The sequence below is a fragment of the Chelon labrosus genome, assembly GCF_963514085.1.
Source record: "Chelon labrosus genome assembly, chromosome: 3".
Classification (NCBI taxonomy): Eukaryota; Metazoa; Chordata; class Actinopteri; order Mugiliformes; family Mugilidae; genus Chelon; species Chelon labrosus.
Genome location: NC_140339.1, coordinates 9,118,031 through 9,173,857, shown reverse-complemented (window position 1 = coordinate 9,173,857; position 55,827 = coordinate 9,118,031). Strand labels below are relative to the sequence as shown.

The following is a 55,827-nucleotide window of genomic DNA, read 5'->3' as shown; positions in this document are numbered from 1 at the left end:
TTGAATTTGCATTTCATGACCCATAGATATATAAAAGATATATAAAACTAAATCCCTAGGAGAAACAACTCATTCTGACAGTGTTGTCTGTTTGTAATTGATTTGGACACATCCTATACTTGCTGTAACTGGTTCGGGTTGAGCCCGGTGTAGCACCCACCCACCCCCCACCCCCAGTCGAGTCATTTGTTATCACCTCATGGCTACACTGTGCAATTGGCCGAGCTCCTCCAGGGTGAAGGGTCAGGCCTTTAAAAGGGAATTACTTCATTGACACAATAAGAGATGACATTTTATTTGACATCTTACCACCACTTCACTCCCCTCCTACATCCAGGCCTGCCCTGCATCCTAACTGCTCCCCAGGGAGCTCTGGATCTGTGTGTGTGTGTGTGTGTGTGTGTGTGTGTGAAGGTTTGTGGGTGCATCCTCGTCCTTTCCTGCGTGTGCACGCGCTTTAAACCATTGTAGGCTTTTTTTCAGAGGAGAATCTATGTCTGAAGTAACAGTGACTAGATTGTAATTATATAAAATTAAATACTAAAATGAAATACACATGTATCCGTGTATCTTCTGTTGAAGTATCTGTTTGTACTTGGGTATCTAGTGCTCACAATGTATTCTGTTGTGTGCACTTGTGTGTATTTATTACTGCATCCCTGTCAGGTGCATTTAGAAAGAATAGACTGCAGATGTTACTTAGGATTCAGGCACAGTCCTTAGGCCTCGGTTTGTGTGTGTGTGTGTGTGTCATTTTCAGTGTTTGTGGGAAAGAGAGACACAGAAGAGTGAGCGAGTGAATGATTGACACCAGACACGTGTGTCACACCCAGGGGGATTGGTAGAGGCCTTGCAGCCAGTCTGGCAGGTCATTATCAGTGTGTCACGCAGCAGCATGACGGCTACTTCCTCTGAGACAAAATACACAACACACACCAACTCCTTCCCCGAGTCATTGAGGAATGCCTATCCAAGCCAATCAATTGAGCGATCAATTGGGGACCAACTGGCAATCCCCTGCAATCAATACGCCCCTTGTTGCATGGCTCTAGAAATGCCACAATGGCTGTGGCACTTAATTAAGTTGTTAATTGCTGTGTTAAGCTTTCTCAGGTACCCTCCCTAGACGGTAATTGAGAGTGGCTGGACAATTCGGCTATCGGCAGCACTTTGCTAAATTTAATCACAAATCCAAGTAATGGCAAAGGCTGTAACACAAGCAGCCCAACAACAGAGATAGTGTCAGTTTACCTGGAGGACAGACCGTGTGGCCTGTTGCAGTCTGACTTCTGGATAGTAGTTAAAATGCAGCACACTGTTTCTATTTAGCATGCTGTTTTATGCAACACGTAGACACCTACATGAGTGATATCATGTAGGTGTGACAACGTGCAGTGCGCGCTGTTCAGCATTTTCAGGGGTGATGAGGTTTTTTTATGCACACAAAACTTTTTTTAATCTAAAAATTCCCCCTCCTAAGTTACTTCTGATATTGTGAAACTCAACTATAAGCTTTATTAATCTTCAAAATAGTAGCAGTGAGCTGTGAAGACTGCATTTAGTACTAGACTGTATGCACTGTACTGTTGTGGTGACAAAACACTGAACTGTGTTTCCAACCCACAGCTAAATCTAACCATCTTTTAACAAATGGCAGTCAGCTGACAGTTACTACTACACACTTTGCATGTTGTGGTCGGCTATGGCCTACTTAGAGGAGTGGGCTTGGGACCGTGGGGTCACTGGTTTTAATAACTGACATGACACGAAGAAACCGTGTGCGGGTGGAGTGGATAAGCAGAACTTTCCCCACAACATACACGGCTGAAGTGCCCTTGAGCAGGTGCCGACCCCCCCACACTGCTTCCTGGGAGCTGAACATATGGCTGTCAGGATGACTGTCTATTAGAGCGGATAGTTTACAATGAAGAGAACAAATTTTACCACTATGGGATCAACAAAGAATAATTCTGTTTCAGTATTAATAGTTAAAGTATACGGACAAACCTATATCAAAGAACTACTGGCAACGAAAACAGGCTGCAACGTCACTTCACAGTGCCGGTGTCTGGGTCCAAAAGTTGCACTTGAACACACCGCAAAGGCTACAGCCAACAGACAGTGGGTACATATAGTGTATAAGATAATAAATCAGTGGGGACATTAGTAAGCTACAAGAGCTATAACCCACAGTTTATTTATTCTGGATGATCATGTTGTTGTGAAAATATTTCTGTACATGTATGTTCAGATTTGTGTAAAAGGAGAAAAGCCTTCTGTGTGCAACTGGAACTTCAGCATTTTGTGTTTTTCTGTTTTCCGTCTAGTGCACTGGTTCTCTAAGCTGATCAGCCAATCAGAGCGATTCCTCCCAACACCAATTCAAGATGCTGGTCACAAGGATCCGACAAGTGGTGACGTTGCAGGACACACAAGATGCTCACCGATTGCCCAGCACCTGGAAACAACTGACCGTCGTCACGATGTGTCATGGTCCTTAGACCAATGATTTCATTTCCTCCCTCTCAAAATTACTGAGCGACACATCTTCAGTTCATAGCTCAACACGCTCCACTTCCCCTTACTGCAGTGAGTAACGTAACACATTTCAGTAAATCCAGCAAAGAGGAGCAGCCTTGACATATGAACAGCTTGGAAGTTCTACATTTTTATATAAAACTGGAAAAGGAGTTGATGTTTAAAGACTTAAAAATCCAGTAGATGTCACACAATAAATTCTCTGATCAGTATGTTTTTTCTGGATTCAGGTGTTATGTAACAATACCGTATGTTCAAGCATGGAGTTGGCCACAATCACAATCAAATGGATTTGTCCTTTACAGTCTATATGCACTTTCAGATACAAGACATACAACACAATCCTCCACAGTTTGAAATTAAAGCAGACATTTAAGTGTTCTGTGTATTCTTTAAAACATCATGTGTTATTTAATAAAATATTGACGCTCTATGATAAAATCAAACACTCAGCCTCCCACATAGACGTGGCCTTTTTATCCTTGACTCCCCAACACTGTGCTTAGTCTGAGGGGGGTGATTACCAGAACTGCCTCCAACCACGGTGGGGTTACAAGGGAGTTAGACCACTGCTGAGTGGCACTTTTATGGTGCTTTTATCCCACTGTCTCGCCGCCTTTTGTAAGCCTAATCCCATTACTTTCAACACTCAAATGGAATAGAGGATGGAATAGTGTCCTCCATTTTAAGAAACGACTCCAAACACAGCAGGCGTCTACATTCTTATCCTGCTTCGCTGGGAAATTAGAACGGCGCAGGCAGGAGCCGAGAGCGTATCAAATCATCATTATCAAATCGGAGCTTTCACCTCACGCGCAAACGTTTTCACTGTAGCACATCCACTCCACAGGCTTCCTGAGAGACCTGGAAGTGCTGCACAGCTCTTCGGAGATTTGTCAAGAAGTGCTGGGGTGCAGGGGAGCAGGAAAAAGTGGAAGTGTGGGTGAGACAATGAGAAACAACCACTGCTGCTCTAGGCTCTGTGAACAGGCTTGCCATTGATTAAAACAGCAAGGTGTGCAATAAAGCGCGAGGCAAAGTGTTGCCTTCCATATGGACCCTCGGACCCTTAGGCTCTGGCCACCAATTGGGCCTTTCTGTCTGCTGCTGTTCCCCTTTTCTCCTTTCTGCTTCCCCTTGTAGCTCCCTCGGTCCCCAGATGGTAAAAACAATTTTCCAGCCCTCTGTCTCTCTCCTTTGCTGCCCGCCACTCTGCAACCACAAAGGGCCCTGGCCGTGATTCAACCGTTTACTCCAGTAATTAACAGCACCCATACCACAACAATTACAGTCACTAGGCTACTACACACACACACACACGCACACACACAGACACACACACAGTGTTAACAGTGTCACAGTGTGAATTAGAAGGAAAGGTAATAGCCAGAAGCTGTAAAAATAAAATTAAAATAGTATTAACAAAAAGGTGAAAACAACATGCCGGCTCTACAGCAATGATTACCTCATAATTAGACGAGACAAAGCGCTCTCCCTATCTAGTGGCAAAACACTGTAATTACTGCCGTGACAGAAAATCAAAGGCTACTTTGTAAGCAGCAGGAAAAATTAACATTTCAGGCCCTGAAGCTGTATGTCCTGATTAGAAACGTATTAAATCAATGCATTGCTAACTGCTGGACATAAACACATCCCCTCCTGAAGGGGCCTATAATTGCGAAAGCAAAAAAAGTGGGTTTCAATTTCACAGGGACGTGGCATTAATTGTAATGGCAGTATTATGTACACTCCTTTTGTTGTAAGATGACGCACTTAAAGCAGCGGTTTTCTCAAACATGTTTTCGGAGTGAAGATCAAAGCGCGTTTTACATAAATTGTTGGAGGCTCCTGATCTAATGCACCTCTCAGAATGTGGCAATGCACAAAGCGACAGCATTTTTTTTGTCATGTTATTCAATATTTCTTGCTATGGGCTGTTGGAAAATAAACTGCATTGATTTTTATAAAATTTAAGCAAAAGGTCATATTTTTCTGTGTTTATCATCTGTTCCTCCATGTTGCTCTTTCCTTTCTGTCACTTCCTATATGATTATATGATGAAATGCTAAAAAAAAAACCATCAGCTATTACATCGGTTGAATTAAGGCTGAACAAAAGAGAAAATATTTATGTGCAAGCTGACACCTACAAAAACTAAATTAATAATGAAAGTCGTCCCGGTCATGGCTGCAAACAATATAAAGCCAGTTGTAGCATTCAGATAGTAGTACATGAACTTTAGTGACACTTTGCTGAAGTGTCCTTGAGCAAGACACTGAACCCCGAGTTGTGTGAATGCGCGTGCCCTTGCCGGTAGACGTGTCACTGTGACTGTAAAGCACTTTCAGTACCAATAAGGAGAAAAGCGCTACTTGAATACAATACCATTTATCATTTAATTTCACAAATTAGTAGGCAAAGAGGCTTGTTTGTCGTTAATCACAATATCAGCTCGTACTTAACTTTATTTTAAACAACTGCACACATTTCACCCCGTCTAATATCTAGGGCTGCGTGTTGGTCATGTGACTCATCAAAAGCCACCTGGGTTGTGACCCAACTAGTTTGTGGTCCTGTTTAAATTGATAAAAGCTGCCAGCTGATCCCTTGCATCTTTAACATGCCCACAATAGGTATTTTGGGAATACGACTAATTACTTCACATCTGTATTTATTTGATCCAAGTGGAATTCTCCCTTCTGCCACCAGTGCCAAGCTATGCCAGCTTGGACTAACAGTGATTTATCTAAGTGACACTTCTGGCGCGCATTCACATCCAAGCAGCGCCAAAATCAATAGGGGAAACATGGGGAGGAGGAACTTTTCCTCAGCAAAACTGTCATGCATAAAATTCAGCAGCATAAATAAAGTCTGTGCTTGCAGGTTTGCTGAATCAGATTTGGGGGGGGGGATAAGATCCAAGCTGTTTGTTAATGGTAGCTTAAAGAAAGGATTTCACAACTGCAGCATATTTTGGTAACTTTAATTCACAGCTCTCAGTGTAACACGCAGCAGCTCAGATGAAGAGGATGGCGCCAACTTCATGCAAGAGCAGCTTCTGGTGACCTCTGTTGTACATCGAGTGAACTGCAAGCATCCTGTTCTGGACTGATGGGTCCTGAAGTGAAGCCGTGTGTACACTTACTATGCCAAAACATTAGGTACACAAGTGAAAACAAGTGTAATGTAATGCACTAAATCTTAGCTTCATACAGGTTATGGTATTCAGCATTTAAATAACTGAGAGAGCTGCTGATGCAAATGTGTTTTCATTTTGGAGGCTGTGGTTTGTACTACCATTGAATTGTATTGTGTTGTACCAACAGTTGTTTCTATTAGTTTCAGAACCGTATTTTAGTCAGTAGGCTAGGCTAAATAACAAAAAGACTTTAGTATTTAATTCACTACAGTTGAGCAGCACCACAAACTACATCTTCCAAAATAATAATACAGTTGAAACACTACCATTCTGTCGTCCTTTCAGCATAAACTGAACATTAACAGCCGTGAAGGGGGATTTAGTGCTGGACCGTTATATTAGAGTACATTCATTTTCACCAGTGCACCTAATCAACTGCCGAGTGAGTGTATTTCAGTGTTTAGAAGATATGCAAGGCACCAAATAATTCCAAGAAACCACATTCAATAAAAGCTTCAAATCACAAATTCATACGTACTGGACATGAACATTAGAGTTAAAATGGGTCCGTTTTAAACTAATCGAAATAGCTTGAATGTTGTTTTTATTATCAGGTTGAATACTAAAACCTTAACTTGTTGGACATGACTGAAAACATACTAATTAATAATTTACTGTTCAACCCTTGGAGCTAGGAGAGAGCGCCAAAAGCAGGAAATGTGATTTCATAAATGTGTCCAGCTTGTTGTAAAGCAGTATCAGTAGTATCATATTAAGGTGCACATACCAAGAGCAATGCCACACTAAAACAGAAAGTACTGTCCGACTCGCTTGATGAGGTACTTTCTCCCCAATGAGCCCTCGGGTATCGTGAAACATCCCAGCGTGAGGCTCCGCAGCCTTTGTACGCTGCTTCCCTCCAGAAAACAAACAAACTGAAGCCTCACTAAATAAATAAATAACCTCTATCTTCACAACCTCAGGGCTTAAAGGTGACGGCCGCTCCTTGCAAAGCATTCATATAGCTATATAGTTAATTTAAAACAAATGCACATCATAGCGTTGATTATTTAAACACAACTTGGAAAAAAACAGGACTTTAACTTCTTAATTATTCTTGTTCACACTGCATTTCCCATGCACACTGTTGCCTTAAGTGCAAATAAAGCCTCCCATCTGTTAGTAATTACAACTACATAATTTCAGTCATTGTGGCTAATCATTTTGACTGCACATTCGATTAAAACTAGTGCAGCAATGGTGCAAGTTTCAGTTTCTGTGTTAAACCTTCCCGACACTAGAAAAAAATGTAGCAGATCTAGATGCATTAGAAAGACTGGATAAATGTAGAAATGCTATTGTAGGCCAACTGGCTCAATATCAATTCCATTATAGCCCATATTGTATAAAATTGTACCCCGTTCCTATTAGCTAGCGTGGTGCTTTTTATTTGCCAAAAATCCAAATTAAATGATGTTTGACGCTAGAAATTTTAAACCTCATGCCATCAAGCCTCTGCTCTCATCATGTCTTATATCCCCGTGGTGTCCATTGAATAGGACAAACAGGCGGCATAGCAGGCTACTCCAATAAAAGAAGTTGAGAAACGTCATGTAACACCACTTTACTGGATCTCTATGTAAGCTAACGACATTATGAACCCCGGGGCAATGGTGAAAGCTAATGATGGGAGGATGATGGCAACGCAGTGTTGCCATAGAAGCCAATTTCCAGTGGCTTACCAGATGTTAAACATCTAAATGTGCATTGATCAGTGACAGGATGGCCCAGAGAGATTTCTTCACTTGCCCAAAAGAAAACAAGGTTTGACTACTACCAGTTTAACGGCAACTGAGCGAAGCATAAATGATTTCAATTAATTACATATGTAAAAACATCTAGCCTCAATTAATTCAGTTAGCCTGGAACATGATTCCACTGGCAAGGGGTAGATTAGAGGGTGTAATTAAGAGGGAATTCATCTCAACACACAAACACAGTCGTGTTTGTATCACTTCAGAGTGCATTACACTGACTTGCATTCATTTTGTGTTGACTTGACCTAAACTTTACACAACTACACAATGAAAATCTGACATCATCCTGCCCTCAAACCAGTTTTTCAAAGTTGACGCACAAATACTGTGTATTCAGATGTGATTAACATTATTATTTAACCTATTATAATTATTATACATCCTTATATTAATATATGCAAGGTTTACTGGAATAGCTACTACAATGGTTGACTGATGAACTTAGTGGTTCAGCTACTAATAAAATAAAATGAATAAATGATCATTACAAAAAAGCCTTCATATGTAATGTAATTTGAATATATTTGAGCTCTGCACACTGTGTTTTACCACTAATTTTTAGACTAGCAAATCAACAACAAACGGCATGCAGCATAACTAAGCTAGCTAGTAAGGCTAGCTAATTACGTAGCTAGACAATTAACCAAATAATGACAAAATTCATGCAATATTATAAGAGGTGTCCTGCCACAGGAAAAAATAACACATTTTCAGCCACTTACCACAAGCGAAAGAAGAACCTGTGTGGTCAGCTGAACTCACGACGGTCAATTTCAACTCCGTAAGTTAGCTTCATTTAGCTAAACTTCAAATCAGCAAGGCGTAGCAACCAACTGTTGCTATGGACACCCGCCGCTGATGCCGCGTTCAGGTCATGTTGTTTGATTGGGAACTACGAGGTGCGAAAAGGTACAAACATGTTAACGAAGCGTTAAGAATGCACCAAATCGCAATAAAATGGACTAAATAAATAATTAGCAATCCAGAGAAAAAAGTAAATGTATTGTTTTAAATGTATTTTCTTGTGTCTGTGTCAATACAGGAACGATAATACAAAATAAATGACTCATAAATGTAGAAATAGATAAACTAAAGTTCAATAAATGCACCACTGCATCTGAAGAGAAATATATATATAATACATATGTCCATGCATCTTACAAACAGATTAATAGATGTTTATCCTTGAAAAGTGATCAAAATTAAGTGTACCTTTGTCTGTACTGAATTTGGGTTTTGTCCCATAATGTAGCTCCTAAAACTAATACCCATCTTACAAGTAAAATAATTACTGACTTCATTTTGATTAACTTCTGATGGAGTATATACATATATGTGGCATATCAAGTGTTTTGAGATCTATTTTCCAGTGCAGGTAGCTGGACTACATACGGCTGTGTGCCACAATGCTATGGAGCGGAGTGAAACCAACACCTGCTGTGGTCTGTCTAAGTGTGGCTCCAATTCAGCAGCACTGATTTATAACAACATTTGCGGTGCAGAAGAAAGATTGCTGAATCTTCCAACTCTGTGAGGTGGGCTGGTTCAGCAGCTTGTGATCAGTGCTGAGTCACACACAAAAGCCCATCACCGAGCCTCTTGTATTAATTTCATTTGGTGGAAGCTAACCTGAGCTGACTGATCACGATGGTGCATTTCTATCTCTTCCTTCATCAACACTCAGGGTTATTCACACTGGCAGCTACCCTGATCTTTGAAAATTAATCAATAACGTCATGTTTATCTACTCCCAAATGACTCCGCAGCAGCGAGACTGATAACAGCAGCTCTAGTTACTGTCAAACTGACTTTCTCAGCTACACAAAAAGATGACAACCAAGTGACAGGGGCTCGCCCAATAAACACGAAACAAGCAATTAACCCAGCTATCACCCTATAATCATGAATCGACTGTGGAGTTAGCTGTTTCCCCGCTTTGCTTGCGATTGTCCCAATCTTGGCAGCAGAGCCTTTTGGAGGGAAAACATGGAACATCTGGTGGAAGCAGACAGGGGCTGGCGCTACACGATGGGAGAACAAGTGCCTGAAAGCTTCATTATGTCCCAGCTGTTGGGCTTGCTGTTGCCCTCAGCAAAAACAACCCACGACAGGATGATGTTCCTGGCAAGTATGCTGCAGATTATCTGAAGCAAGACCCTTTTATTGTTGTGCTTTGTAGGGAAATGTGATGATTTTTTTTTTCTTTTTTGTCAGCTGACCATTGTGCATGAAAGGCTGATGTACATGGATACTCCAGTAGGCTCGAGCTAGATTAGGGGCTGATGCCGGCGTCCTGTAACACCTACTGTAGCATTGTTGGCCTCTACAGTACCTCACACTATCATTAATTCTTATCCTAATTGTTATTTAATGTCTTAAAATGAAATACAGTTTTGTGAATTTAGTTTGCTTTTTCCAAAATAATGACCTCCACATGTATATCAGAGGGGGAGGGGGACTTTAAAATGAATGATAATCCAAATATCCTTGCTTGCACTTGGTGTTTTTTAACACTAGCATGCTAAAATGCTAAACTAAGGCAGTGGCAATAGATCTACTAAAGATATACGTAAATGTCAGGATTATTATTTAGGGGATTTACACGTTCTGGTTTCAGTTATGAAAGGTTTTATTTACTAAACTTCTTGACCTGTAGGAACCTGCTTTTGAACAATTATATGTAAGTGCCTATTAAAAATTCCACCAGGGGCCACACCCAGAAACCTTTTTTTCCATGTCCCCACCGGCCTCACTGTGATACCATCCCTGCCAAAGACAGAACCAAATGATTGACTCAAAAGAATCTGGAACTTGACTAACTATTGCATGAGTATTAGAACAAAGTGACACGGTGTGGAGTCAGGCCAGGTGTTGTAAGTTCACAGGTTGCGATGTGAACCTACATACCTACCTCGTTTTCCATTTCTAACTTTTCCTCTTTCCCCTTCTTTCCAGCCCGGTGCGGTGTGGCAGCTGCGGAAACTCACTCTCTCAGGTTGGACAGCTTGTTCAAGTCGAATGCTATTAGTTCTGGGTCAGTGCCTGGGCTTTCTCTACACCCCAACAACACCTTTTCACCAGGCAGGGAATCCAGCCACCATTAATCAGAGTGGTGACAGCCCATGGATGTCAGTAAATATGTTTCCCTCACTGCCTCTTTTTCCCACCACTTTTCTTTCCTTTTCTCTGCTGCTCCTATTATTGTTCTTTTTGGTGTTCCGGGGGGTTTATTGTTCACCTGTTCTCAAATTAATATCAAACTTCAACAATGGAAGGAAGATAAGTAGGGAAACAGGTATCGATATTTTTAGGCATTCGGTTTGAGTGAGACAAACTGAGAATCTATTGACAGAAAAGTAAACTGCACCAAGGAGCAAAAAAATTGCTTCCAGGTGCAAAATTAAACTCCTGTACTTGTTCCCTGCTACACCAAACATTCCCTCACAACCAGCTTGCATATGAACATTTTATATGCATGTTTTTGCAGCGAACATAAGTGTTGGCCAGGTGCGTATGAATGTTGACGTCTTCTCAGCTGAGAGAGTGTGACAGTTTCCTCTCCTGCACGGGTGGTACAGCTGACGGGGTGGATGAGTGTTGGCTTGCATTGCGGCTGCTGTTTGTGTGTGTGTGTGTGTGAGAGAGAGAGGGTGACATGCAGGCAGAGGGCCAACGGGCAGCCAGTTGGAGAAGTGGGTGCCCATCTCGGCTGGCATGCAGGGCTGGAGACCTGCTGCTGTCCAGAGACAGCTGTAATCTAGCCACCCATGGCCGTGCAATCAGGTTGGTGGTCGCTGAATGCTGATAATGCTGCAGTCTGCAGCTTTTCTCTGCTTGGCAGGCGGAGCTGCAGCCACTGACATGAGGCATTTCTCATGAAAATAAGTCAGGCTGGAGCCAAAGAAGTAAACAGAGAGTAGAAAGGAGCACCAAGAGAGTGGAGACATGACAGAGAGAGAGAGAGAGAGAGGGAGAGAGAGATGAAAGACACAGAGGGACAGAGAATGCCACGGAACAAATGGTGACCTTTTGCAAAGATGGATTTGTTTACCAACAAATGTTCTCGCTGTCAACACCTGCTCCAGGGTGACCTTCACACAGAGACAGAGTTGACGGCTCTCATCTGTTCATCTTTGCACTCAGTCATCAACATTAACTCCTATCAATTCGACTAGACAACGCGAGGCATGTCTCTGCTGGAGCCCTTTCATTCCACCGCATACAGTCACGGTCACTTGAACACTACCGTAGCTGTAAGCATGTGGGTCCGAACACGTCCAGACTCCCTCCAGTAATTTATGGATTGGAGAGGTAAGTGCAGGAGACGCCGTTGATCTTCTGTTTAATAGCATCTGCACCCAACCTAAAATCGGTTCAATATTAGTCATTGAGTTTACAGCCCAGTGTTATTATTCATGTTACACCATAGAGTGGTGTGTGTTCACTCTTGGCAGCGTCTTCATTTTTCCCTGATATAAAGCATTTGTCATCAGCCTTCGGAAGGTGCATTTCAAGTGTCTTTCCTCGGAAGCCAGCTGGAGATTAAATAGATTTTAATTGAAAATAATTCAAAACTTGCAGGAACACCTGCTCTGTCTAAATTGCGTCTGGTTTCTTTTTGCATCTCAGTCTGGACGTTTGTTAAATATCTTCAGCAGAATGTGTTGATGAAGAACCGCGGCCCTGTTAAAGCGGTGGTGACCATATAGTCCCACTGACCTTTGTTAAGAGTCTTAAGAGACTTTTGTCGCATGTTGCACCTCTTCCTCACTTCCTGTCATAGTTCAATTAAAAAACAAAACCACGCAATGAAATACTTTATCGCGAAGCCAGTTGCCTCTACTCCCAAACTGTCCATGCTGAGAGCAAAAAAGGTTTTGTGAATTTTCTGCTGCGATGTTCTGAAGGGAGGGATGTTTGTTTGTTTGAAAACTGAGCCCCATTCAGATCCAGGGGTGCAGTGGTTGAGGTCACCTGATTGGCTCCAGAAAACAGGTGAAAGGGTATAAAAGGTACCGAAAGACGGTTTAGTCTATTATTCAATCTCCAGCAAAATAGAGGAGCGGGGAGTCAGTGCTGTAGCTCACTCTGATCACTTGCAGACGACTCTAAAAGAAACCACGTGGTGTATTTTCCTAATTTTTGTGACAAGTCTGGATAAAATAGCGATTTTTCTGAAAGTTTATGTTTGCATGCTGGTCCAGCCTTTCTTCCACAAGACCTACCGTCATTTAGTGTGGCATACTTCTAAATGAATAAAGCCATTACAGCAGACAGGCCTTATTTCTTCGCTTGCCATTAGCCCCTGCTACCAACAGATGGCAGCGTTGAGCTAGTAGTGTTCACCGTTGACTTCTACTGTAAAAACAATGACAACACTCCATAAACTAACAATGGAGAAGATATCTTCAATAAAACCTATTTCATTTCGACCAAGATTAAGTTAAATGAACCATGGTGGGAAGATTTATGTTTTAAAACAGAGAGAGAATTCATGTGTGGGCCTTATGTGATTAAAACTAATGTTCTCATGTCAATGCCACAAGTACGGTTAAATAAAGGATAATGTCAGACCTTATGCAACAGTCAAAATATGCAACACAAACATACCTCCTTCACCTCAATCCTTTAATTAATGGTTTTTGTTTGGATGGATCTTAACTCAAAAAATGGCCACAAATTATGACTTAGGTGATTTATTTATTTTTCATTTAGTTTGATGCACTGGCCTGAAGCTATTTTACATGAACTATCTTCAGATATGCTTCAGATGAACGTGATTACACCAGGACATGTGGGTTTCAGATGGGCACCAGCAGCAGATGTTCCTGTTCAAACCCCAGACTCCCCGCCAGTCTCGTGCAACTGAAGAAGCAACTTGTATGGTGGTGAAAAGTCTGCAAGAAACCGCTAAAGTCCTTAGACATTAAAATAATCTTATTTGCCTCATGACGGTGTTTCCATTCAGCACAACTCATAAGCTGCCTTATATAGAAAAGCATTCCTATATATTTTTAAGCAGTTAATAAGACAAACTGCTTAAAATCAATGCAAATAAACGTTGTATACTATAAATAATAATAAGTACTGGCCTGGTGCTTTTAGGAAAAAAGCTATCTATTTTTATTCTATTTTTTATTATAAGCAATCAATGATTCATATTTGACCTGTGTTTGACTTTCCCGGAGTCCAGAATTAATTATTAAATGCTCCTCTGCAAAGACACTCGGGCAGAACTCGTCAAGGATACTGTGGCGTCGTCACACAATGGAGACACTTAAGTCTCTCTCAAACAAGTACAAGTGTCCTAATTCCAGAGGTGATATCCTGCCACCCTCACGCTTGAACGATTGATCCTGTCGGCGGAGTAAAGTGCTTTCTGCAGCGTCTAGCGGCTTCTTCCGCCTTCTTCACCTTCAGGCCATCACAACAAAGGCCTTCCTTCATATTCAAAACCATGCCGTGCCGCCTCTGTGACAGCAGATATGCTTATGGTTTGAATTACCTTGTAACGTAAAGAAAGAAGAGAGTGTCTGCTGTAGGCCTGTAATTACCGTTTCTGTCTGCGTCGAATTATCCGCCACAGACTAGGAAATCCCCAAACTAAAGAAGGAAACAGACAAACTCTATAACCTGAAACATTTCCAGAGATATTGGTTAATCACTGCCTATAAGTTCAAGCAAGAAAAAAGTCTTTTAGTGATAAAATAAAGTTTTTAACCTTGATATCTGATCAGTGATGCAGACAGAATTAAAAAATAATCTGGTTTTCTTTACTCAGTTTCAGCTCCAGTATCACCACAAGATATATATTTTATTCGTAGACAAGCAATAATACACGAAAATACAAAGCATTAACGTCAGCTTTTTATAGGCAGAGAAAAATACAGGGTATAATTTTATACAAGACATCTAAAAAGACCAATTCAGAGCACAGAAGCATAAATCACAACTAATAATAACGATTACTGTGAACAATTTAAACAGGGGCAAAGAAACACGAGCACTATAACCGAATGCAGAGTGTATAAAAATTACAAATTGAATTTCAAAATAATCCCTACTGGGTAATTACACTGACTATGTGGTTAAAGAGTCCAACAGAAGCAGGACTGCTGCGTTCAGGGACACTAAGCTCTACAAAGAGCTGGCTAGTCTCAGATCGGTAGATGCTACTGTTTCTGAAACAATCCCACACTATAGTTTGCAGGTTTAAAAGTCGACATCGTTTAAGAGTAATCACAATCTACCAGCGTTAACGGTAAAATCTCATGGCTTTGCTGTTTCCTCTTGAGTCCCTAAAATGTTAAACATTAGCACCACTGGGCTGGGGTTAGCATCAAGAGCCGGGTTAAAGTAAATAAGTACTTGTAAAAACATTCAAAATATTGTTGATGCTCACCCACTGAGTCTTTGTCTAGTGTTATCGAACCAGAAGGAAATCCACCTCCACCACAGCCACGGGTGGTTTAAAGGAAACAGGATCAAAGCTGTGGCTACGCTTTTCTGCTTCCACTTTATTAATTATATTATTATTAATTCAACTTTTTTTGTTCACTTTTTAGCTTCGCTTTTGTTCATAAACCATCAACATTATAAAGGTCAATGGTCACATTACAGCACATGTATGTACGATATGTACATAAAGAAAGGGGGCACATCTGATTTTGAGAAGTTGCTGTTATTTACAAGCCTCTACTTATCAAAGCATTTCCCTTTGAGAAAAGCTGTGCTTTGTACTAAACCTGCCTCATCTTCACAGGCAGGGTAGCATCCTCAGACCTGCCAGCAGTATGTTCTGTCACGTCGTGCAAAAACACTTTGGAGCGGACAAACTTAACACCTCATTGTCCTACAAAAATAATTGGTAGCAAAATACACTTTAAAGTCTCACGAGTCATGCATCCGTCCTCCTCTCTTGTTTCTGTACACAATTCAGCTGTTTGTTTTCTTTTTAATTTACAGTCCTGAGTGTGCAAAAAAGTCAGTATGGCTAAAAATAAGACCAATGTGAACTGCTGAGAATATAAACAAGAGCAAAGGCATCTTCCTGCTCTCTTTACACTTCAAAGCTGTCTGCAGAGGACCCACATCGAACACAAGTATTCACACAAGTGTGTTCAAAGTTTACAGAATAGTACAGTATGTCAAGTGCCGGGTAAATGCTTGTTACTTACTACATACTACACAATACGACGCTGCAAAAGTATTTTGCAAAATGGCAAAAGCTTCCTGGAATTAATGCAGGATGACGTTCACATAATAATCAGAGGGTTTACTAAAATGCTAAAGTTTTCTAATTCATCATCGCCCTGATGATGTTTGATGAAATCCGCCGTCTTCGTAGAGTTTGGCTCAAATCAATGTAAGGTTTCAGCTATGAGGACGAGGGAATTTAATCTTGAGTTTCACGGATTTCCTTGTTTTGTCTTTTGTTTCTATTTGAAGCTCAAACGTGTTATTTTCCACATCAGTGTAACGCAGCCTGTATGAAATGAATGGCATGTATTCTCGCAGTATATTCCTTCACACAGTGTTTACAGTTGACGGTAGACCATTTTCCTTTATGTGACTCACTTTGTCTCGCTGGGTCACATTTGCAAAAGTCTTCATAACCTATCAAATGCCCAAATACGGAAACAAGGTGAATTGTATTTAACACGATCTTTACACATTTGAGAGTAATGCTTAAAAAATTAAATTCATTTTTTTTTTAAAATCTGTTCACTTTAACTGTCTGTACAAAAATGTAAAAATCAAGACAAATGAAATTTAAACAAAAGTGGAAAGAAAATAAAGAATCTCTTAACTGACTAAAAAAAAACAACATAACATGGAGATATCCTACTAACATTATACTGCATTAATGCACATGTCCCCTTTTGCCACAAACAACATGTGTATAAAAAGTGCTACTGTCAGCTGGTGGGGAGAAAGGATAACGAAACAGAGATGAATGAAGGAGGGGTGGGTGGCTCGTCATTTTTCAGTACTTGTGTAGCCGTTCTTGTCTGCATGCAGTCTGTGTGTTTTTTAGTCACTGACAGGAGACGTGGGTGCACAGGAAATGAGTGGGAGAAAGGCTTCCCTAAGAGACGCTGGAGCAGCGGATGCTCGGGGAGCCCATTTGCGTGAGGACCTTGTCGAGCCACTGCAGCGGCCCGTTCAGGTGCAGCTCGATCCAGCAGGGGGTGCTGGTCACCGTCTGTCGCCTGAGAGAGAGAGAGCAGAAACAGATGTCACGTATACAGACACAGCTGGTTAGAGAGAGAGGGAGGAAACCAGTTTCAGCGACTCAAAACTGCTTTCACTTTAGTAGAAAAGGCAGGCATAAGAAACTGACCCCGGAAAACAGAACGCTGTCACAGTTTCACACTTTAACACTTGTGATGACAGTTAACACAGGATGTAACATGTCTGGAGGGTTAAATGAACTCGAAAACAAAACCTCTCGGGTCATTGTTCTTGTATGTGTCTCTCCCTCCACACAGAGGAAACATCTTTGTCAAACTGGAGTTCAATAATAAATAAATAAATGGTTTTTTTTTAGGTTTCATGCTGCAACTTAAATGGGTTTAGTTTCATAAAAATGTTTTTCTTTGATCTTTAAATCTTGATGAAGATGTAAAATGCTGCTCTAAAACCTTAAATACATAACAGATTCAGGTTTTAAACAGCCTCACCCCCCTAACCCTGTCATTTTTGCCTCCTTTGTGTTGTTTCCTTCCATGACAAAACATGTTTGACACCAGAGAGTTGTGTGGACTGAACACATTAGCAGGTTTTAAGGAATAGAAAGGCTCTTTTTATTTAATTGGTTGAAAAGAGAACAAAGTCGCTCTGAAGTAAATAAAAGAAGCAATGCCATAACCTTTCAGTCAAAGCCAAGATGAACAGAAACCAGATGCACGGTCTCCCTCTGGTCTCTAGGTTTGCTCATGAGGTGCAACATTTTTGCAACCACTACATTTGTCTTTTTACATTGTGTTGTGAGTTTCTTTTAGATTAAAGCAACAGAAGAGAAGAAAAAACAGCTGAAACAGGCAGAGAAAGTGAGGTGAAAGTGGAGGGAGAGAGGGAGGAGGGCCTGGCTGGTCCAGTAACCCGAATCCTGATTTTAAGTGTCTCCACATGTCAGCATTCGGTCTGGACAGGACTGGCGAGCACAAAGTTTTCTTCCTTGCTGGAAACCTTATGTGCAGAGCCTACTTCCAGCCAATCATCTGCTTCAATTTAATTCCATCTCCTCCTGTCTTACTATCAGTGAGTCAGACTGTGTGGAAAAACAGGGAGGGGACGGAAGAGGGAAAGTCTGACATCTCTTTTTGACACAGCACATGTGTGTTTGTTTAAAAAAATTGCCTGCTGTGCCAACTGGGGCCTGTTTCTATTGATGAGGCCTCGGCGACGTCACACACTGGATTCACCAGAGTGTGGGCGGTTGCCTCTGAGCGGGGGCGGCTGGATTGTGGCATGTGATTCACAGTCTGTTTGTTTCTTTGGTCTGTGTTTACATACTGACTTCCAAAGCAGTTGATCCTCGCATGACAGCACATTAAATATCCCAGAAATAGGAAAGAAGGGAGAGGTTTTCATGGACCTGCAGCTGTACTTGAGCTGAACCGTACCTGTACTCGGCTCCCCAGCCTTTGACGAAGCTCATGCGGATGGTGCACATCCTGGTGAGCTGGTACACGGCCTCAAAGCCCTGGTTGACCGACTGGGCCAGCAGGGCGGCAAACTCCTGGTTGTTGAAGATCTTCAGATTACATCCTGGAGGAATCAACCGACCCAGATAGATCCATCAAAACCAGGCAACAATCATCTTGGCTTTATTGTATTTAGAGCTGCACATAAGGATGAGGGCAGGTTTGACAACTTTTACAACGTCTGTTTGCTGTGGTAAAGAGGCAGTGTGGCTAATGATGACACAATTTACTTAAACTGAAGGAAATCTCACGAGAGCTGGACACAAACCTGGAGGGATCTTGCAGACTGTGGCAGGGTGCCAACCATAACGCTGATTACAGTTGGGGCTCTGGACAAAGATTGCGCTGTCGCTGAGACACTCAGCAAACACTTCTCCCCCGATGTAATACAGCCGCACGCCGCGGCCTTGAAGAAGACAGAACCATAAAACACCTCAGATACAACTCAGGCTGCAATGCAAGTACACACTATAGCAGTGATGTGAAATGTCTTATTTAGTATTGCTATCTTGAAATATGTAGCCTTCTGTCACAGTTATAAATTAGCCGCCAGACTTGCTAAAGAGTAAGGCGAGGAAAGAGAAACTACCGATGTGTCTGCGTGTTAACTCCACAGCTGCGTTGCGGTTGACGTTGGACAGCAGGCCCAGGCAGAAACGCTCCGAGTTGGACGGGTCCGTGAAGCCGTCCACTGTCAGCGAGGGCTGCGAGGCGTGGAACGTCTCTCCCACCCGCTGGTTCAGCTCATAATACGAAATAGAGCACCAGAAGGCCGGCTCACAGTACGTCACCGGCTGGAGGTCTGAGACAGAGAAAGATACAGTTTGTTTTCATCGAAGCAAAGCAGTAAATGACCGGGCGAAAGGAGTGTAGTACTGGAGCTAGTATGCTGCCTGTGACTGAGACTGGAGTCAGGGTTTGGAAAATAAGTGGGTGCAAATTACCGAAATCGTGACCAGACTACCCAAACATAAGTGGGGAAAAAATAGAAGTTTAGAGCGATGATGACAATGAAGAGGCAAAATTGATTAAACGTGGGCAAAAAAAAAGGGGCTGAGGTGGCCGTTGAGGAAAAAGAAAAACACTGCCAGAATAAAATAACATTTGGGAGAGCTTGCGTCACAAAATGTCAAACCCATACACCAGTTCCCAGAAGCTTTTACCAGAGAAAATGTGGAAACCCAACCCTCACTGGTGGGATGCTGGAGACAAAATGGTCAAATTACAGGTTTATCCTTGGTAGTTTTCAGTAACTTCAACTGGATTCGGGTAATTTGCTCCTTTCCCCTCAACACAACCACTCTCTTACAACATTTCAACAGTCCTGAAGAGAGCTGGGGAGCACTGACAAAAAAAAAGTGGTGTAATTTTGGTCTTTCACCAACAGCCCCCGGTGTTTTTTCTGTCCTGATAGAATAAACGTAGGATGCTGTTATTGATGTTAGAGTGGGCCGAGTCTTGGCCTGTTCAACAGATCATGTGGTGAGTGGGGAAGACAAAAGCTCCTTTCGTCCTCTTACAAAAATGGAGTTAAATCAAACCGAAATTCCACCGGGTAGATTCACTATTGAAATGTTTGTCTTTTGTCTTTAAGGCAGACAAAAAAAATAAATAAACAAACACTTACCGCACACATACACACAGTTCTTACCTAAATTACTGTGGGCGGGTGAAACGGGGTTGGGTGACAGGTTTGGGGAGCTTGTGTCCATGCTGTGGGTCATCTGGTGATCGCTGGTCTCTCCATCCTCGCTGAGGTAGCCTGGCGGTGGCGTTTCTAAATCACACAAAAACAAACATAAGACACAGAAACATAAAATCATACACAACACACACACAGGTTACCCCGAAATAGATATACCGATCAACCACAACTTTAAAACAAAGGCGTTTTCAGTGGTGGTTTAGTGGTCAGGGGTCAGCATGGGCAGCCTGAAGGATATGCAGCTACGCAGCCTCAGCCCCAGTGTGTGTTCTAACTCCTTCCTGTCAGAAGCAGCATTCACTTTATCAGCAGACTAGTCGGCTAGTCAGTTAGTCGACTTCAGTAATGTGCCGTGACGCTTTAAGCATCTTGTCGACTAGTCAGTGATCACGTGAGAGTTAAAACAAGGACGCCTCCTAGAAGACAGGTGAGGAGCCCAGTGGGTCATTGCAGCAAACTAGCAGCGGTTCATCAAGTGTGTGGAAATAATTCACAAAAGATACAGAAATGTATGTCAGTCCTGAAATACAACAAAAGTACTACTGAACTGCACATTCATCTGAAAAGTCATCCGCTAACGCTAGCAGAGAAACGGTGCAAATTGACAGCAGTCAGTTAACAACTTCCCCAAACTCTGCCCTGTGCTAACAGAGAGATGGAGGCTGCACGTCAACTATTTGCTGGAGTAAATTGTGGAGTACTATTAAATGCTATTGATGGTGCTGAGTTGCAGCCTGTTTTTATACAGGCTATACATATCTGCAGCGCACAGTATGTAGCACAAGAGCTGTCTGTTCTCAGCGTATGTATTCAGGTCAAGAATATAGATTTAATTGTTGCAAAGCATTACTTTCTACTGTGTTTATATTAGTGACGTCATCGGTGAGACTTTCATCACGTAACAGTCGATTTTAAAAAATCCGCCCTGCTGGCCACACTTCATCCCCTACCTGCATCAATGCCAGTGATTATGATTGACTATGATGACCATAGGATTAATATTCATTCATTCATTCATTCATTCATTTTCTGGAACCGCTTGTCCTCTGTAGGGTTGCGCTGGGGGGGCTGAAGCCTATCCCATCTGTCATTGGGCGAGAGGCGGGGTACTTCCTGGACAGGGTCAGGCTGGACAGTCTATCGCAGAGATAGCTAAATCTCGATTGTTTTCCGTGTCTCGTGCTCTTATTGTGATCTATTGTCCTGTCCTACGTCTTATCATGTTTTTGTGTTACCTGCCTAGTGACTGTGGATGCAAATTAGCACTGTTGCTATAATCCCGCATATTTACGTCTACTGCTGTCTGCATAGATGTTCATTAATGTGCACTGTCCCTATCAAATAAAGAAATAAAGAAATAAAATAAAGTGTCTCTCATTAATTCTCCTTCCCAAAACATTTAGTCTCTGAAGACGTCCGCGCATCTGATCTGCGTTTATTCTAGCTGGAAGAAGTTTGATGAAGCCACGATGGAAAACAAAGATAGACCCATTCAGAGCTCCAGTAACCAATTTACATTTGTGACTCATTTCCTAACTGCACATCCAACAAAGCAGTTGTCTAAAGTCATTCAGAATCCATCAGGATTTCTGGGAACAATAAGTGCTCATCCTCATCCCTACAGTATGCTGGTGTCGTAAGACCACAGATTCCAACCATTTAACCATCTGCTGGACCACAAAATCCAATTTTCGCTGAACCAAAAACTCCAGCACAATGTCTGAAATGTGCATAATGAGCAATGTTGACATCTTTAAACTAGGATAATGTTATAAACGATTGTTTTATTGTATTACAAACTGTTATGACAAGCCGTAAGACCTCAGCGTGAGTCAAGTTAGGAATCAAGCTGGTACCTGGTATGTAGTTACTCTGGGGCTCGATGCCAGCAGGGAAGTTGGTGTTTTCAGGGATTGAATGGCTGTAGTCATCCAGAGGTGGGAACTCACTGGGGATTTCTGTGTGTCTGGGCACCAGCACCGGTGGAAGCACTGTGTAACAGACATAAAGCCAGACACACACATAGAAAACAAGCAGTTAGAACACAGCTATAGTGGTTTTCATGTCTTATAAATAAATACACATTTTTATAAGTATATACAATTATGCAATAATGAAACAGAAAAATTATTAGATAGACAAAAACAAGACTAGAAAAAGGACCTTACAGCAAACAGAAATGAAATAAATCGGGACCAATTATAAACCTTGCTCCACTAAATTATTTTTAAACCCTGATAATGTCTAAAGAAAACATGAACACTCTCCCAAGCTGTCATACCTGGCGTCTCCACTCTCTGGTAGTGGTACGGGTTGACGCACACTTCATCCTTCTTCGTGTGGAAAGCGTACTCGCACAGCTCCACCGCTCGCAGCTCATGGTGGGACTGCAGGTCGGGCCAGCGCCACAGGCGGCAGTAGATGACGTGGGGCAGACCTTTTCTGTGGGAAACCTGCAGACGGCCATCCAGAGACCTGCAGACAGGAAGGGAGGAGGTTTGTCAGTGTTTCTGTTTCGGCATTTTTAGTCCACAACCACAAAGTAAATTCTTCTCTTTTTTTTTAGTTTAATAATTTCTTGGCCATGTACTGTATGCATGATTTTGTTCACTGTAGCGTTACGGTATTACAGCATTAATGCAAAAGTTTTCACAAAGCCAACTCGCACCTAAAAAACTACTCCTCAGGCATCTTGCATTGCAAAGGACAGATTCCTTGTAGTTGTGTACATATAAACATGTCAAATAAAGCCGATTTAACATTTTGTTTTTAATTTTTTTATTCGTGTGTTGCCTTTGAACTTTGTTTCTCTCCATTGTGATCTCTCACCAACTTGGCCCACTGCTCATTTAACATGAAAAGTGGCCCAATTAGAACCTATGGTGTGGGACACACTTGAAATATACACCGACGGATCGACACTGGATAGCGGCTGACCGTCGGCTTGTTGAAACTGACTGATTTCTCACTCAGTCTCTTTCTTCTTCATAGTTATTTCAATCACTGCAACGCTTAATTCTCAGATTAAACTTCCCTATCGCTATTTTTAGAAATAAAAAAAGACGTGCATAACCCATCTAATCCTTTATATAAAAAAACATATTTTCCCCTCCCTTCTCATTTGTATTTCTCAGGACGGAGATTTTTAAATCAGTCTTCATATAGTTATGGTGTTTTTTGACTGTTGTTAAGCCCCGGCTCTTTATGACGAGGGTCCCAGCTGTGAGCACACTGGCCATGAGGTGATGTCTAATAATAAATGACCGGAAATGAGATTACAGTATGTATAACCGGAATTTCATTGTGTTGTGTAACATCTGCGCTCATCTGGTATACAATGCTCCTGGCAGTCGGACGATTTAGGCAGTCAGATAGTAATGAGCGGTAGTTTGATGTTGCAGATTGACATAATGGGGTTGTAGCCCGTAATCCTGGCACACAATGACCCATGAAACAGAGAGAGAGAGAGAGACAGAGAGGGGGTAAAAAATAACAAACTCATCATCTTATGCAAGAGGCAACGACCATGTATGTCCCTTCTGTCTCGCCCACTCCCTCCCACACAAATACAGAGTAAGGGTCAAAGGATTAAGCTAAAGCCCTTTAGAAGGACAAATATCATTCTCCAAACAAAAACAAGGCCATGTCCAACTACTGAGAGCTCAGAAGCGCCTCATCTGGGTCAACCATTGTACAACCAGCAAGTGGTCTTTTAATTTTTCATAGCAAAAAGCTTTCTTTCTCCGTCTCAGTGCTTTAGAAAGCAACCGAGAAGGTCGTAGACTGGTGGGGGGCTGGGGTGTTGAATTTGCTTGTGTACTTGCAAGATTATAAACGCATATATCTGAAGATGCAAGGCATCAGTGGAAAAAATCTGGTGAAGCTCAGACTCTTTAAAAACCATTTCTAAAGCGCAAGAAGGGACCAAATGTCTAGCACATGTCAAACTGAACCAAGAGAACTGCCCTGCCTGCAAACTTCAAATCATTTGATGAAAAAGATATGTCCACTCCATTTGCATCTATACGCTGAAGTTTTTCCTAATTTGTAAAACACTTGAGGTATTTACGATAAGAATGAAAACCAGAAGTGTCTTCAACCATAAAAGCCTATCATGGTTAATCAATAGTGCAGAAAACTGTATTCTCTTTCTTCATAAATAGATAAAAACAGAAATGGTCTGTGCAGGTTTTTACTACAAAAAGGTGATGTATTCTTCCTCTGCTGTCTCTCAAACACCACAAGCTTTAAACGGAACATAAAACAGCACTCAAATTAGGCTTTTGTCTGAAGAATATCCGACTTTTAAATCAACAACAGTAGTAGGCTTTTCATTTTTAGAGTTGAGACTAACCATAAAACAACAACTGAGATTTCTGGCTGCTCCCCAAAGTACAATCTGGATACTTTCACGGAGTTGACACACACCGGCCTATTATGCAATCAAATACAAAACCCCTCGACAAATACTATCTTTGTAGCGCTGATCCGTGTTCATTTTGTTAATGTTTTCAAGATTTGTTGCAGTTAAAATTGTGTTAAATGTAATTTGGTTAAAGTTTAAGGAGGTGCACTCGTGACCACTGTTCCTCTTTTCTAATACACTTTCCCTGTGTTTGGCATAAACTGTCATGATTTTATTTTCACGGTTTCCTTTGACCCACATTGCACCATTTTGTACGATTATGACAGATTGCAACAGAAATCCAGACCTTTTTGTACAAGTGAAAAGTTGCCTCAGGAAGTCATTCAAGACGTTGCCAGGCCTCTATAAAAGTTATTTCCCATTTAAAGCACAGGAACACTCTGCAACCTTGTCTGACAAAATGAAAGGGATTGCAACACAGTCACAAGAGTAGAAAGCTGAAAGGTGAATCGTGGTCAATTATACAACGGATGACAAGAGGGAAACACATGGAAACCGCATTTGCAACAAGGAACAGCAATCACACAACAATTAGCCATAACATTAGGACCAATGACAAGTGATTAACACTGATTATCTTGTCATCACAGCTCCTGGCAGTGGACGGGATATATTAGTCAGAAGGTGAACATTTTGTCCTCAAAGATGATGTGTTAGAGGAAAAACAGAAGTAGAAAGATATGAGTGACTCGAAAAAGCGGCAAATCGTAATGGGAAGGTGACTGAGTCAAAACATCCTGCGGCTCCTGTAGGGTGTCCTGCAGTGGTCAGTAGCTATCAAGTGGTTCAAGAAAGGAAAGGCGACACTGTCATTGCGACAAGTGCTTATTGATGGACATGTGGAGCGAAGGCCGGCCGGTGTGGTCCCATCCAACGGACGAGATACAATAGTTCAAACTGCAAATAAAGCAAATGCTGGTTCTGATAGAAGGGTGTCAGAGGAATTTGCCGGACAAACAAGTACAATCCATGGAGGCCCCACCTCACACCTTGCAGGACTTAAAAGGATCTGCTGCTAATGCAGATCTGATACAAGAGCTTCAGAGGTCTAGAAGAGTTCACACCTCAAAAGGTCAGGGCTGTTTTGGCGGAAAAAGGGGGACCTACACAATGTTAGGCATGTTTTGGTCGATCGGTGCGTGTAGACTCGCTGAATGAAATACATTTATTTAATAAACTATGCAACCAACCGCTGAAATAATAAAGGTAGAATTTAATGCTTAGTATAAGGTGTTGTGTTCACTTTTTTCTTTTTTAAATATACATGTGTTAAAAGCTCAGAGAAGATCTGATGTCATCGGTATGAGTGTTTGGTGGGCAGTGACAAATAGCTTTGGTATTAGATATGTGGTGTCCTACTTATTGTCCTCCTTTCCCGTTATTGTCTTTAAGAAAAAGGGTTGCAGTAAAAGTATGACTCACACTGCCAAGTTCAAGCTGCACTGCACATGTGCAAAATGCCAGCACAGGCTCTACATTCAACCAGAAACATGGAGTCTGACTTTATACAGCAGTAACAATAACTAACATCCCCAATCCTCGGGCAGACAGTAATGTGATTTAAAGCTTAGGTACTACGTCCCCCACTGGGCCATTATTAATTATTCCAAGGCGATGGAGGGCCACTTTAAGCAGTGCAGAGTCTCAGTTGGTTTTGCAGGTGTAGAAAAAGGCAGCAGTTCCCAAACCAGACTAAACTTTTCCAGTAAGACAAAGAAAAAGTACCTCACGGGGGATGTGGAATACAGTACATCATCATGGCATTCATGCCGTGCACAAAGTGAGTATCCAGTTTGCTTCTCTGGCACGTGCTCAGTCTGCGTGATGGCTGTGTGGACAGTTAATGGTCGTCAGCATTAGTGTCTGCACGGACCTTCACGGGCACGGACGGATGACATTTAAGCCACCCCTAATCAGAAACCATGAAATTCAGGTTAAATGGTATCCTGATGTTAAAAGTAAACCAGCAGCAATAGTCATAATATGGAGCACATGAAACGTAAGAGACAGGTCCAGACACACACTACATCCCACCTCTCAATCTGACTGACTCACTTTTTACAACAGTACGTTGAATGAAACCTGGCAGTGAGAACCACTCGACGGCCACCATCGAGCCCCAGCCTGTTGTTTAAAGGAAGCGCCAGTAGCACTGTCTAAACAGGCAGCCTCAGATTCAGCAAAACACTTCAGTTCACAGTGGGGGGGAGGCAGAGGGGGGATGACTATGACCCCAAATTCCCTGCTGGGCTCCTCTGTGTGTGTTCCAGACTGAAGCTTTAAAGGACATGGGTGGGATCCGAAGCCTTCCAAGAATTCAGACAAGCAGTTTTCAACCCTCAGCTGCTCTCCACAGCACCCGTAATTGGTCAACGACAAGATGGACAAAACAAGAAGGGAGTCACTTTATTAATAGAGTATAATCTGAGGGTGAATCACTCAAACATTAGTGTCACAGGATAAATGTGCCTTCAGAGAGACAGGAAGACCTGCAGCCAATGATTAACTAAATCACTATGGATCAATCCTCACAATATTCATTATCCAACTGGTATTTTTGTCTATAAAATGTGGTATCTTAAAATATCTTATTTGGCCTGACGAAAAATTTTAATATTCCCCACACTGGAGAAACAGTTAAATTTGTTTTATTCTGGCGTATACCATAAAAATAATGTCAGATTTCTACAAAGTAAATGTATCTTTATGCTTTAAACCTAACAGGAAATTACGATCAAAACGATTTAACAAAATCATAGTTATTTGATCAATAAATCATCATCAATTATGCAAACTAAGATTAATCTGAGCTGTCCAGTGGCTTATTTTGTCTGGCCCAATCCCAAAACTATTTAATTGCCAATCACATGATACTGTAAGTAAACGCAGTAAATGCTCACATTTGGGAGGCTATTTTAACACACGTCTGTTAACATAATGATTCGTCAATTAATAGTTAGTCTGAAAGTGTAGTTTATAGATGTAATTGTTTAATCGTCTAATTATTTCTCCTCAGGTACAATCAAATATTTCTATTTCAAAGTTAATTCTAGGAGAAAAAAATGGTTGGACACTGAAATGTCCGATACATAATCTTCTGTCTTGCATTAAATGTTACATCTGTTCATATTCAGTACATCTTGATGTCTTGTCTGACTGAAACACGAGACAAAGTGACTGAGTTTTCTCCGTCCAGAGACAGTTGGGGGGGACTGATGTCTAAAAATGAAAGGGACAAATTGGTATAGATTTTTTGCCACAGGGGAAATCGTGTCAACATCATTATGTGCTTTGACCCGAAGCTGAAGCTGAACCTGACATTTACACCCGACCAGCATGTATGTCTGTGTGGATGACAGGGACCTACCATCTGTGTCCAATCTGCACACAGCAAGAGTGAGATAAAAAGGACTTCACAAATTAAGATAATTCGAACCGAAACGGGAAGATGAGTGTAAGTGATTATGAGGATTAGTAGATACATAAATTTTAGATATCTGTGTTTTTGGCTGACTCACTAAACAGACTCAGACACAGCAGATTGAGCTTCACTAAGCTGGGGAAGGAGGGGGCCAAAACAAACACTGAGGCATGCCTAGTTACGATCAGAGACACAAATATATACACTGTGGGTGTTCAGGCTCCCAGTAGTGTGCAGTAGTGCTGAACACGCACTCCCTCCTTGCGTGCTCAGACCTTTGACATGGACTTTTTACAACTCTGTGCCAAGCTTCGAGCTCAAATGAAAGTCTAAGCTCTCTAAAAAAGATGCCAGCAAACACTGTGAGACACTAAGCGCCTTTTAAGACTTTATATTTTAGTTGATGTCCAGTGTTGGTTTTTAGGCTGCAAGTAGGTAAACTCACAACTTTAATTAAAAAAATATTTTGGATATTTGAAGTCTGGAGCTACATGTAAACACCAGGGCCTCCGGTCACAATCTGTGCTTTGAAAGCTCAGAGGGCGGAGGACAAAGTGGGTGATGGATAAAGAAAGGAGGGTGCTGCTGGACAATAGGGCTGGCAGACTGTCTCAACAGCTCAGGGCAGCTCAGTGTGTCTGTGACTGAGCCCCCCGGTACCCCCCCTTCCCACTCCTCCGTCTGTCCCAGTGTCCCACTATCCTGACCGCCCTGCATCCGTCCCAGCACTGAGTGAGGGGTGAGGGTGGGAGTGTGGGGTAGGGCTGAAATGGCCTTTGTGCCTTTCATAAAGTCTGTAGCCAGTCTGTCGAGCCATGACCAGCAGGGCTGCAATCCAATGACATTTAGCAGAGGGCTGCTGCCCTCCAATAACAACAGAGACAAATCATCCACTAATTCTGGCGAAGGGGCTGAAATCAGCCTTCTGGGTTCAACACACGGCTACTTCATTAGTCTACAGACTTTGATTCATTTCAGGAGTTCATTTTCTCTGGAACAGTTTCATTTGCTTCAGCCGCAATTTGTGTACGTGACCGGTTATTGTAAGACTTTTATTCCAGGTTAATCCTGTGTTGTGCCACTATTCAAAGAATCTGAAACTGCAGAATTACACAGGACCAACACATTGCATAACTATGAAAAATAAAGATAGATGCAGTCTGATTCTCTGTAAGCTGCCTTTGTTTGTCTCCCAAACAATACAAATACTCTACAATGGTGTATGTTGATAGGATAGCAGGGGGACAATCAAATAATTGGGATGAGGATGAGCATTACGGCTACTTTGCATTTTCTGACCAAATTGGGGGGGCAATGGGGGAAAATCAGACAGAACGCAAATCAGTACAAGTTTTGGATTAAAACAACAAAGCCCTAAAGTTCTGAATATACTTCTCCTTGTCCTGATCACAAAAGAGATGAAAAAAGTGAAACCTAATCAAGTGTTACCATAATTTCATTTATTCTACACAAAAACAGGAGTATATTCTGCTTGGCGAGGGCTGACTAGCATTGTGGTTCAGTCACTTCATAAAATTATATATTCCGTCATCAGTAGAGATTTTCTTATGGTTTACAGTTTTGGTGCAAACAGTGAAACTAGCTCTACAGTAGAGCTGAAAATATGAGCCAAGTGATAACTGATCAAGAAGTCCTTGCTTTAATACTGAGGCTGCAAAGGTGAACTGTGACGTCACATAATGCCACCGGTGTCTGCACAAAAAAGTCGCACTTGAACACACCACAACGACTACAGTCGTGACACATACATTCTGCACCTGCATGAAAGAAAATAATGAGAAATTGGGAGAAATACTATTAGCTAGGAAGCTAGAAAGAGCTACAAACCACTATAGAGACCTTGCATCTCCTGAATCATACTGATCAGATCTTGATAATCACGTTGTTGTGAAATTTTAGGGGTGCTGAAATGTTCAGATTTGATAAAGATGTATAACCACAAAACCTTGATGTGTCCTTTCAGTTTTGTTGTTGGGTTTACCTCAGTCAACATGCTGAATCAGCTGAGAAGCCGACTAGTGACACACTGGAAAAATCTAGGGCTGCACACTCTCACCGCAGAGCGTGAGTGTGTGTTTGCATTTTGCAAAAATAAATCTTATTTCAATTTTTTTTTTGGTTTGATCCCTTTTGATCAACTTGATAAAAATAAAAAATAAAAAAAAGGGGCACAAACACTGGCTTGGGAACACATCCCAGCAGCCGTAAGGCTTGCACAGCGAAACAAATTCCACGCATACACACCTCCCACTGTCTCTGGAAAAGCAATCAAACTTCTCTTTCTCTAACAAAAGGTTGAGGTGGAGGGGGCAAGAATAGAGTGTGAGAGAGAAGAAAGTCTGACTGCAGTCCATAGGTGATATCATAGTGTACCGGGACCAGTGAAGGAGGGCCCTGATGTGAAATACGAAACCAGCAGACAGATGAGTGACAAGGCTAGACGACAAATAACAGAGTCTGGACTCAAAAAGCTGGGGAGACGACGGAGGACTGGGACCCATTCGTTTTATTGCTAATAGTCAATGAGCTGAGCAGCATGTCTCTCTTTCTGAGCCAAAATGATGAATGACTGAGAATATTCCAGATGTAAGTCATCAATAACTTTTTTTTTTCCTCCGTTTTCACAGTTTTTCTTCCTTCAGCGGGGCGGTGGATAGGCAGGTAAACGGGTCCAGTGACATAAATGTTAGCTCATTCTTTTAAACAGATCCTCCATCTGGATATTACATCCCTCCAAGTAAAATGTGAGTGTTGAGTGTGATTTCACAACAGGTACGGATGCAACGAATCGACATCAAAGATCTACTGGCGATGAAGGCCGACTGTGTCACCTCATGTAGTCTGTGTCTTGTCTGGGCCACTTCTCTGTGAACACAACATTTACACTGGAGCCAATGAACAGCTAGCACAAATGCTCTGCGCCTTCGAGAAAGGAAATAGCTCTTTTGGAAAATTGGAAGAGCTTCTATTAGCTTTGAGGCTAGAAAGAACTACAAACCGTCGTACACAGCTGGCCTCTCGTGACTCATACTGATCAGTTGGTCCATGGTTTATTCATTCCTGATGATCATGTTGCTGTGAAAATATTTGGGTATTTGAAATTTCAGTTCAGCCAATCAGAGAGACTGCTCTCACTATCCCGTTCCATCGTCAATTGAACAAGCTGAATCATCTGAGAAGCCAGCGATGAAGACTAAATAAATCAGCTACGTGAGCTCAGATGTGGCAAGTGCTTGGAGCTCAGTTAACAAAAGCATAAAATGAAAATGAGAACTAACAGAAAAATACACTAATGTGGACAGATCTCTGTTGCTACATTAGACAGAGGAAGTTTGTCATCCTATTCTATTCAGCTGAAAAATTAGACATGAAGCACGGTGCGGTCCTGTTTATGATTTGAAGTTTTCTGACCCTGGGTTTTTTATTTATAACAAAATAAGCAAAAGCTCTCAAATGCCACCCAAGGAGTAAAATATCCTGTAAATTGTAAAATTTGGATTTGAATCCCTCTAAGTAAACAGGAGTAGGAATCTACACATTTAATGACACATTGGGCCAAGATCCGATGAGTCAATTGCTTATTCATCTTCACACCATACAAAGATTTCTGAGTCTCCACTTCACCCACCGTGCAGGTTTCTGAAGTGTGGGTGGAAACAGTAGCATTTGTGTTCCCATGCTGCATTGTCGTAGCAACAAAACAGTGAAATTGGACACCAAATTGGGGAAGCAGCTTGGGACCAAAGGGTCACAGGTTTGCATCCCCCCCATGTCCATGGCTGAGGGGGCTGGAGCAAGCACCTAACCCCCAAATTGATGTACCCACAGCAGCCCACTGCTCCAAGCGTATACGAATGGATGGGTCAATGCAGAGAAAGAATTTCCCCATGACGGCTCAATAAAGGAATAATTCTTCTCGTCTTCTTCTTTAAATAACAATGTTCACAGGTGAGGTCATCAAGGTCAAAATCTCTGTCCTGTGTGGACTGCCGTCCACTGTCTCTTGTGTCTCTATATCAGATGACATGTCTACGCAGCTCCTAGCTTAAGTTTCTTTTACTTAAAGCGCTGCCGTCATCTTAAGAAAACAGCAACAAAAGTAAAAATATGATTGCTCAACAGGGGTTTTTTTTCAACTGATGGCCAACAATGATTGGCGTTTCTAGGCCTTTACTGACTCATCTGATGACAGTTTGAGTGAGTACTGGACTGCTATGGCATCTCCAGAGTGGGCCCCTAAATGTCTACAGGAAGTTTTACAAACACCTCCAAACCACTGCTCACTTTCTATACTTTAAGACTTTCACTTGTACTCTGAAATCCAGTCTTCCTCTGCTCCTTCACGACACTTTGTTCTCCCACACACATTAAGCTGCAGCCCAGCAGCAAAAACAGCAACAGCAGCAGCAGCAGCAGCAGCGGCGGTGGCGGTAGCGGCCAGTGGAGTACAAAGGCACATTTGTTGTCTGGTGTGCGTGTGACTGTGTGCGTGTGCTTCTGCCTTGTGCATGTGCACTCCCCCGCAAATAGTGAGACGGCCGGGCCAAGTTGAGGCAGAGCTGTCTCTAACCCCTCCACCCGTGGTGCAAGCCGCAAACCAAACAGCAGCCCACGCCCTCCTCAAAGCCCCAGCAGGCAGAAAGAGCATTCCTCTGAGCTGACTAACCACACGCATGCACACACACACACACACACACACACACACACACACACACAAACGTGCATGATGACATAAAATATATATTTTCCATTCAGTTACGCAGCTTGAATGCTGCTATCACATCCTTTTCTCAGTATAATGGTATAATGTACATATAATAGGAATCAAAAGTGAAGGTTTATCACACTAAATTGTTTCATACATATTTTTTCAAGTATTCAAATAACCAAATGTTTATTCAGCAGAAATGTCACTTATGATAACATCACTACCTGAATTCATTCAGTAGCAGCAGCAGTCGCAGCCAGGTGAAGCCTCTTGACATATTTTTAAGGCCAGAACTATCTGGTTACAAGTAAACACCACAACACATGTACGACAGTCTTCAAACACAGACAGACACCTGGTGTATATGGGTCCGCCTTGACTCACAGCTGTATCTCCTTTCTGTCAAGCGAATCAAACAATGACGGGAATCCTGAACCCGGCTGAAGAGGGCAACTTATTACCGTCATTACAGCCGCCAACCACACGCAGACAGACAACACACACGAACTCTCTGTGACCCGTCTTGCACCCTGTCCCTGTTGAACAACGCCGTCTCAGATGACTCAGGTGTGATACTTGACATGAAAGCTGCCTCGGTGAATGAGGGAGAGTGTGTGCGTGTGTGTTCCCGTGTAGACGGAAAACCCTTGACCACGCCCAAGTATGATTAAAAGATAAAGTCGGGAAAATATGAAAGGGAATATAAACAGTTTTTCAATTCCAAACCGTTTTTATTTTGGGATAAAGCTGCAACATTTCTCAACATTTGATGAGCTCTTCTCAAATATGAGAAGACACTGCTTCTCGTTTTCTTTACAATAGTATGATTATTCTGGGTTTTGGTCAGGCAGTATAAGAACATAAACAGTCTTAATCCGTGCAAATTAAATATCATGGATCACATGTGATGGCTAGAAACGGATTCAAAAGACAAATTGGAAATATGAAATCGATAGGAACCACAAATATCTACTGGCACACATGCACACGGTTGAGACAAGCATTATGAGCTGATAAAGACAGGATGCTCAGACCTCTAAACTACAGGATGTGTTACACCGCTGTACGTACAGTAGATACCTGTGGCATTTCAGCAGGCGAAGGAAGACGCAGGGCAAGTATATGTAATATTTTTAGCAGCAATGTCTGTGTGTATTTAACGTTGTGTGCCACCCAGACATGCAGACACGCTTCTCTTGATGTTCAGCTGCTGTCTAGCTGGAAAACAAACCAGTTCTATCTCAGCTATTAGCGTGTGTAATTTTTTTTTTGTGCATGCAAACCACACAAACCACAGTCTCCCTCTGATAAGCTAGAGACACTGCCGCTTGCCAAACGCTCTGTCTCCTGCTCTTCCTTCATCCTAAACCCTTGGCTTTCTGGTTAAACTTTCTCTTTCACACTCGAATTTCAATCCCTCTCTCACTTGCATTGTTTTCAGCTTTTTATTCTGTCATTCAATAATGTGTCATTCTCCCTCATTATAGCACATTATCCCCTTATAATGACAGGCTGTCCGGCACCAGACACAACACAGGGATTTCCCTAGTGCCTTTTCAGCTCTCCGTATTCCCCCACTTATCTCCAGCGAATACAGACACACCAAACCGATCAAAGAACTACCGACATTGCAGACTGAGACGTCACCTCACGTCGCTCGTGTCTGGGCCAAAACGTTGCTCTTGAACACAGCGTAAAGACTACAGCTAACCGCCAGCTGGTACATACATTCTGCGCCTGCGTGAAAGGAAATGACTTCAGAAACTGAAAGATATCATTAACTGGTAGGCGAGAAAAATATTTGTTTATCTGAATGTTAGACAAAGATTAGATGAAGATGTAAAGTCTCTTTCCTTTTTAGTCCATTCAATTTTTTTTTGTTGTGTGCTTGGGACTCCTTCGCTCCAGTCCTGCCCCGACATGCAGCAGGGTGAATCAGACAGTAGTCTCACTGACAATAGGGATGTGTGTGCACAAGAAGCAGGTACTCTCCCAAAGCAAGCTAAGGTAGGACTGAGGAATCTACTCCCCCGGGCTCTGTGAAAAGACACAACCCTCACATACCACATACCACCATGGTACATGCATTGCACACCTTGGATAATTTATTTTAACAAACTATTTAAAGCCTATCTGAGTATTTTAAGACTGAATGGTCAATACTCTATGTATATTTTAGTATTTCCTGCAAAGCAGGCTAAATACTCAGTTGTAAGTCAAAGCCACATGCGAGAAGTCAAACTCTTGAAAATAAAACGCTTCCCTATTTGAAAATACACGGCTGAAAGACATGTAAATTGAAAATTATATGACACAAATAGTCAATATTACATACAAAGGCTATGTCCACAGGTTTAGATGAAGAAACTACACAGTTCATGAAGTTACTGTGAGACTGCCTACTACTAAGAGTAGTGTAGTTTGTCTTCCACTGTACAGCATTTACTGCTTCGTAGTCGCTGTTCTGTCAGGTGGAGGCCTCAATACATGGGCAATGCATCCACACCATTTGGCTCGGGGAAGCCTCAGCTTGCTGTCAGCAACCTTCAGATTCATATGTGTCTACTTGGTGGTGAGCTACCAGTTAGTACAATGCCTGACGAAGTAGAAAATATGGAGGAAAATGTGGACACCGTTCAAGATTTGCCTTGTTGTTGAACTTCATCACTGAAATACAGGAGAATGGTATTGCACATAGAAGCTTTTCCTCATACCATGCAGATCTTCTCTATAACCTGGTGTATGCAACTGATACAACGAACACACCTAATTCGTATGGTGAGGAAGTTACACATTTAGAAACTTTCAGTGTGCCACGGTTGCACCACAAGCAACGGAAGGTATAGGACACATGTAAGAGGTGGGGCTCTATAGATTAAATAAGCATTCAAAAAGTATTTTTGATACCACGAAAGGAAAATGGCACATTTTACTCTTACTAAAGTACACTGTGTGCCAAAGCTTGAACTAGTTACACCAATTGTTCTCAGTAAAGGTCAATGGTTGACAAAAACAAAAAGGTTTTGTATTTACGCCAAGTATACTTTATGCAACTTAAGTCTTCTATATGGCAGTAACATAAAAGTTTCTGATTTAGTTGTGAACTTGTGTGTTGGTTAATCTGTCTCATCTGTCTGTGGGTGCTTGTTCATCAGTCTGAAGGTCTCCATTTAAAATAATTTTTCAAAACACATCAACTCTGTCATTCAAAACTAAAATGCACCAAATCCCTTAGCCATATGGGAAGTGAAGAAGAGCTTCAAGATCATCACAGTATGTGCTTTCTGTTCTGCTTTTTTTGCTTCATCAACATAAAATTATTGAGATTACAAATATTACAAATATTGTATGCAATTTCTTAACACCCCGTCCCCCAATACAAAACACTAGCAAATAACTATAAGCCTTGAAAGGTAGGAAGTTGGTCAATGCTTCTTCTAAATGAAATTCTAAAGATAAATTAACAGGATGACATCAAATGTCAGTGCGTTCCAACAGTTGGTAATCACTTCCGCAAACATAAAACCAGATCATAGCTTGACACCACTTTGGTTAATGTTTGGGCAGGCTTAAGGACAAAATTACTTGGTTAGGTTTACATAAAGGTCTTGGGTTTGGGTTAAACTATCTACTTCCTTTGGGTTAGAGAACCTTCATCATCTTGGTTAAGGTAAAGGAACAATCGTAGCAATGGCCAAATGAAAAACACACAAATGTTTCTTTAAAAACAGGAAGTGTCATTTTCTTTTGTTGACCCACACAACAAACCTTACCTCCCTCTAGTGACTTTGTGAGTCTACTTTCCTTACCCTGTTATAACTAAAACACACTTGGCTTCTGTTTATAAATCCCTCGTACTGCATAAACAAGACATTTGTTAGTCATCTAGTCACGTTCAAGAATTGCAGGCTACCACACTTCACCTCCACCCCTCAACCATCGGAATCTGGTTGCTCTTTCATGGCCTGACGCACTTTACACACCAATGTTTGTGACTAACCCAACTTTATAGCTCACAGGAAGAGAGTTTTAAAAGACGAAATGGAGAAAAGAGCGAGGTCAATACCGCAATCCCACAATTGCTTGTGGTGGAGTGACACAAACTTGGTCAAGAGCTTCAGTTTTCACTTTGCCTCTCAAAGAAGTAAAACAGCTTGCTGTCAAATCCAGTGACCCCAAAGGGCAATTAAAGAAATAGCCACGTGTGAGTGATGGTCAAAGCCAGATATGCCTGATATGCCTGAACTTTAAATGGGAAAGAAAGCCCAAGTGACTGTGACTAATGTTTTTTCAAGGGATGCAGGCTTTATCTCCAGTGTAAATCTCTTGGGACGTATCCACTGTCCACATAAACCACCCACACACAAAAATAGCTTTGTCCCACCCAAAACACACCATGTTTTTATAATGTAGTCATACTGTGGATTTCTAATCAGAGACTGTCAAGTTATTTTAAACGCAGGTCACAGCTTTAAAAACAGCTAACTCTCCCTAAGCATCCCATTTTTACCCGCAAGCAAGCTGAATGACTGTAAGGTAGGTTTGATAGAGGATCATTTTAAGAACGTATGACTTCAGACAAAACCTATAAACATTATTGACTTTCTTTGACACAACAGAAAAAGATGAGCCTTGAAATCTCTTGCTGTTTGGGCTTTATTTCCACTTTTTCAACAGCTCAAATTACCTCCACTGATACAGAACATCCTATTCCTGCTATTCCACCGCTAGATGCAACTATTGACCCAATCAATGCATAATGTCTGCTTCCTTCAGCACTCAGCATCACTGCAAACAGTTGTCAAGAGGGGTAGCGATGAGCCTCACCGGGGAGTTCATGTGTCAGAGAGATAGGAGCTGACCTCCCCATGGACAGGCCTGAACACGCAGGCAGCTGCTGTCAGCGAGCCAGAACGTAGGGGAATTAATAGAAACAGCAGCTCTCCAGGGACACTGTTAGTCCACACTGACAGCCAGCTCTGATCTGGGGTCATCTTAATGCACTCTGCCTCTTCCCCTCCGCATTAGCTGTGGGAAATATGAAACCTGGACCATGGCAAACATTATTTAACTTTCCGGGTAGGCTTAACTCTGAACGGTGGCCCGGGCCTGTGCAAGCTGTGATATGCACACTTGTGGCAATCAAGAATGTGGGAGTGCCCTGAGTGGGCTTCAGCTTTCATCTGACAGACTGTGCTATTAAATCTCAATGTCCCACACATGAAAGTGAGATTGTGTGCGCGCAAGCAGAAGACGTGGGATTTTATTTGTCACTTACCACAACTCCCATTGTGCAAGTAGGGAAATACAAATTGATGCAAACACACGTTCCTGACACAAGACTGAAACTAATGATGTCTAACATGACAACCCTGCAACAAATACTGAAGGTCATAAGGTTCGGTTTTCAGGAAACTCTTGCAGAGAGGTGTTGATTAACTTTATTTCTATTTTGCAGGCTGTATATTGAGCTGTATTGAATTACTGTAATGTCTTGTTTGGTCAAGATGTTAATAAAATAGGATAAAATTACTTTTATAATTTCTGAAGCTTAAAGAGATGTATTCAGATTTAGTGTGACCAATTCCACATCACATGTGACATTTGACTAGTTAAGTTATTGTGGATAAATAAAGTTTCCTCAACAACATCAAAATGAAATTTACTGCCATGTATGCTCACACACAATGAATTTGTCTTGATGTTTGGTGCAATAACCACAGAATAAAAATAAGAAACAACATATATGAGGTACGGTCTTAAATGGCAAATGAACTGTACAGATTGTGCAGGCATGTGCAAGAAAAGGAACCTGGGAGTTGACAAATGTTCAGGTTTAAATATTATAACAGAAACAGAATGTAAAGGCTATGGTCCAGACTTTTTTATATGTTCTTTGTTGGTCGTTATAGCACAAAAACACCAAGACAAATCCCTCGCAAATGTGAGAATATGTGAAGTAACGGATACATTTTGGATTCTGGTTCAGGAAAAGTGGGTTAATGTGATACAAAGACGGCGACTGTGTGTTATTGTGATGTACAGAGACTTATACGGGGCGGGTAGGATGCCGGGAGTGTGTATGTGTGTGTGAGTGGGTGCTTGTTCATGAGTCCAGCTGCAGATAGGGAGAAACTGCTGCACAATTGTTGCACACAGTGTATCAGTGCAATTAGAAATGCAATTTGTAGATTGACTAAATGCTAAACTGTACATTACTTCTAGTAAAATAAGACTCAGACTCTTGTTTACAAACAGCTCTTACCTGTCACATCCTGGCTGATCATAACAGATCTGAATCACTGCAGCTACCAGCAGTAATTTGATGTCAAACGATGATTATTTGTTCTGAATAGTGTGTTAATTGTCAAATGTCTGTATGGAGACAGTGAAAGGAGAAAAGAGAGACTCGCCTACGCACTAACAACGCTAGAAAGCGTCCCAGATTAAGGCCAAGTTATATAACTTGGACTCCATTAGTGCTTTTGCATTGCATGTGCTCTGCAGGCTAGTAAATGCATTGCCTACATCCTCTTTTCAGGACAACAACCTCAGTTAAATGTCAGTCTGATCGTAAGAAACTGCAGAGGATGGCCTCAGTTCACTTAATGTAAAGTGTGCACATGATGGCACGGGCAGCTAGCCGACGGGATGATTTGCTAGCCCCGCTCTGGACCAGTATTAGCTCCTTAAGCGTCACCATAGCCACCATGTTGCTGTTTAATAAACGTAAAGGAAAGCAGGAGTTGTGAGATATTGACGTAGCGAAAGGAAGTGGAAATGTCAACTTCTCAGCTAAGTAATGATGCCATACACGTGTAAGCAACAGATAACAACCTTAAAAAGGAGAGTTTTTTAATGTAACAAAGCTGAAATTAAACGTTAAAAGAAAAAAACAAACCTCCAGCTAGCTAAGATGCTGCGTTCACGGTCAGCACAAACTCCTCTTACCTTGGTATAGTGATGCATTTTGTGTTGATATTCTGGGTGGTGATGGCTTTCTCCAGTTCGTCCAGCTGTCCCGTCTTCTTCAGCTTCTTCACCAGACTTTTCACCGCTTTTTCACACCACTTCTCCTCCTGGCCGTTTTGCTCTCCCTTCTTCCAGCCCAAAAGTCTTTTGACAATGGGGGGAGTGAAAGGCAAAATTGACATCTTGAGTTCAGTTCAAGTCCGTCCAGTGTCGAGAAGTCCGTCGGTCGGAACACACACACACGAAAAAAAAAAAGAAGAAAACACGGGAACAGTGGCCGCCAAGAACGATCCAAACAGCGGAGGTGAGGAATGTTATTCAAGTGAAGACGAGTTGTTGTTGTTTATTAAAGAAACATCTCGGAGTTAAAGCCTCCAGTTTGAGCGGACTCAGTGCGTCTGTCTGGAGCTCAACGGCGAACTGTGTGCACCGGTAGACTGTTGCGCCGTGGGCTTGGTGCTACTCCGCCGGAAAATCTAGTTCCGTCTGCACTACTTCTATTCTTCTCTCTTTTTTAAAAAAAATAAAATAAATAACACACACACAATCTGAATCACACCATAATTAGCTCAAACACTTAAACAATGTTTTTTTGTTGACCCTGCTTTTCTCTGAATAATAAAACCATCGATAAGAAGAAAGTTTGGTTAAGTTCAGAGTCCTCCGCGGTGCTGGGTCCGCCGACTGAAGTCTGCTAGAAGTCTGCATCAAATGCAAATGCAGGAGCTGCTGCTGAGAGTCTCCATTCAGGCTTCAGACTGCACAGCAGACCTGTGAAAGGCCAGTGCGAGCAGCTGGGCCAAATGTGCTTCTCTGCTGTTGCACAATGCCTGCCTTTTCCCTGATAAACTTGCAGGAGGTTGAGCCTAAATAAGCTGTCACAAACTGGATTTAGTTATGCAACACTGAGTAAACATTTTGTTGCATGTGAGTTCTCTTGGTGGTAAAGTTATTGTTTTTTTCTTTGCAGGTTATATGGGTTACAGCGGTGATGCCTCAAAAAAGATGCTCAAGTTTTGTTTACACCGAGGAAAACATAAAATATCACGTAAATACTCTTCCTTTGTGGATTGAGATTAAAATTCCTGACAAGAGTACCACAATTATAGCCCCAAAACAACTTTAGGAGAAGATTTCATTTTTAGACATGCACATATTCTTCTTTTGACAGTCACACATCTCATGTTGCATAAGAATACATTCTTGTGTGTTGTATAAAGACTCGAGGTTTGACATTCGGCATCTCCATCCTGAGACTTTCCAGTAATTGTTGCTGGGTTTGTTTGTCTCCACATGCGTGAATAACTCGAGAGCTGCTGTAAGATGGAAGGTGATAGAAGTCATGCACGCACGCAGAGGGCGAACAACTAACTTGCCTCAGCTTGCTGAAGATACGAGGATGCCTACTCAACAAGATGTAAGTCTGGCTCGCGCCTAGGCTCGGCCTCTAAACCACAACTATAGCTTGTCATATGCATACGCTCACGCATATGCATAAAGAAGATAAACCTCCCCCTCTCTCACGTAATCACAGCACACACAGTGTCAAGGAGTCAAGTGCCAGATGTACAATAGACCGTGCAGCAGTGCTGAGCTCAACATAGAGAGAGAGAGAGAGAGAGAGAGATAACGGTGGGATGGTTTACGGTGTGAAGCTGCCTTTGTTCTTCAAGCTTCAAAAGAAAGACTTTATTGTGTTCAAGAGCAGTTTCTAAACTTGGGTTTCTTGTCAGCAAGCGCTGTAAAGAGTTGTAAAAGTTGTGAACACTCTGCACAAAGACGAAGCCGGCGCACTTGCGGGGTTTCCATTGACAAATTTCAGTTTGTGACACAAAGGAAGAATAACTCGCAATAACAGTCAGAATGCAAATGGCCCTCAATCAATAGATATGGGGGTTAAGTGAAAGCCTTTAGTCAGTGGCTCCACTGACAGTTCACAGTCATACGAGAATAGTAGCGTTAACCTGTGGTTACCATTTTGGTATGTGTGTACAGGCGCATTGACCTGCTTCCAGAAGTCCCCCCTCTCTGTGCACAGTGTGTAGTTTGTGCTAAAAATACAGCTGGCTTCAGGCTCAGCAGGGCAGACCCCTTCCCTTTTATCTATTTTGGTTATACAGCCCTGTATATTTTTGTATCTCTTGAAGGCATGTCAAGGTTCTTTCTTCCTGCACAGAGCTGATTCACGGCACATAACAATGTATTGAAATAAAAATAAAATATCAGTTTTGATTTATGAAATAAGGAAATTCTAAAAGATGTGTTTACTAATGTGTCACAAAGGTTTAGTGTGAATTGATGGTTTGACCAAGAGAAAGGGTTTTATGTCAACAGCTTCTCGTCTGTAGTAATAATCAAGTCTCCATCTGTAAAACACACCACTCTCTCCCTCTCTGGTGTGTTGGCAGGTTGGAGGAGAAGGCTGGAGGAGCGTGCTGCCATGTGTCACATGCTGAGGCCCCGCGGCCCTCTCGGCACCTGTTTACGCCCCCGGGGACACGACCGGCCAAGACAGCTGGTTTGTTTTGGAGAAGTGTAGAGCGAGACGGGGCGGATATGGGGGTGCAGGGTGGGGGATGGGATTACAGATGGGCCGCAGTAGACGGGGGGCAGGACAGGGTGTGTGGGGCGTATGGTGGGGGGCTTCTGTGAGAAGAATTACTGAGCACAAAAGGCACGTCAGCAAGACTGAATGGGCAGTGACCACGCACGATCCGATGGATGATAATGACATTGTGCTAGCTTCAACCTCAAGGGACCTGGGCGAGTGTGTGAGGGTGTGTGTGTGATGTCAGCTGGTGTCCCAGTGGAGAAGATGGGTCACAAAGAAAAAAAAACTGTGGGTCTCTGGGTAGATGTGATAAGGAAACAGATGACCAATGTTTGGCCAACTTAAAGAGGAAATTACACTGATGAGCACAACATTTTAATACTTATTTACAGTATAAATACAAGAACTACTATATGAAGTTTATCAGCTACCTAATTTTACAAACTGTCCAATTTAATGTTTAATTTAAGAAGCTTCTGGATTAAATCTGGACTTAAAAAATGTTCTCATTGTTTACTCACGTTTAACCCACTTTAAAATCATATCACACTTTTAGTTTGAGGAATAAAATACAAAGTAAAATTTTATGCTTTACTGAACATCGTCAAATGGAAACCCTTAGTAAAATCACAAAAAAATGTCCCAAAGTGTACATAACGATCTTTTGTTAAAGTATAGAAGCATTGTTAGGAAGTGTAAAGTTCCTCGTTGCGACATCGTGCAGCTGATCGATTCCTGACAGAGTTATATTATCAGTATTGTACTGTTATAACTGCACAAGGTGGAGCTTATTGTTCAGGACCAGCTGACAACGAGGGCCAGCTCCATCCCAGGCTGTTCTCTGGACTCTGGTGGGCGAGAGGAGTATGTGGGCCGAACTGTCGAACATCCTAAACAACGCCTCTCACCCTAAGGTCCCAACAGTCTGTATGAAACTGTTTAGACCTTAGGTTGGTCCTTCAGCCTGAGACAGCTGCACCCACACTGCAAGAAAAAGCGTTACATGATTATACATCGATCAGGCATAACATTATGACCACTTGCTTAATATTGTGTAGGTCTCTCGTGTGCCTCCAAAACAATTCTGACTCATCAGAGAATGGACATGGGTCTTCTGAGGGTGTCCTGTGGTGTCTGGCAACAGACTGTTGTTAGTGGGGGGCCTTTGGGTCCTATGGATTGAGGGGAGGGGCCTCCGTGGATCATCCCACAGATACTTGATCAGTTTGGGATCTAGTGAATTTGGAGGCCAGATCAACACCTTGTGCTGTTCTTCATGTTTTTTTTTTTGAGTTGTTCCTAAACCGTTTTTGTGTGTGTTCCTGTGTCAGGCTGCATCCTGCTGGGGATGGCTGCTGCCATCAAGGAGTGTCATTGCTATGGGTGGGGGGTGCCTGGTCTGGTCTAGGTGGGTGGTACACATTTAAGTAAAATCCACACAAATACCAGGTCGTGTGGCTGATCAGTGTATTGTTTGTGTAAAATTAGTAAAGGACCCAAGAACAACAGCTAATAAATCAACTTAGTAGTGTTAAAAAGTAAAAAATCCTAGATAAAAGCTAAAGAAGATGGACAACATTCAAATTAAGTTTTATAAAATTGCAGTTTCCTGATTAAATCTACATCTCAACAGTGGGATTTGTAAGAGATTCAAAAAGTTTTGTCAAATTAATTTCTTCTTCTTCTTCTTCTTCTTCTTCTATAAGATTGTTAAAGCAAAAACATGTGTTCAGTGTGGGCGTGTTTGCCAGCATGACTTTGTTTGTGTGCGTTTGACTTATACCTGTTTTTGAGTGAACAGAGCTCGGGGCAAACTGCTGACGATCACATAAAAGTGTTTTTACTGATCTCCTTGGCAAAAATAAGATGCCATGTTTTTTTTCTCTGAGAATGCCATCAATCCCTCAACAGCTCCTGACAGGTCCTCCATTGATGGAGCACATGATGTACCAGAAACTCAACATCATAACGTTCCTACACACATACATACAACGCACGCACACACACGTCCTTCCACATGCAGCCGGCCCCTCCTTTCTCACTTCAATATTGTAGATGACAGTTTGTCTTCCCTTCTTAGCTTTCGTTTTTGTTTGCACTCTCTTCACAAACACTTGTTTTTCACATCTGTGCACAAATGTATTTTAGTAATTGGCTCTGTATGTGTGACCATTGTTTATATCAGTTAATCTACTTAAGCACAGGAAACTGTTCTCAGTTCAAGTGCTCGGTGACAAATCTTTTGAAACTTCAGGCTGTTGCACAACTCACTGTGCTATGAATAACAGGAAGACAGCTATTTTTCCTCTCCGTCTAATTGCCTGTCACTCAGTAAAATCCTCAGAGGCAGCCTGCATGCTGTAAGTGCAAAACACCAATAGAGGTTGACATTATTAAAGTTATACACCCTGCGCATGAATCAGTGACTACACAAATGTAGGAGGTTAGTTTGCTTGTATTTGTTTTCTTTTTGTTGTTAAGGAGGCCGTCTTGTTAGATTATAGCCTTGAGGTACTATTTAAACAAATTAGAAAATCTTCAGTTTGTTTGTCAGCGGGGTATTAATGAAAATACTGAACAAACAATAGTGACAAACATTAGTAACTTGGATTTATTTGTTATTCTGGTTTTGCTTTCTGGCTTGTTTCAGTGTTATGGTTTGTTTTTTTGGCATAAGCAACTATTCTGTCCCTCACTAATATGCTATATTGTTACAGAGAATGGACATGGGTCTTCTGAGGGTGTCCTGTGGTGTCTGGCAACAGAATGTTGTCAGTGGGGGGCCTTTGGGTCCTATGGGTTGAGGGGAGGGGCCTCTGTGGATCATCCCACAGATACTTGATCAGTTTGGGATCTACTGAATTTGGAGGCCAGATCAACACCTTGTGCTGTTCTTCATGTTTTTTTGAGTTGTTCCTAAACCGTTTTTGTGTGTGTTCTTGTGTCAGGCTGCATCCTGCTGGGGATGGCTGCTGCCATCAAGGAGTGTCATTGCTATGGGGTGGGGGTGCCTGGTCTGGTCTAGGTGGGTGGTACATGTCTAAGTAACATCCACATGAATGAATACCAGGTCCAAACGTTTCCCAGCAGAACACTGAATTGTCACAAGATGGTCAATGTTATTTACTTCTCCTGTCAGTGGTTTTAATGTTCTGGCTGATGGGTGTCTAAGTGTTTTTCTGGTAACACTTTAAGTGGATGATGTCTTGTGTGAGTTGTAGTCATCACATGTCTTAAAACTTTGGTAGCAGCTGGAAGGCGTGTCGTAATGTTTACACAGCTACTTGTCATAATGTTTTGGCTGATTATCAGCTGCTAGTCTGTGAACTCATGTGAGTTCATGTGTATGATTGTGTGATTACCAGCTGAGGCCGGTTGCTGTACCAGATCTGTCCAAAATTTACTTTTGGGAAAAGAGGAGTTTGAAGTAGTTGTGAAATATGTTTTGATGACACATGGAGCACGCTCAAGGACTTTTGGCTGTGATTAACTCTCAGTATGGTTACACACAGTGTTAACAAGTGCGCTGTAACATACTATTATTGGTATACTGCTAATTAGACAGCAAATCTATGCATACTATATACGCTATGAACATGTTGCATTAATTTAGAGTCCAAACTTCATTTGTAAAACCTGAAAATCTTTCTCTAAAGTGAACAAATAGGCCAAATAATCCAAAGAGCAAGTGCACATATATGTGTGTGTGTGCATATTTGTATTGTGCATGTTGTAAGAACATAAAAACAAAAACAAAAACAATAGTATGAATACTTGTTTAAGGGATAGTCAGGTAGTGGAAAGGGTTAGGATTATGGTATATCTCCAGCAAGCTAATTTTATGTCTGGAAAAATAGAAATGTGTGTTTTCTGCACCTCAAGTAATTAAAATACAGCAGGACAGAAGACAAGCCTGGTCAGGATTGGAGAAATTGGGTTCGCCTCCCAAGTGGAATATAAAATCTTGTACTGATTTCTCTACTCTGTTGATTTAATTCATTTAACTGTTCACTTACGATTGCTGCAAGTTTTATTTTTTTAATTTGAAATCTAAATACTGGTGCTATCTGCGCAGTCATATCTCTTTACTGTAATTCCCAGAAATATTGAAAAACAGAAGGCAGGAACTTCGTGTCATCAGTAGAGGCCGAGGCGCTGACTTTGTGAAAGTAACAGGAGTAAAAGATTAGGCGGGTGACACACTCCGACTGTTTCCATTCTCGTGGGGGAAATGGATCAGTGTGAGTGTCATGTTGTTACAGGCCGGCACAACAGAGTCATGTGTTTGTTTCTCATCAGCACTGTGTGACTCTGCTGATGCGACTTCTCCCTGATTCTATATGAATCCACACGAGTGGACAAAACAAACACATGATTCACGGCACAGGTAGGCCTCTTCCCTTATACGGTCACGGTGAACTTAACCCTCGTAGCTCCTATCTGCCTATCTCCACTCAGACTGTGACTCGCATGAAAAGACAACCCCAGCGATAACCTGTTGTTCCTACTATGACTGATTATAAAATACAAGCTTGTCTAACAGAGCGGTCTGAGGCGGCCCTGCTATGACTTACCTCTGAGTCACGAGTCGCCACAAATGGCTGTTGGTCAATCCCTGTGAGAGCTAATTTCCTGTTGTTAGCATGTCTGCATAATCTCATTGATAGCAGACAGGATATTGAGTTGAGGTCATTCACTCTGAGATGGTATGCAAAGGCAAGGAGCAGAGAGGAACATGGTGTCATTTGTTATCATTTAACGGGGGCATGCTCCATCTGAGAACGTGTGATATGCCTTTCCATTGTAGAGGTCTCTGGACCAGAACAAATGCAGCTAGCACCATTTTGTAGAGGTTTCAGTTGTGGAAAATTCATCTGAATTAGTTGTCTTGTAGTACTGTGACTAAAACAAACAGCATCTGTTATGCAGCATTTACACTGATCAGGCATATCATTATGACCTAATATTGTGTAGGTCTCCCTTGTGCCTCCAAAACAGTTGTGACTCATCAGAGAATGGACATGGGCCTTCTGAGGGTGTCCTGTGGTGTCTGATAGCAGAATGTTAGTGGGGGGCTGTTGTTAGTGGGGTCCTATGGGTTGAGGGGAGGGGCCTCTGTGGATCAGACTTTTTTTCCAGTGTATCCCACAGATACTTGACAAGTTTGGGATCTAGGGAATTTGGAGACTAGTTTTTTCATGTTTTATGAGTTGCTCCTAAACCGTGTGTGTGTGTGTGTGTGTGTGTTTGTGTGTGTGTGTCAGGCTGCATCCTGCTGGGGATGGCTGCTGCCATCAAGGAGTGTCATCGCTATCGGGTGGAGTTACCTGGTCTGGTCTAGGTGGGTGCTACATCTCTAAGTAACATCCACATGAATGCCAGGTCCAAAAGTTTCCCAGCAGAACATTGTGTTGTCACAAGATGGGCAATGTTATTTACTTCTCCTGTCAGTGGTCATAATGTTGTGGCTAATCAGCGTATGTTGCAACAGATTTTACTTGAGTTCCAGAGTGGATTTTGCATTTGACATCAGTGTCATGTCTAAAACAAAGCACGTTTTAGCTTTATTTTATATGCGCTAAAATGCCATTTCATTAGGGACACCAGTAAAACAAATCCATTATAACAGAACAGTCCTGCACTAAGTCCTTCTTCATGACTGTTATTATGTTCAGTTTATGTTGAAACAGCGTCAGAGAGGTAATAATTCAACTTTATGATGATTTTGGAGGATGTAGTTTGTGGTGCTGTTAAACTGGATTGAATTAAACACAGAAGTGTTTCTGTTATTTATCCAAACCCACTGACTAAAATGGACAAAATGATAGGAGCATGTGTCAATACAACAAAATACAGTTCAATAGTACGACAAACCACAGCCTCCAAAATGAAAACACAGTTGAACCAACAGCAAGAATCTTTACAAGCTGTTCTTTAGTCTCTAATTTACAAATTTGCATGTTTATCGAACATGTTCAAGTTTTTCCAGATCCCATTCTGACTTATTATATTTTAAAAATCTCTGCAGTGTCTTTCACTTATGGAGCCTAGTTTTCTACATTTTCATCTTAGAGCTTTGCTGCTGTTGAGGAACAAAGCTGGAGAATTATTTTATTTTTATTTTTTTCAGGTGGACATAAAATAAAAATAGCCTCAGACATAAGGGTCAATTGGTCAAACTGATGAATGCTAACTGGCCAAATATCAGCTGCACAGAGTGTGTAATCTTCTCTGTAAAGCTAGTCTGGTTCGTGTACATTCAGTAGATTTGCAGATAAGAAAAGTTTTTCCTGGAAATTTCTCGTCTTGTTTCGTGTTTGACGAAACAGAAACTGGACGTTCTTCAGGGAGTTCACTTAATTGATCTAATTAGGTTTCTAAAGAAACACGATGATCATATTTGCAGATTTCCAGGCAAGCACTCTTTTGAGAGCTCAAACTTTCCAGGCAACATGAAAGGAAAAAAAAAAAAAAAAAACACAGGCTAGAACTTTCTCCTGTCAATTTAAGTCATTGCAGTCTCTCCTGAGTCTCTTCAGTAATGTTTCATGTTTCAGTAATGCTGACTCCATAGACACAGAATTGAGGTCTTTGTGGGGAATGTGGAAGTGACTCCTTCAGCTGATACTATAAAAAGTTTTCAGTGTGACTAAACTTGTTTTCATTAAGATTACTCTTTTTTTTTTTACTTTCCAGATCTCTTGGACAAATTATTTACAGCGCAGGAGTCTAAAATAACTGCAGCATAACATAACAGCATAATTCACATCTATCCACTATCAGTTCCTAAATTTACTCCAGTGTAAGGCTACCGAATAATTATCACTTGAACAGGTGTCACTGCGTTCATGGAGGTATGTTTGGGTGTAGTTTAGCTTTAGAAACAATCTTAAGAGTCACTGGGCTGTTCTTCCTAAAGTTATAACGTAACGAAGTAGCCGTCCAAACACAACTTCTGAATGTCAGCTAACTTCAAACAGTTGCTTTCTTTAATTGCTGCAGTCCAGTTTTTCCTGATTGTGCATGTCTTTCTGCGTCATCATCTATTTTCACCTTCACTCTCATTCACCAGGCTTTCCCCGGCTGATCCGGGGCATTTAAAACTGGTAACGACGCAGCCTTCAGCCCTCGCCACTCCTCTTCAACGGACAATGTTTATTTGGCTTCTAAAATAATATTTATTTCCCCGATCATCTCAACAGGAAGGAACAAGTCTCTGGTATTTAGTTGACTGTGAAGATGAGTCATTTTCTTTTCGAACCCCGCCTCCAAAAGATAAACCAGTAGAATCACGCCACCTAGAGGTAACCTTCCCTTATTGCATGCATGTGCACTTTCTTGTAAATGTTTCCCTCTATATCAAGGTATCAAGGTGTACTGTCACTCCATTAGGGAATATGAAGGGGAACAAAACTGAGTGCTGAGATCTAGTGAAGGCACAATTATAAACAGATGTAAGAAACAAGAGAATAATGTATTCCAGGCCTTTTCCTGCATCTGCTGGCTTGATGTCCTTGATTGTAGGGTTAGGGTTAGGGTTAGCTGCTGCCAGGTATCCTCTGTGCAAACTTAACCACTGCTGCAGAACCTTTATGTCTGTAGCTGAGCAGTTTCCACACCACTGCAGTACCGAGGCAGGTCTCCTCAGCAGTACGTCCTTTAATGGGCCTTCTTTATTAAGTTGTCTGAGTTGTTACGCCACGAGAGCTCGGTGTTGATGTGCAATCCCAGGTATTTTAAAGCGAATTCAACACCAGCTCCTCCGATGTTAAGGGGAGCGGGTCGACTCCTTCCATTCACAATTATTTATTTTGTTTTCATCACAGATGAGGTGGGATTGCACATTTAGTGGACAAAATTAAATCTATCCAACCAAAACTATCACACAAATCAGAAAGCTTCTTCTAGTTTTCTGAAGAAGATGCCCAGCTAGGAGCACCTCTGACTATAACCACCAGAAAACTACCGTGTGTTTGATGAATTACTGATATGTCTAAAAGCAAACGACTCTGTGGGACTTCTGCGATCCCGTCCACTGCACATCATACAGCAGAGAAGTCGATTAAACTGAGTAAAAATTCCTCTCTGAACAATAATTGCATATTGTCTCCTATATACTGTCTGTCATTTGCATTTATATGACAACAAAGCCCCTCAATCCCAGATAACATATGCATAGAAGATCGAGCATTTGGTCACAGACCATTGCTTTTCTTTGTGGCTGATATAATTTCTCATTCTCCTAAGCCCCATTCACACACCCCTTGACAATATGCAAATAATGTCCTTGGGCTACCGTTGTATTGCTGCACTTGAACAATTTGAGCGAGGAGGAACACTTTTGTTGTCGGAGTTGTTATCGGATTCCACGGGCCTTTAAAAATGGCTGCAGCTGATCATAATGTGGGGGGCGCAAACAAAGAGAATTATAAGCGATCCGCGTAATGATTGTCCCGTATCCTGAGCAATATGGAAATGAGATATTCACATTTGTGGCGCTCATCTCAATATATTCCTAATTTTTCCTATTCTGCAGTGACATTTGGTCATTGTGAGACAAACAGACACAATTACAAGTGCATCAGCTCAACGTGACAGCTGAATAAAGCACGACGGAACATCTCACACCGACCAAGATCTCATTATGTCATTTCAGTTATTATACAAAGTCATTTTCTTTCATTGCAACAACGCCAAAGCTGATTGGTTTGGGATGCTCAGATGAATTTCTTTCTAATCTTTTTAAGCTTGTTAGCTCTTAAAATGAAGCAATGCCTACACCTCATCCAAAGTCACGGCCCCCTGGTTTTTGCATTGACCATTTTGAGGAAGTAAATGTAGTTTTGTCAAAGCTCAGATTTATTTCAGGACTTATTGTGGATGCCAAATCCCAGGTTGGAGCTCACAGCTCTAACCCACTCTTCCAAATGTGTCCTTTTGTGCAACATATGGTGTCTCATCTTCCAGCTGAGGACTCTCCACTAAAATAATTACAAATTGTGTGTCTAAGATTTTGGTAAAACTGAAGATTGAAGTGTGTGGGTTTCCTCACATTTCCTGCTCCTCCATGACAAAACAAATAACTGACAAAGCAACGAACCAGCTCAGCTAATTTTTTACACCGGAGCCACACGATGGCAGCAAAAACCCACAGAGCCGAGAAATAAGGCTTAAAACCACAGAGAAAGAAGAATGTAATCACAGAGAAACACATGGAGACAAGGACTTAACCTAATTCATTCGTATACATTTTATTGACAATGATAAATATTATTAATGCTGATCTATTTTAGAAAGTGAGATCACACGTGTTCGTATTTCTCTTCCAAGGCGTGCGTCTAAGACTGTATTTCTACAAAGAGAAAGTAAAGAATATGGTAGGAAGTTTGGTGCCAGACGGTCTGCCTGCTGCCTGTCGGCCCATCTATCTGCCCATCTGTGTCACTATTCAACATCCATAAAGAGCATAAGATGCTTAATTGCTGCCAAAATGTCTTTCCCAATGTGAGGCAAAACAGCTGTTTTTTCTGAATCACACAACGATGTAAGTTTACACGTTTAATGAAGAGAAGAATTATCGGATGTTGGGGACGAACGGCGGAGGCAAAGGCGAGGATGCAAGTGGAAGTCGTGCAACTGGTCTGGTGCAAGACGTCGTGACGTTTGATGGCTGAGGGAGCTTTAAGGTAGGGGTTCAGTCTGAGGGGATGGTTTTGCACAAGGTGACCAGAGGAGGATGAGAAGACAGGGGGAATGGATGTGAAGAGGTAGGGGTTGTGGAGGAAGCGGGAAGTCGGGGGCCAGGAGAACAGATGAAACAACCCTGGGTGAGTTGAGATGTAGCCTTGCTTCAAAACTTAGTTAACCTCATTAAAACCAAACCAGATCTGTTTAAATCAAGCACCCAACGATACTGGGGGAAGCTGCAAAACCGATTTGAAACTTCTCTGCTTCACTTTAGTAGCATCCGTCTTGGTACAGGTAATGCTGCTATGTTCAAACTTTACTTACTCTCAACCAGTAACATATAGCCTGATTCTTACCCCTCTCCGATAGAAGTCGTAACTTTATTCTGAGACAAAACTTATACAAATAAACCTCGTGGCTGCTCAGATATAATCCATTTAAGTTTGGCATGTCAGTGGGAGTCTGAGAACGAGGCCTTAAGTGGTTTTCAGAGGTTAAAGAGGAATTACCGTTTTTCACAACCTGGACCTTATTTCTGGCATAAAATACGATCGTTTACTCACTCATATGCGTAACTTTGGTGTCATGTGGAGTCGTTTGGAAGATATTTAGATCCAGCGGAGAGTCGCGTATATCCATATAGTGGGAGTGACTGGGGCACCGAAACTAAATAACGCATTATCGGTTCATTTCACCAATATTTTGTTATGATACGCTAGTGCTATTCCCCGTTGAGTCCGGAGATGATGTGCCGTGATCATGCCATTTTACTGCCTTCCAGTGTTTCTCTGGCTCACACGTGAGCAGAGGTGACAGGGTTCAGAACAATTTTTGGGCAATGATCTTTGCCAGAAAGGAGCTTACATGATAAAACAAGGCTGTTCACCTTCACAACCAGAATTGATTCGGTTTAGAGAAACACCAGACACACCTACATAGCAACAGGTAATTTTCATGATTCTTAAATACAGTGTCAGATAATGGGGATGGAATTTATTACTCATTCAGCCGTGTCACCATAAAAGCCGCGAGTGAAATTTATTCAGAACATTTAGTCATGCTTTAAATGTTGAATGTAGACTGTATGTCATTGAATGAATCTAAACAGTTAATAACATTCTCATTAATGGAAATTACTGAAGAAATTAAAACCTTTTAATTGATTAATCTACAAATTTTCTTGCCACAAATGTTTGCAAAAAGTGTTTCCTGTATTTACTGCAGGTAAAAGACAATTTAACTGTTATATTCTTATTTAAAAGTTCAGACAGGAATCTCTCTTCCTCTTCCTGTAAAATATGAAGTTAAATAACTGAGGTTCAGGAACAGGACCACGCCTCAAACACCCAATTACCCGCACCTGCCTATATAGACGCACCTAACCTCTCCTCGCCCGTTTGACTCAGTTCTCAAACCCCTCCACCCCGACCCTCTCTGTTCTCTCTTCTCCTTCACAATCTCTTTGCAGGAACCAGGGGGTCAAGGAGCCGACGCCTCCAGAGATATGCCCCCACCCTGAATCTCTCTCCCTGGGATCCTACGTCCAGTCGTCCAAGGATCATCATCAGCCGCAACTCAATTCTCTTTTCCTTCCCCTCGACCCTCCCCTTCCAATCTCCCATCTTTCCCTTCTCTTCAACCTGGTCAAATAAACTTCTTTGAATATCAAGAGGTGTGGTCTTGTTAGTGAAAAGACATATAAGGAGTTTTAAGTTAATCAGCCAATGTTCTGCTGTCAGACTTTAAATGTGTTCTCCTCTGCTGCTGACATTTCAGTTCAGACATGATGTGACGCTACGTTAACTCCTCATTGCATCCACATTTCCAGCATTCTTCTCATCCCCTCTACTACCACCAGTGTCTATACCCAGCGAGGGTTTACTTTACTAAGCCACAGATGCTCAAATCTATCTTTTTATATATCTCTATTAAATAAAAACTGGACTGTTCACTTTCTAAGGAAGTCTGTTCTCATTGAACTATCCTTTTCTGAGGTTTGTTTTTACATTTTCTGTATTCAGCGCTTTATTTTATGTCTCTGTAATATTATCGCAGTTATTCAATACTTTGTGCTTGCTGCAATCGTTGTCACGGAAACAAAGGACTGTTACGGGTTATGTACACATTAAGTAGCTGAAGACTGTCAGATGTCTTAGATGTCACATCTCAGCAAATGGATTTCCTTACTGTAACAAAAACTTAGGCTATTAGATAACAGTTTCTAGGAGAAAGCTCTATCCATAAATTGGTTAAAGTCCTCGACAAAATTAATTAAAATTCTTCAGACTGAGTCAGCTGAGTCAGAATGCATGTGCAGCACACGTGTAAACTAAAACTGGTGTGCAGAATCTAAACAGGTACGGGGGGGGGGGGGGGGGTACACACAGATAGGATAGACTGGTGAACGGGTCACCAGTTTATCCTATCGCAGGGCTTACACAGAGTGAACCTAACTAGCATGTCTTTGGGCAGTGGGAGGAAGCTGGAGTACCCGGAGAGAACCCACGCAGACACAGAGAGAACATGTCAACTCAAACGCTGAACCTTCTTGCTGCGAGGCATCAGTGCTAACCACCACGCCACTGTGCTGCCATCTGAACAGGTACTACATTTCCTTATTCCTAAGGTGCCAAAAAACATTTCTGTGGTTTGTTTTTAATTTCTGCAAAATCCTACCCAGGTTTTGGGGATGTCTTGATTTTCAGGACTTTCCAGCATACTGAAAATGAAAATTAAAAACAAAACACAGAGCATTGAGACAGACAGACAGAGAGCGAGAGAGAGAGAGAGAAAGAGAGAGAAGAAGAAATCTGATTTTAATTCAGCAGCAAAGGCCAACTGCGGCACTGCAGGGCATGTGTTGACAACTCCTTCAGTTATCTTAAGAACATCAGTAGTCGTGGTAATGTTGCCTTCAGGGCTCTGGCTAGTACCTGCAACACTAGCACACTGACAGGCCAACATAGTTTTCTCACCTCCGCCTCAGTTTGATTGACAGCTTCATACAGGAACTGAGAGAATCCCCATTAATGCACTTAATCAGACCTGAATGCATGGGCAGAGACTTTGATTTAGCCTTATGGTTTGCTCGCTGCATCTCTCGGGCAACACCTAAACTCGAAAGACTATCTGGTTACTGCTGCAGGAAAATAAGGGCGTTTTATCTACTCTCGTCAATATGATGATCTCAGAGCAGTAATCTATAAAATTTTGCTTTCGCACGACGGCCTCTCAGCTCCACCTTTTATTTTTGCTTATTACACCTTGCTTGAGATAAAGGGAGGGACGCGAATAATGCCTGAACACCACCGACTAGTTCAAGAGGACAATAAGGCTTTGTGGCTTCAGTTATAGCCCGGCATCGTTCAATAAAAAGCTTTGATATGAGGAGTAATGTCTGTGTCAAAGAGAGAAAGAAAAGAAGAAAGAAAAAGAGATGAAAGAGTCATGTTTGATGTCTCCCAACAGTTTGGGGTTGTCTGACGAAAGGCCTGGACTTTTTGTGCTGAATTACAGTTTTGTCCCGTTCACAAATGATGCCGATACCACAGATTGCAGATGTCATGCACGCAGCGGGTTAGAACGTCGTACCTGATAATTATACTGACAAAGAAGAAACGTTATAGGGCTGGTCCATTACTTTTCCAATGTATAATTAATGATTTAAATGCCCTCTTATGAACAGGTAGGCTCCATGGAGACAACTGAAAGAAATACTTAAAACGACTGAGGTGGTCAGTCGTTTGAGTTGTTTTGTTTCATTTCATTAAAAATATAAAAATTTTAAACTCTCTGGACAGCTGTTTGAGGCAATGACGTCCTAGTGCAGATAACGCGGAAGTAAAAGACAAGCAAATAAAAGCTTTTGAGCTGTGCAGAACTAACTAACTTTGTCCCAATATTCCCTGCATAAGTACAAGTTCATACAGTCTGTTGGGTCTGTGCCACAACTTTGGTTCAGATTGAAATGTCTTGATAATTGAATGAACGCCAACAAAATGTTGGACACACATCCGTGGTCCACAGTTGACACATCCTAACGACTGCTGATTTGGAATTGGCAGCAGCAGCACATTTACATTTGTGGTTTTGGAAGGAACGTCTCAACAACTTCTGAAACAGGCTGTCGTAAA

The 55,827-nt window shown here is 41.8% G+C and overlaps 1 protein-coding gene across 1 annotated transcript; it reads right to left on the bottom strand.

The window, feature by feature from the left end:
• Positions 1 to 14,289: 14,289 nt before the first annotated feature.
• Positions 14,290 to 40,807, bottom strand: LOC311510088 (mothers against decapentaplegic homolog 3). The gene is made up of 8 exons (XM_084575025.1): positions 39,436 to 40,807; positions 22,190 to 22,383; positions 21,765 to 21,899; positions 19,855 to 19,980; positions 18,793 to 19,005; positions 18,472 to 18,609; positions 18,123 to 18,267; positions 14,290 to 16,706 (listed from the first exon to the last, which is right to left on the bottom strand). Exons 1-8 carry the CDS (start codon positions 39,636 to 39,638, stop codon positions 16,583 to 16,585), a joined length of 1,278 nt encoding a protein of 425 aa, XP_084431151.1. The 5' UTR covers positions 39,639 to 40,807; the 3' UTR covers positions 14,290 to 16,582.
• Between the last annotated feature and the right edge of the window lie 15,020 nt (positions 40,808 to 55,827).

Excerpts from the sequence above, each read along its gene's own strand:
- LOC311510088 (XM_084575025.1), bottom strand. The coding sequence starts at position 39,638 with ATGTCAATTTTGCCTTTCACTCCCCCCATTGTCAAAAGACTTTTGGGC. Across the intron at positions 21,900-22,189 it reads CCAGAGAGTGGAGACGCCAG|TGCTTCCACCGGTGCTGGTG; the intron begins GTATGACAGCTT and ends TCTGTTACACAG. Across the intron at positions 18,268-18,471 it reads AGTCTGCAAGATCCCTCCAG|GATGTAATCTGAAGATCTTC; the intron begins GTTTGTGTCCAG and ends TGATTCCTCCAG.